The following is a 72,089-nucleotide window of genomic DNA, read 5'->3' as shown; positions in this document are numbered from 1 at the left end:
AAGTATCCCTTCTAGCCCTTGCCTTTCTCGAAACTTAGTGGTTTTACTAACCATCAATTATTGATGCTCCTTCTTGATTTCTACTTTCGCAGTGTCAAACATCGTGAATCGCTGAAGGATCATTGTATCTATCCTTGATATGTTATAGTTCATCACGAAGCTCTCACAGCTTGGTGACAGTGACTTTGGAGAACCATCACTATCTCATCTGGAAGATTAACTCCCACTTGATTCAAGCGATTGTCGTACTCAGACAATCTGAGCACACGCTCAACGATTGAGCTTTTCTCCTTTACTTCGTGGACAAAGAATCTTGTCGGAGGTCTCATACCTCTTAACAGGGGCACGAGCATGAAATCACAATTTCATCTCTTTAGAACATCTCTTATGTTCCGTGACATTTCAAAACGTCTTCGGCGCCTTGCTTCTAAGTCATTAAGTATTTCGCACTGAACAATCGCGTAGTCATCAGAAACGTGTATGTCGGATGTTCACAACATCCACACACGACGCTCGAGGTGCAGCACACCGAGTGGTGCATTAAGGATATAAGCCTTCTGCGCAGCAACGAGGAAAATCCTCAGTTTTACAGACTTAGTCCGCAAAGTTTGCTACTATCAACTTTCAACTAAATTTTCTCTAGGAACATATAAAACAGTAGAGCTATAGCGCAAGCTACATTGTAATTCGCAAAGACCATTAGACTATGTTCATGACAATTAGTTCAATTAATCATATTACTTAAGAACTCCCACTCAAAAAGTACATCTCTCTAGTCATTTGAGTGGTACATGTGTTGGAAATATGCCCTAGAGGCAATAATAAAATGGTTATTATCATATTTCCTTGTTCATGATAATTGTCTATTATTCATGCTATAATTGTATTAAAAGGAAACAGTAATACATGTGCGAATAAATAGATCACAATGTGTCCCTAGCAAGCCTCTAGTTGGCTAGCTCGTTAGTTAATAGATGATCATGGTTTCCTGATCATGGGCATTAGATGTCATTGATAACGGGATCACATCATTGGGAGAATGATGTGATGGACAAGAAGCACTAGATCGTATTGTTCGTATGCTAAAGCTTTTCTAATGTCAAGTGTCTTTTCCTTCGACCGTGAGATTGTGCAACTCCCGGATACCGTAGGAGTGCTTTGGGTGTATCAAACGTCACAATGTAACTGGGTGACTATAAAGGTGCACTACGGGTACCTCTGAAGGTGTCTGTTGGGTTGGTACGAATCAAGATCGGGATTTGTCACTCCGCGTGACAGAGGTATCTCTGGGCCCACTCGGTAGAACATCATCATGAGCTCAATGTGACTAAGGAGTTAGTCACACGATGATGTGCTACGGAACGAGTAAAGATACTTACCGGTAACGAGATTGAACAAGGTATAGGTATACCGACGATCGAATCTCGGGCAAGTTCTATACCGACAGACAAAGGGAATTGTATACGGGATTGATTGAATCCTTGACATCGTGGTTCATCCGAAGAGATCATCGTGGAGCAAGTGGGAGCCACCATGGCTATCCAGACCCCGCTGATGGTTATTGGCCGGAGAGGTGTCCCGGTCATGTCTGCGTGTCTCCCGAACCCGTAGGGTCTACACACTTAAGGTTCGATGATGCTAGGGTTATAGGGAATTGTTATACGATGTTACCAAAAGTTGTTCGGAGTCCCAAATGAGATCCCGTACATCACGACGAGCTCCGGAATGGTCCGGAGGTAAAGATTGATATATAGGATGGATGGTTTTGGACACCGGAAATGTTTCGGGCGTCACCGGTAGTATACCGGGACCACCGGGACCACCGGAAATGGTCCCGGGGGTCCACCGGGAGGGGCCACCAGCCCCAAGAGGTAGCATGGGCCAAAAGAGGGAGGGCAACCAGCCCAAAGTGGGCCGGAGCGCCGCCCACAAAGAGGCCCAAGGCGCAGGAGGTGGAGAGGGGGGAAACCCTAGGCGCTGGTGGGCCTAAGGCCCACCTAGGGGTGCGCCACCCCCTCCCCCTGCCCTGGCCGCCGCACCTCCCATCTGGGGGGCTGCCGCACCACCTAGGGTGGGAACCCTAGGGGTTGCACCCCCCCCCCTCTCCTCCTCCTATATATAGTGGGGGGTTTGGGGCTGTTTTACACACGGTTTTCCCTCTCCCTCGGCGCAGCCCTGCCCCCTCCTTCCTCCTCTCCCACGGTGCTTGGTGAAGCCCTGCCAGGAGACCTCGTCTCTCCATCGACACCACGCCGTCGTGCTGCCGAAGATCTTCCCCAACCTCTCCCTCCTCCTTGCTGGATCAAGGTGCCGGAGACGTCACCGGGCTGCACGTGTGTTGAACGCGGAGGTGTCGTGGTTCGGCACTAGATCGGAATCACACCGCGATCTGAATCGCCGCGAGTACGACTCCATCAACCGCGTTCTAGCAACGCTTCCGCTTAGTGATCTTAAAAGGTATGAAGATGCACTCACCCCTCTCTCGTTGCTGGTCTCTCCATAGGAAGATCTGAATATGGCGTAGGAAAATTTTGAATTTATGCTACGTTATCCAACAACATGATCCAAATCCACTATCTCAAGTCCGATCATCACGTGAGTCGAGAATAGTTTCAGCGGTAAGCATCTCTATGCTAATCATATCAACTATACGATTCATGCTCGACCTTTCGGTCTCTTGTGTTCCGAGGCCATGTCTGCACATGCTAGGCTCGTCAAGTTTAACCCGAGTGTTCTGCGTGTGCAACTGTTTTGCACCCGTTGTATGTGAACGTTGACTCTATCACACCCGATCATCACGTGGTGTCTCGAAACGACGAACTGTCGCAACGGTGCACAGTCGGGGAGAACAGAATTTCGTCTTGAAATTTTAGTGAGAGATCACCTCATAATGCTACCATCGTTCTAAGCAAGATAAGGTGCATAAAGGATTAACATCACATGCAATTCATAAGTGACATGATATGGCCATCACCAAGTGCTCCTTGATCTCCATCACCAAAGCACCGGTATGATCTTCTTGTCACCGGCGCCACACCATGATCCCCATCATCATGATCTCCATCATCGTGCTGCCATCGAGGTTGTCATGTATGCTATGCTATTACTACTAAAGCTACGTCCTAGCTATATAGTAAACGCATCTGCAAACACAAACGTTAGTTTAAAGACAACCCTATGGCTCCTGCCGGTTGCCGTAGCATCGACGTGCAAGTCAATATTAACTATTACAACATGATCATCTCATACATCCAATATATCACATCACGTTGTTGGCCATATCACATCACAAGCATACCCTGCAAAAAAAAGTTAGACGTCCTCTAATTGTTGTTGCATGTTTTACGTGGTGACCATGGGTATCTAGTAGGATCGCATCTTACTTACGCAAACACCACAACGGAGATATATGAATTGGTATTTAACCTCTCTCCAAGGACCTCCTCGGTCAAATACGATTCAACTAAAGTTGAAGAAACCGACACTCGCCAGTCATCTTTGAGCAACGGGGTTACTCGTAGCGATGAAACCAGTCTCTCGTAAGCGTACGAGTAATGTCGGTCTGAGCCGCTTCGATCCAGCAATACCACGGAATCAAGAAAAGACTAAGGAGGGCAGCAAATCGCACATCACCGCCCACAAAAACTTTTCTGTTCTACTCGAGATAACATCTACGCATGAACCTAGCTCATGATGCCACTAATGGGGAACGTTGCATGGCAAACAAAAAATTTCCTACGCACACGCAATACCTTTCATGGTGATGTCCATCTACGAGGGGGATTTCAGATCTACGTACCCTTGTAGATCGCACAGCAGGAAGCGTTAAGAAACAAGGTTGATGTAGTGGAACGTCTTCACGTCCCTCGAACCGCCCCACGAACCGTCCCACGAACCTTCCCGCGATCCATCCCACGATCCGTCCCGCGATCCATCTCACGATCCGTTGCACGAACCGTCTTGCGATCTAGTGCTGAACGGACGGCACCTCCGCGTTCAGCACACGTACAGCTCGATGACGATCTCCACCTTCTTGATCCAGCAAGAGGGGCAGAGAGGTAGAAGAGTTCTCCAGCAGCGTGACGGCGCTCCAGTAGTGGTGAAGGATCTACTCGTGCAGGGCTCTGCCCGAGCTCCGCAGAAATACGATCGAGAGGAAAAACTGCGTGGTATAGGGTCGAGCAACACGTGGCAAAGTTGTGTCAAATCAGCCCTAATACCTTGGTATATATAGAGGGAGGGGAGGAACCTTGCCTTGAGGCTTAAGGAATCCCCAAGGGGTCGGCCGAAGGGGGGAGTAGGATTCCCCCTTCCAATCCTAGTCCAACTAGGTTTGGAAGGTGGAGTCCTTCCCTTCCTTCCCACTTCCCCTTTTTTTCCTTTTCTCTTTGGTTTTTCTTTATCCTGCGCATAGGGCCTCTTTGGCTGTCCCACCAGCCCACTAAGGGCTGGTGTGGCATACCTAAGGCCTATGGGCTTCCCCCGGGTGGGTTGTGTTGGAAATATGCCCTAGAGGCAATAATAAATTAGTTATTATTATATTTCTTAGTTCATGATAATCGTTTATTATCCATGCTATAATTGTATTGATTGGAAACACAATACTTGTGTGGATACATAGACAAAACACTGTCCCTAGTAAGCCTCTAGTTGACTAGCTCGTTGATCAAAGATGGTCAAAGTTTCCTGGCCATAGGCAAGTGTTGTCACTTGATAACGGGATCACATCATTAGGAGAATCATGTGATGGACTAGACCCAAACTAATAAACGTAGCATGTTGATCGTGTCATTTTGTTGCTACTGTTTTCTGCGTGTCAAGTATTTGTTCCTATGACCATGAGATCATATAACTCACGGACACCGGAGGAATGCTTTGTGTGTATCAAACGTCGCAACGTAACTGGGTGACTATAAAGATGCTCTACAGGTATCTCCGAAGGTGTTCGTTGAGTTAGTATAGATCGAGACTGGGATTTGTCACTCCGTGTGACGGAGAGGTATCTCGGGGCCCACTCGGTAATACAACATCACACACAAGCCTTGCAAGCAATGTAACTTAATGTAAGTTGCGGGATCTTGTATTACGGAACGAGTAAAGAGACTTGCCGGTAAACGAGATTGAAATAGGTATGCGGATACTAACGATCGAATCTCGGGCAAGTAACATACCGAAGGACAAAGGGAATGACATACGGGATTATATGAATCCTTGGCACTGAGGTTCAAACGATAAGATCTTCGTAGAATATGTAGGATCCAATATGGGCATCCAGGTCCCGCTATTGGATATTGACCGAGGAGTCTCTCGGGTCATGTCTACATAGTTCTCGAACCCGCAGGGTCTGCACACTTAAGGTTCGACGTTGTTTTATGCGTATTTGAGTTATATGGTTGGTTACCGAATGTTGTTCGGAGTCCCGGATGAGATCACGGACATCACGAGGGTTTCCGGAATGGTCCGGAAACGAAGATTGATATATAGGATGACCTCATTTGGTTACCGGAAGGTTTTCGTGCATTACCGGAAAAGTTTCGGGCTCATCGGTAGTGTACCGGGAGTGCCGGGAGGGGTGCCGGGGACCATCGGGAGGGGTGTCACGCCCCAAGGGGTCTCATGGGCTATGGTAAGAGATAAACCAGCCCCTAGTGGGCTGGAATAAGTTCCCACTAAGGCCCATAAGGTTTGAGAAGGAAAAAACACAAGGTGGAAAGAGTTTCCAAGTGGGAAGGTGGAATCCTACTCCAAGTAGGATTGGAGTAGGACTCCTCCACCTCCAATTTCGGCCAAACCTTTAGGTTTTGAGGCTGCCTCCTCCCCTCCCTCCCACCTATATATACGGAGGTTTTAGGGCTGATTTGAGACGACTTTCTCACGGCTGCCCGACCACATACCTCCATAGTTTTTCCTCTAGATCGTGTTTCTGCGGAGCTCGGGCGGAGCCCTGCTGAGACAAGATCATCACCAACCTCCGGAGCGCCGTCACGCTGCCGGAGAACTCTTCTACCTCTCCGTCTCTCTTGCTGGATCAAGAAGGCCGAGATCATCGTCGAGCTGTACGTGTGCTGAACGCGGAGGTGCCGTCCGTTTGGTACTAGATCGTGGGACTGATCGCGGGATTGTTCGCGGGGCGGATCGAGGGACGTGAGGACGTTCCACTACATCAACCGCGTTCACTAACGCTTCTGCTGTACGATCTACAAGGGTACGTAGATCACTCATCCCCTCTCGTAGATGGACATCACCATGATAGGTCTTCGTGCGCGTAGGAAAATTTTTGTTTCCCTTGCGGCGTTCCCCAACAGTGGCATCATGAGCTAGGTTCATGCGTAGATGTCTTCTCGAGTAGAACACAAAAGTTTTTGTGGGCGGTGATGTGCGTTTTGCTGCCCTCCTTAGTCTTTTCTTGATTCCGCGGTATTGTTGGATTGAAGCGGCTTGGACCGACATTACTCGTACGCTTACGAGAGACTGGTTTCATCGTTACGAGTAACCCCCTTTGCTCAAAGATGACTGGCAAGTGTCGGTTTCTCCAACTTTAGTTGAATCGGATTTGACCGAGGAGGTCCTTGGATGAGGTTAAATAGCAACTCATATATCTCCGTTGTGGTGTTTGCGTAAGTAAGATGCGATCCTACTAGATACCCTTGGTCACCACGTAAAACATGCAACAACAAAATTAGAGGACGTCTAACTTGTTTTTGCAGGGTATGATTGTGATATGATGTGGCCAACGATGTGATGTGATATATTGGATGTATGAGATGATCATGTTGTAATAGAAATATCGACTAGCACGTCGATGGTACGGCAACCGGCAGGAGCCATAGGGTTGTCTTTATACTAACATATGTGCTTGCAGATGCGTTTACTATTTTGCTAGGCTGTAGCTTTAGTAGTGATAGCATAAGTAGCACGACAACCACGATGGCAACACGTTGATGGATGATCATGGTGTGGCGCCGGTGACAAGAAGATCGTGCCGGTGCTTTGGTGATGGAGATCAAGAAGCACGTGATGATGGCCATATCATGTCACTTATGAATTGCATGTGATGTTAATCCTTTTATGCACCTTATTTTGCTTAGAACGACGGTAGCATTATGAGGTGATCTCTCACTAAAATTTCAAGACGAAATTGTGTTCTCCCCGACTGTGCACCGTTGCGACAGTTCTTCGTTTCGAGACACCACGTGATGATCGGGTGTGATAGACTCAACGTTCACATACAACGGGTGCAAAACAGTTGCACACGCGGAACACTCGGGTTAAGCTTGACGAGCCTAGCATGTGCAGACATGGCCTCGGAACACATGAGACCGAAAGGTCGAGCATGAATTGTATAGTTGATATGATTAGCATAGAGATGCTTACCACTGAAACTATTCTCGACTCACGTGATGATCGGACTTGAGATAGTGGATTTGGATCATGTACCACTCAAATGACTAGAGAGATGTACTTTTTGAGTGGGAGTTCTTAAGTAATATGATTAATTGAACAAATTGTCATGAACATAGTCTAATGGTCTTTGCGAATTGCGATGTAGCTTGCGCTATAGCTCTACTGTTTTTATATGTTCCTAGAGAAAATTTAGTTGAAAGTTGATAGTAGCAAACTTTGCAGACTAAGTCTGTAAAACCGAGGATTGTCCTCGTTGCTACACAGAAGGCTTATGTCCTTAATGCACCACTCGGTGTGCTGCACCTCGATTGTCGTCTATGGATGCTATGAACATCCGACATACACGTTTCTGATGACTACACGATAGTTCAGTGCAAAATACTTAATGGCTTAGAAGCAAGGCGCCGAAAACGTTGTAAAACGTCACGGAACATAAGTGATGTTCTAAAGAGATGAAATTGTGATTTCATGCTTGTGCCCTTGTTAAGAGGTACGAGACCTCCGACAAGATTCTTTGTCCACAAAGTAAAGGAGAAAGGCTCAATTGTTGAGCATGTGCTCGGATTGTCCGAGTACGACAATCGCTTGAATCAAGTGGGAGTTAATCTTCCAGATGAGATAGTGATAGTTCTCCAAAGTCACTGCCACCAAGCTGTGAGAGCTTCGTGATGAACTATAACATATCAAGGATAGATACAATGATCCTTGAGCGATTCGCGATGTTTGACACTGCGAAAATAGAAATCAAGAAGGAGCATCAATAGTTGATGGTTTGTAAAACCACTAAGTTTCAAGAAAGGCAAGGGCTAGAAGGGATACTTCGTGAAATGGCAAAACAGTTGCTACACTAATGAAGAGACCCAAGATTAAACCCAAACCCGAGACTAAGTGCTTCTGTAATGAGGGGAACAGTCACTGAGGCGGAGAAACTCTAGATACTTGGTAGATAAGAAGGCTGGCAAAAGTCAAGAGAAGTATATTAGATATACATGATGTTGATGTGTACTTTACTAGTACTCCTAGTAGCATGAGGGTATTGGATACCGGTTCGGTTGCTAAGTGATTAGTAACACGAAATATAAGCTACGGCATAAACGGAGACTAGCTAAAGGCGAGGTGACGATACGTGTTGGAAGTGTATCCAAGGTTGATATGATCAAACGTCGCACGCTCCCTCTACCATCGGGATTGATGTTAAACCTAAATAATTGTTATTTGGTGCTTGCGTTAAGCATGAACATGATTGGATCGTGTTTATTGCAATACGATTATTCATTTAAAGAGAATAATGGTTACTCTATTTTCTTGAATAATCACCTTCAATGGTTTATTGAATCTCGATCGTAGTGTTACACATGTTCATGATATTGGTGCCAAAAGTTGCGAGTTGATGATGATAGTACCACTTACTTGTGGCACTGCCGCTTGAGTCATGTTAGTATAAATTGCATGAAGAGGCTCCATGCTGATGGATCTTTGTACTCACCTGATTTCGAATCACTAGTGACATGCAAATCATACCACATGAGCAAGGCCTTGTTTTCATTGAGATGAAATAAGATAGTAACTTGTTGGAAGTGATACATTTTGATGTATGCAGTCCAATGGGTACTGAGGCACGCAGTGGATATCATTATGTTCTTACTTCACTAACGATTTGAGTAGATACATGAGTATTTACTTAATGAATCACAAGTCTGAAATGTTGAAAAGTTCAAATACGTTTCAGAGTGAAGTTCATTGTAACAAGAGGATAAACTGTCTACGATATGATCATAGAAATGAATATCTGAGTTACGAGTTTTGGTACGCAGTTAAGACAATGTGGAAATTGTTTCGCAGTTCATGCCACCTGGAACATCATAGTGTGATGATGTGTCTGAACGTCATAGCCACGCACTATTTGGTATGGTGCATACTATGGTGTCTCTTATCGAATTACCACTATCGTTTATGGGTTATGCATTAGAGACAACTGCACTCACTTTAAATAGGGCACCGCGTATTTCCGTTGAGATGACACAGTATAGACTGAGGTTTAGAGAAATCTAAACTGTCGTTTCTTGAATGTTTGGGGTTTCGACACTTATGTGAAAAAGTTTCAGTCTGATAAGCTCGAACCCAAAGCGGATAAATGCATCTTCATAGGATATCCAAAACAGTTGGGTACATCTCCTATCTCAGATCCGAAAGCAAAGTGTTTGTTTCTAGAAACGGATCCTTTCTCGAGGAAAGGTTTCTCTCGAAAGAATTGAGTGGGAGGGTAGTAGAACTTGATGAGGTTATTGAACCATCACTTCAACCAGCGTGTAGCAGGGCGCAGGAAGTTGTTCATGTGGCGCCTACACCAATTGAAGTGGAAGCTGATGATGATGATCATTGAGCTTCGAATCAAGTTACTAAAAACCTCGTAGGTCGACAAGGTTGCGTACTGCTGCAGAGTAGTACGGTAACCCTGTCTTGGAGGTCATGTTGTTGAGCAACAATGAACCTACGAGTTATGGAGAAAGCGATGGTGGGCCCAGATTCCGACAAATGGGTGGAAGCCATGAAATCCGAGAAAGGATCCATGTGTGAAACCAAAGTGTAGACTTTGGTAGAACTACTTGATGGTCATGGGACTATTGGGTAAAATGGATCTTTAAAAGAAGACAGACGATGATGGTGATAAGTCACTATTAAGAAAAGCTCGACTTGTCGCAAAGATGTTTTCGACAAGATCAAACAGTTGACTATGATGAGACTTTCTCACTCGTAGCGATGCTAAAGGTCTGTTAGAATTATGTTAGTTGTTGATGCATTATTTATGAAATATTGCATGTAGGATGTCAAAACATTGTTTTCTCGACGGTTTCCTTGAGCAAACATTGTATGTGATACAACGAGAAGGTTTTGTCGATCCTAAAGATACTAGCAAGTATGCAAGCTCCAGTGATCCTTCAATGGACTGGTGCAAGCATCTCGGAGTTGGAATATACACTTTGATGAGATGATCAAAGATTTTGGGTGTGTACAAGGTTTATGAGAAACTTGTATTTCCAAAGAAGTGAGTGGGAGCACTATAGAATTTCTGATAGGTATATGTGGTTGACATATTGTGGATCAGAAGTAATGTAGAATTTCTGTAAAGCATACAAGGTTGTTTGAAAGAAGTTTTCAAAGGAGTACCTGGATTACGCTACTTGAACGTTGAGCATCAAAGATCTATGGAGATAGATCGAAAGCGCTTAATAGAAGTTTCAACAAGATGCATGCCTTGACAAGTTTTTGAAAGAGTTCAAAATAGACCAGCAAAGAAGGAGTTCTTGGTTGCGTTGTGAGGTGTGAATTTGAGTAAGACTCAAAACCCGACCACGGCAGAATAAAGAGAATAGACGAAGGTCGTCTTCTATGCCTTAGCCGTAGAATCTAAATTATGCCATGCTGTGTACCGCACCTGAAGTGTGCCTTGACTCAAAGTATGTTGAGAGGTACAAAGAGTGATCCATGATTGAATCACTAGCAGCGGTCGAAATTTATCCTTAGTAACTAATGGACTAAGGAATTTTTCTCGATTATGGAGGTGGTTAAAGAGTTTGTCGTAAAGGGTTACGTCAATGCAAGCTTTGACACTAATTCGGATAACTATGAGTAGTGAAACGGATTCGTATAGTAGAGTAGATATTTGGAGCTTTTCCGAATAGCATGTAGTAGCAGCATCTATAAGATGACATAAAGATTTGTAAAGAACGCACGGATCTGAAAGTTTCAGAACCGTTGACTAAAACCTCTCTCACGAGCAAGACGTGATCAGACCCCATAACTATATGGGTGTTGGATTCGTTGGAATCACATGGTGATGTGAACTAGATTATTGACTCTAGTGCAAGTGGGAGACTGTTGGAAATATGCCCTAGAGGCAATAATAAATTAGTTATTATTATATTTCTTAGTTCATGATAATCGTTTATTATCCATGCTATAATTGTATTGATTGGAAACACAATACTTGTGTGGATACATAGACAAAACACTGTCCCTAGTAAGCCTCTAGTTGACTAGCTCGTTGATCAAAGATGGTCAAGGTTTCCTGGCCATAGGCAAGTGTTGTCACTTGATAACGGGATCACATCATTAGGAGAATCATGTGATGGACTAGACCCAAACTAATAAACGTAGCATGTTGATCATGTCATTTTGTTGCTACTGTTTTCTGCGTGTCAAGTATTTGTTCCTATGACCATGAGATCATATAACTCACGGACACCGGAGGAATGCTTTGTGTGTATCAAACGTCGCAACGTAACTGGGTGACTATAAAGATGCTCTACAGGTATCTCCGAAGGTGTTCGTTGAGTTAGTATAGATCGAGATTGGGATTTGTCACTCCGTGTGACGGAGAGGTATCTCGGGGCCCACTCGGTAATACAACATCACACACAAGCCTTGCAAGCAATGTAACTTAATGTAAGTTGCGGGATCTTGTATTACGGAACGAGTAAAGAGACTTGCCGGTAAACGAGATTGAAATAGGTATGCGGATACTAACGATCGAATCTCGGGCAAGTAACATACCGAAGGACAAAGGGAATGACATACGGGATTATATGAATCCTTGGCACTGAGGTTCAAACGATAAGATCTTCGTAGAATATGTAGGATCCAATATGGGCATCCAGGTCCCGCTATTGGATATTGACCGAGGAGTCTCTCGGGTCATGTCTACATAGTTCTCGAACCCGCAGGGTCTGCACACTTAAGGTTCGACGTTGTTTTATGCGTATTTGAGTTATATGGTTGGTTACCGAATGTTGTTCGGAGTCCCGGATGAGATCACGGGCGTCACGAGGGTTTCCGGAATGGTCCGGAAACGAAGATTGATATATAGGATGACCTCATTTGGTTACCGGAAGGTTTTCGTGCATTACCGGAAAAGTTTCGGGCTCATCGGTAGTGTACCGGGAGTGCCGGGAGGGGTGCCGGGGACCATCGGGAGGGGTGTCACGCCCCAAGGGGTCTCATGGGCTATGGGAAGAGATAAACCAGCCCCTAGTGGGCTGGAATAAGTTCCCACTAAGGCCCATAAGGTTTGAGAAGGAAAAAACACAAGGTGGAAAGAGTTTCCAAGTGGGAAGGTGGAATCCTACTCCAAGTAGGATTGGAGTAGGACTCCTCCACCTCCAATTTCGGCCAAACCTTTAGGTTTTGAGGCTGCCTCCTCCCCTCCCTCCCACCTATATATACGGAGGTTTTAGGGCTGATTTGAGACGACTTTCTCACGGCTGCCCGACCACATACCTCCATAGTTTTTCCTCTAGATCGTGTTTCTGCGGAGCTCGGGCGGAGCCCTGCTGAGACAAGATCATCACCAACCTCCGGAGCGCCGTCACGCTGCCGGAGAACTCTTCTACCTCTCCGTCTCTCTTGCTGGATCAAGAAGGCCGAGATCATCGTCGAGCTGTACGTGTGCTGAACGCGGAGGTGCCGTCCGTTCGGTACTAGATCGTGGGACTGATCGCGGGATTGTTCGCGGGGCGGATCGAGGGACGTGAGGACGTTCCACTACATCAACCGCGTTCACTAACGCTTCTGCTGTACGATCTACAAGGGTACGTAGATCACTCATCCCCTCTCGTAGATGGACATCACCATGATAGGTCTTCGTGCGCGTAGGAAAATTTTTGTTTCCCTTGCGGCGTTCCCCAACAGGTTGGGCCCCTCTTGGTGAACATCCGGAACCCATTCGTCACTGCTGGTACATTCCTGGTAATGCCCGAAAACCTTCCGGTAACCAAATGAGACAAACCTATATATCATTCTTCGTTTCCGGACCATTCCGGAAACTCTTGTGACGTCCATGATCTCATCCTGGACTCCGAACAACATTCGGTAACCTACCATATAACTCAAATACGCATAAAACAACGCCGAACCTTAAGTGTGCAGACCCTGCGGGTTCGAGAACTATGTAGACATGACCCGAGGGACTCCTCGGTCAATATCCAATAGGGGGACCTAGATGCCCATATTGGATCCTACATATTCTACGAAGATCTTCTCGTTTGAACCTCGGTGCCAAGGATTCATATAATCCCGTATGTCATTCCCTTTGTCCTTCGGTATGTTACTTGCCCGAGATTCGATCGTCAGTATCCGCATACCTATTTCAATCTCGTTTACCGGCAAGTCTCTTTACTCGTTCCATAATACAAGATAACATGACTTAATTTAAATCACATTGCTTGCAAGGCTTGTGTGTGATGTTGTATTACCGAGTGGGCCCCGAGATACCTCTCCGTCACACGGAGTGACAAATCCCAGTCTTGATCCATACTAACTCAACGGACACCTTCGGAGATACCTGTAGAGCATCTTCATAGTCACCCAGTTACATTGTGATGTTTGATACACACAAGGTATTCCTCCGGTGCCAGTGAGTTATATGATCTCATGGTCATAGGAATAAATACTTGACACGCAGAAAAACAGTAGGAACAAAATGACACGATCAACATGCTACGTTCATTAGTTTGGGTCTAGTCCATCACATGATTCTCCTAATGATGTGATCCCGTTATCAAGTGACAACACTTGCCTATGGTCAGGAAACATTGACCATCTTTGATCAACAAGCTAGTCAACTAGAGGCTTACTAGGGACAGTGTTTTGTCTATGTATCCACACAAGCATTGTGTTTCCAATCAGTACAATTATAGCGTGGATAATAAACGATTATCATGAACAAAGAAATATAATAATAACTAATTTATTATTGCCTCTAGGGCATATTTTCAACATAAAGAAATCCCCTGTTTTGGCCTTTCTTTGAGGTACACGCCATTCCTTGCTATGTACTTTAGGAATTTATATCCTCCCTTAGTATAACATAGTTTCTTTAAACTTGAGTGACATGTTATGTCTACCTTGTACCATCTGCCCCACCTCGATAATTCAGGATTTTGTGGTAATATTTTTGACATACATGGTTGTTCTTGACATGCGTGGTTGGTATCCTTCATAGGGCACAAAGTGACCATTTCATAGCTAATGTTTATCTTTTTTTCTTTCTTTTCAGGTTGTGTTTTGACATGATTCTGTGATTACATGAGTCAATGAAGCAATCGATAATCTTCCTGAATATTTTATGTCTAAACGCACAACGATTGAACTATTGACAAGTCCTAACTTTGGTTATGTAGCATGCCAACAAGATGAGACAAGTATGCCTCGATAAATTTGTAATTTAAACTGCTGATTTTGAGCACTATGAGTTATCGTGACTATGTTGGAAGATTGCAAAAATATGATCTTTTTTACAGATGGTGTTCTATTGTAATATAAATCAAAATTTTAGTTCATTTTTATACTTGTGCAATTTGTGTGGAAGTGCAGTTGTTGAAATATATATACTTGCGCACACACATAAAATTGTCGCTCATTTTATACTTGTGCAATGTGTGTGAAAGTCCACATGCTTGTGTAGTATGTGTTGTTGAAAATTCTATGCATGTGTATTTGGAAAGTCTGGTGTTGCAACCTGAGCGACATGCATTTTACAAGCAGATTGAAACCTCGAGCCAAGCATAGTTTACAACTGGATTGAAAATACCATCCTATGGAATGTATCTGGTTGGAGGCTGGTATAATACAGGTGTAAAATATTACAGAAATGGCAGGAAAAAACTACACTCCAAGCGGGGCCTTCAAATAAGAGTTGGCAATGATAGAATTGTCACCTTTACCAAAGGCTGATGAGCCGGCAAAACAAATTCACAGAAATAAAAGGGGTAGGTCATACTCAGAAAACAGCGAAGGATGCCGCTAAATCCCACTCGACTGAGATTTAGCGAAGTCTCGATCAACTCATTGTTAGTAGGATTATTTGCTTAAAGATCAGTGCGCACAGATTTTTCTTTGAAATCAGCCTGTGTAGGGGATTGGGTTGATGTCTGTCTTTGTCTTTTGTTTTTTCTTATTGAGGCTGGGGTTTGCTTGCGTGGTGGGCTCGCCAGGGGTTGGATCCCTTTTCGTTGTGAGTTGGCTTTTATTCGTTTTTTGTTGGGCTGCCATACTTATTTTTGGTTCATTTCATTTTTTTATTTACTCTTTTGTACATGTTTGGTTTTCCTTCTTATTTTTATTGTCTTCATGTATTATGTGTTTTGTCCCACTTTCAAGTTTTATGTTTTTACCCTTTTATTATTATTTTACATATATATTCTTTTTTGTAGGGATATTCTACACATATTCTATTTGCATTATCTTTTATCGAAACATGAGTTGTGTGAATGTCCATAACACAATCTGTAACTTCAAGTGTCGCAATTCGCCTGCAACTACAAGGGGTACACCGCAACTATAATTGGAGGGGGAGGGATGTCGGCCTATTGTATGTTCACTACTATGGTCGCAACTGCATGTGTTGCAACCCGTGTGCAGCTTCAAGGGGTACAACACGGCTGCAACTGGAGGGCATGGGATGTTGTCCAGTTGCATCTCCACCATCAGAATTGCAATTGCATGTATCGCAACCCTCCTACAACTGCAAGGTGCTCAACGTGATTGCAACTACACGGTTGGGGGCAGTTGCATATCTACCACGATAGCTACAACTCCATGTGTCGCAACCCGTCTACAATGGCAAGGGGTACACTGCAGTTGCATCTAGAGAAGAGGGATGTTTGCCGGTTGTATATCCACCACTAGAGTTACAACTCAATGTGTCATAACTTGTCTGCAACTACAGGGGGTACACCACGACTGCAATTGGAGTGGAAGTGGGCCGAGTAGCGTGTCCATCAATAGAGTTGCAACTGCACATGTCGCAACCCGCCCGCAACTGCAAGGGATACACCGCGACTACAACTGAAGGAGAGGATGTTGGCCACTTGCCTGTCCATCACTAGAGTTGCAAATGCACTTCTCAAAATTCGCATGCAACTGTAAGGGGTACACTGCGAGTGCAACTCGAGGGGAAGGATGTTGGCTAGTTGCATGCGTGTCAATAGGTTGCAACTAGAAGTGCCATATCCTACTATCAACTGCAAGGGGGTGCAACGCAATTGCAACTGTTGCAGTTTAAAATATATTTTTTTTATTTTCCATTTTATATTGAAAACACAAAATAAATTTTAAAATTGTTAGAAAAATAATATGAAAACATGGGAAAATATGAAAATTCACCCGATTTTTTTGAAGAAAAATCGAGAAAAAGCAAAGATACAGAATTTGTTGTGTTGGCGGGATAAAGAGAGGAAAAGGGGTCGATTCCTAGCCCCATGTACGATCACACATGAGGGCTTAGCGAAAAGAACTATTGATGCCTAACCCAACAAGCACAAGCCACGAACCATCGATGGAAGAGCAATACAGGACCCGCTCGTACTTATACATGCATGACGTCAGTCGACTGAGACTTTGCGAAGTCTCGGTCGACTGAGACCTAGCTAGACCTAACAATGAATACTCTATGGTTTTGTTGATGTGTCATCACACTGTTGATTAACCGACAGATAGATAAAAAAGACATGGACATTATATACAGGCCACAAAATGATGAGAGTATGTGCTCGTACTACCCATACCAAATCGAGCATGAGTGTGTTACGTTTGGTCTACCAAGTAGTCTACCTAAGCTTTCATGCATCCTCTTCGGTGTAAGATTTAGCTTAATGTCTTATCTCATTAGAGGCGACGGGTCCGTGTTATATAGGTAGGGGCCAACCCTGATATGCATACAACTTGGAGAGGAAGATTACAAAGAGATAAGTACTAGGAGAAGGTGGTTTAAACAATAGAATCTAAACTACTCTAGATATCCTCGCTGCATAGATCCTCTCCTTGTGCATCACGTCAGGAAGTTGGTTTAACATCCTCCCTTAATCACAACTGTAGTAAGTTGATATCACGTTTAAGCTCTTCAAAATTTCGTGTAGGCAATGCCTTAGTAAAGCCATCTGCAACTTGATTTCGAGGATGCACAAAACGAATATGGAGTTTTCTGGCTGCAACCCTTTTTCTGACAAAATGGAAATCTATCTCGATGTGCTTAGTTCGAGCATGAAACATTGGATTTGCTGCCAAATATGTAGCACCAAGATTATCACACCACAGACATGGAGTTTGAGAACTTCTCACCCCAAGTTCTCTCAGAAGAGATTGAACCCAGATAATTTTTGTTGTTGCATTCGCCAAAGCTTTATATTCTGCTTCTGTGCTTGATCTAGATACTATAGCCTATTTATTTATGCACCATGATATAATATTAGATCCAAAAAATATGGCAAAGCGTCTATCATCAACACATCCTGCCCAATCAGAATCTATGAATGCACTAACAAGTGTTGATTTTGACTTAGTGAAAACCAAACCAACATTCAATGTGTGCTTCACATATCTGACTATGTGCTTTGCAGCAGTCCAATGAGCAATAGTAGGTGCATGAAGAAACTGGCATACTTCATTAACATCAAAAGAAATATATGGCCTTGTGAGAGTCAAGTATTGGAGAGCGCCTACTGGACTTCTGGATTTGTACCCTCTTGTTGGCTCAATAGTTTTCCTTCTATGAGAGACAATTTTTCTGTACTAGAGAGGGGGTTAGAGATGGTTTGCATCCTTGTAACCTATCTCTTCTTACCAGATCAGTTGCATATTTTTCTTGAGAAAGATGAAGTCCATCCTCATATTTTCTTACTTCAATCCCTAGGAAGAAGTGCAAGTCTTCCAAATCCTTGAGGGCAAACTCTGCATTCAAATCCTTTAGTAGTGTTGTAATTGCCTCACCGGATGAGCTTCTGACAATGATGTCATCAACATAAATAAGCACAAAGATAGAACTATGGGACTTATTGTAAATGAACAATGAGGTGTCAGATTTGGAAGGAACAAAACCAAGTGCTTGCAACTTTTGACTGAGACGTGAGTACCATGGTCTCGGGGCTTGCTTCAATCCATACAAAGCTTTATCAAGTTTGCAGATGTAAGATGGTTTATTTTTGTCTTCAAACCCAGGAGGTTGTTTCATGTATACCTCTTCCTCCAGAATGCCATGCAGAAACGCATTTTGTACATCTAGTTGTCTTAGGCTCCATCCCCTGGAAACAACAATGGACAAAACCAAGTGAATTGTTGCAGCTTTTACAACAGGACTGAAAGTCTCATCATAGTCAATGCCATAACGTTGTTTAAAGCCTTTTGCAACAATTCTAGCTTTATATCTATCTATGGTTCCATCAAATTTTCTTTTAGTTATGTAGACCCATTTGCAATCAATCAAATCTTTACCTCGTTGTGGGGGAACTAGATGCCATGTTCGGTTTCTGTTGAGTGCCATGTATTCTTCATCATAGCAGTTTTCCACTTTGCATCACCAAGGGCCTCATCAAGGAATTTGGTTCACGTGTAGAGCAAGCTAATCCAAACTTGAGCACATTTTTGTAATTAACAGGTTGAATTACCCCTTTTTGAAGGTGTGTACGTGGTGGTGTTGTAGCAGTAGGAATGATCGTCGTAGACGATCCAGGTGAATCCTCGCGTGTAGGGACAGCGATCCCGAGAGGGATTCGGCGCGTGTTGTGTCGGCCAGATCTTCTCCGATGGTGTGCGGGGCAGCGTCTGACCCAGTCTGTGTAGGAGATCCCAGCACATCATGCGCGAATGATGAGGCGGCCCCATGCAGATCAGCATCGGATTCAGTTGTAACAGCCCGAGACCGACACTCCAGAAGATTCCCCTTTTATTTTGTTGTTGGCGTGCGATTAGATTGTGTGTCGCATTCATCATCGCATCATTCGCATCATCTTCATTGCATCGGCACTCCATTGCCGCCAGTTTTCAAAACATGCATCCGTTATTAGTTGCCGGTTCTCTCCGTTTTGTCATTGACCGTTTTGAGCCTAACCACACACGCACGTGCCCGCGACATCGTTAAAATCTTGTTTTTAAAAGTGTGTGTAAAACATTCTTGGATTGGGTTGAAACTTGGTGTGCGGTCTTGTTTTTTTGTGCGTAGGCCGCCTGCCAAATTTCTTAGCAATCGGAGTCTGTTTGATACCCGAACGGTCGACCATAGCGGCACCATCTTCGGTTTATCGTTGGATGTTTTCGGTGTTTAAAAATCTCGTCGTCGGGCCGCAAAAGGCCTCTCTTCTCTCATCCCATCATGGTTACACAACCCACCTAGCCCATTAACACAATCCCCACGTCCGAAGCCGTCCCATCGAGATCGTACGGCTCGAAAACAGGCTAATTCCCCTAACCCTAACCCCCTTTCCCTATTGAACACCCTCCCCCATGCCAAATTTGGGCAAAACCCTAGCCTACCCACCTTCCCCCCGATCTGGCCCAAGAGGCCCAAGGTGAGCCGACCCCCCCCCCTCCCCGCGCTGCCCTATCCAGCGCATGTGCACGATATAGTTATCTTGCGCATGCCACTATTTAGGCATGTAGACAGATTCGGCCCGTGTAGGGTTTTTTTAACGCGTGCGATTTTTCCAATTACCAGGGATTTCAGAAAACATGCATATTTTAAAATGTCCGTAACTTTTAAACCGTGCGTCGTATGCAAAAATCATAGATAAGTAAAACATGTAGAATTCCGCATAGATTAATATTTTTCAACTCTCCTGCATATTTAAAATTGTTAACCGTGTTGCTTGCATTTGTTTGCGTCACAACGTGTTAAAAACGGTTTAATTCGTAGCTAGTTAATCGTAGCTCCGTTGCAGATGAGCCTTATATGTAAATGGACTAGAACGACAAGCAGAATCACGTGAACCACTTTATTTTTTACGTTTAACAAACAGAAAACGTGGTTAGGACAAATCTGGACAGATATCAAAGTTAACATGTGGGATCAGTTCGGAGATGCTATGTGATGTTTCTGGACTCATTTAAAATGTCTAGATAGGTAGTTTATTTGTGCTTCACCTCCTGTCATGTTTAACAACATTTAATATTGCCATGTTCCTAAACAAGAGTGAACTAAATAATTCGTATGTGGAGTTTCGTCAATATGCAACTCGTTGCATATTGAACTTCACTTAATGTGTAGTGTTTGATTGTTGTGAATTGCCATGCCATGCCTTGCATAGTTGAACTCGACATGCATCATATTAGGTTGTGCATAATATCGTGCATGTGCCGTGGTAAATATCGTGTGTTGATTCTTGTTTTCGGTTTGCTTCAAATCGATAGAGTTCCCCAAGCGTGTCGGAGTGTGAGGATCCGTTCGACTACGTCGGTTGTCTGCTTCACGGATGCATTCTTCTTCCAAGCGAGATCACAAGCAAGATGATCATTTCCCTAGATACCATTACTATCATTGCCATGCTAGTTGTTTCGTTTCTATCGCTATGTCTCGCTGCCTACCACCTGTTAAATGTGAGCCTCCTAACAATGTCATGAAAAACCTCTAATCTTTCCACAACCTAGCAAACCATTGTTTGGCTATGTTATTGCTTGCTCAGCCTTTTGTTAGCATTGCTAGTTGCAGGTGCAGTTGCTTCCATGTGAAAACATGGGTTCCTTGTTATATCACCATATTATTGCTAATTAATTTAATGCACATATATACATGGTAAAAGGTGGAAGGCTTGGCCTTCTAGGCTAGTGTTTTGTTCCACCTTTGACGCCTTAGTTTTGGCTACCGGTATTATGTTCCATCAATGAGTGCTCCTAACATGCTTGGGGTTGTTATGGGGACCCTCTTGACTTTCGTTTTGGGATAAAACTGGTGTGGCCAGGCCCAACATTGGTACTATATTTGCCTAACATAATAATTTTGTTAATACTAGAAACATAGGGCGTCATGAACCCGAGGAGTAATTCAACATAATACAGGGGGGCCAGTGTTGCTGGTGCTAGTCCAAACTAGAGTCGTTTACGGGGCTAACCCGCGGCAACTCGGGAGATTTCTATCAGGCCATCGTATGTTTTGCTTATCCGTCGTGTCCTGAGAACGAGATACGCGGCTCCTGTCGGTATCGCCGACACGCCGGGCGGCCTTGCTGGACTTGTTTTATCTTTCTCGAGCATCTTGTGCATCGGGATTTCGGTGATGCTTTGGGCTATATCAGAGTTGAGGTTTTTCACTAAGGGATTCGAGGAAATCACGAGATCCGTGGTCGAGGGTTTCTATGCAACGTGTGGTAGGTTGTGATGGACTAGTTGGAGCACCCCTACAGGGTTAAATCTTTCGGAAAGCCGTGCCTGCGGTTATGTGGCAACTTCGAAACTTTGTTTAACATCCGGTTCTAGATAACCTGAAGTAAACTTAAATAAAAACTTGCCAACTATGTGCATAACCGCTATTGTCTCTTTCGTGAGTCCCTTCTCCGATCGAGGACACGGTGGGGTTATGTTTGACGTAAGTAGGTGTTCAGGATCATTTATTTGATCATCATTAGTGCACGTCTGTTATGCGTAGATCATCCCCCTCTTATTCTTGTACTCGTAAGTTAGCCACCAAATAAATGCGTAGTCGCTTGCTGCAGCCTCACCACTTAACCTTACCTCACCCATTAAGCTTTGCTAGTCTTGATACCTTTGGAAATGAGATTGGTGAGTCCTCTGTGGCTCACATATTACTACAACACCAGTTGCAGGTACGGGTAAAGGGTTACTTGACGCGAGCATGTTGATTGTTCATTTGGAGTTTTTTCTTCTTCATCATCAATCTAGGATGGGTTCCAGGCTAGCAGACTAGGATAGCAAGGATGGATGTCGTTCTTTTATCGTTTGTTTTCGTCCATAGTCGGACCCTGCTCTTCTTCAAGATGACTGGATATTGTTGTATTGATGTGATCTTGATGTCGCGTGTGGCGAGTGTAGGCCAACTCCTTATACTCATCTTTTCAGTACATGTAGTTGTACGATATCCATTCTTGCGAAATGACAAGATGTGTTTCTATCCCTGTCGAGGCCCTGGCGCCAAAATAAGGATAGGATCGCAGCTTGGGCGTTACAAGTTGGTATTAGAGCAGTGCCGACCTAGGAGCCCCCTTGATTGATCAAACTTGGTCGAGTCGAGTCTAGTGAAAAATTGTTTTGAGTCTAGTTATATATTGGAGAGTAGGATTATTTTTTATCCTCTTCTATGTTGTGGTGAGGAACCCTGGCGTAAGAATTTTAATTCTACTCCTCTTCTCACTCAATTTTTTTAGGATCACGCGGATATTTTTGGAGTCTATAGGATGATGATGTGACGGAGTTCTGACTTGGTGCCTCCTGTTGTGTTGATTTTATTCCGGGGAGTTGAGCTCCAGGGGATTCTTGAGCACATCGTTATCATTCAAATTTCTTAGTATCTCAGGGCGGAGGATGTTCGAAATTGCTTCAATACTAGTAGTGGCACGATAAGCCCGGCATCCCCAGTACTGGTGCGGAGAGTTCGGGGCTACCGCCATACTTAGTATCGTTGTGATTACGAGGGTATGAGATAGATGAGTTTCCGAGATCTCTGGTTATGTGTTGACAGATGTGATACACTGGACGTGTAGTGTTATTGCTAGGAGTTGAGTGATGGATTTTACTCCTTGTATCCATGGACCCAATTGCATGACCAGAAAATTTCGGGAGTTCTTAGGTCGGAATTCAAGTAGTTACTTATAGGACAATCTTCCAACAGATGCATGATGTGAGGTTGGGGTTCGACATCTAGTGGATCCGTTTGTTCACGGTCGTCTTACAGCGGTTCTCGTTGTGTCTTAAAGAGTCCTTGTAGCTTGCTACGACTCGAGGACGCTTCCCATGTTGTGTGCATTGCCTTGTACATCATGGCTACTGTAGGATAGAGCCGTGCGATCCTGTCCATGAAAATATTGGACGAAATCTCTGTCATGAATTGGTTCTGGCTTGTGTTTTAAGCCTCATCTTTTGTTTTGTTGGAATATGGTAATTCGAGTTGCTTCGATGTCAAATGTTTATTTCATATCTTTTACAAGAGGTGTTCTCATATTTTTATGGGAATGATGATTCTTTTTCTCAATCAAGTTGTCTGATCAATTCTTTTCATCTGGTGTGCTTCTCTTCAAGTGAATTCAATCCTCTCCAATATTTGCAAGATCAATCTCTCATTTGTTTCCCGGGTTTGTCTCATTTGTCCCTAGTTGTCTTTGTTTTCCCCGCCCTCCCGCCCTTTTCTTTAGTGATTCAATTCTCATCCAAGTGCATTTTAATTCATTGATGCTTCCGCTATCTTCTGTTCCGTGTGGTATCCTGTGATTCATTTTGAAGATTCTCAGGAGTTCTGAGTTCATCATATTTCATTCGTGTTCTCTTTTCCGGTGGTTTCAATTCAAGTTCTTGGTGTTCATCATATCCTTTTCTTTTGTTCAATGATTCCTGTGCTGGAAATTCTTATCAAGTCTTTCTTGTTTTTCATCCCTCTCTATTCTATCTGAGGTGCTAAAGATATCTCAGAAGTTTCTTGTTTTCAGTCCTTTCAATTATTTTGAGGTTCTCACCTCATCAAGTTTTCAGTTATATCGGTGTAGTACCTCTCTTTGTGAGCAATCTTTTCAACGGTGTTTGTTTTGAGTGGGCCCATAACCCACAGGTTCTTTCCGAGGATCTTACGTAACTCTTGTAATCTTTCCCAGAGATCTCTAAATCTTTCCAAGTGTGACATAAGTATGGATTCCATCAGTCATGTTCATTCTCCAAGATCTATTCGAATTTATTCTCATCTTTGGCTCAACCTTTCATTCTTGATTATTCCGGAGTGTCTCGGTTATTCTTGGTGGTGTTCTCCTCATCATTTTCAGCTTGGAAGACCGAAGGAGTGTTTCTCTCAAATCTTGGTCCATTCTCTTGAAGATTGTCATTTCAGCTTTGTGTTATCATCTTGAATTGTTCTCGATCATGAGAAATTCCTTCCATATTTATCCGGTGCATTTCAGTATTGTTTTCTTTTCTTGATCCTCCGAAGGTCATCGTTTCATAAGATTTCTTCGTTCTCACCTTTCAACTTTCGTTCTCAAATTCTTCTCAATTGTTGTCTCTTTGTTCATCTCTCAATTATTCCCGTGCCTTGTTCAAGTTTCTTCTAGGTGGATCATGATCTATTCATTCTCAAGGTGTTCTTCAAGATTCTTGTGGGAGAACCTCAAATATTCTTCTCTTGCATTCCTAAGTGCAATTCTCACTCCTTTATCCTTTGAGGTGGTATTATAACATTATTGTTAGTGGAGGAGCCTCGAAAAGAGTTTGTTTCAAGAATGAGATAATTAAACCCACCAATTCCTTCAATCATGAGATATTTTCAACCCATGATTTCTTCATTGAGCTATCTTGGCTTAGATTTCACCTAAAGCTTTTCCCAAGGATTGTTGCTTTTATGGTGATTATTGTTTATCCAAGTTCTCAACGTATCCTCTTGGTGAAAGAAGCTTACCTCTCTTGTTGCTCCCAAGTAATCAATTGTTTTCCAATTATGGCTGATTGTCACCTCATTTTGAGATGGTTTCGTAAGCCCACTACAAGCTTGTTCTTTTCGTTGTTGATTTTCCAAAAACTCCATGCAATCCTCCTTTGTAGGATTCCCTTCAAGTTCAAATGTGCTGGAAGTTCTTATTTGCTTCTCCATTCTTTCTTCCCAAGGATCTAGTTTCTATTCTCTTGTTCCGGAGTTGTTGTGATGTTGCTCTTCTGAGTCAATCAACTCTTCTTGTCGAGACCATATTCTTTCCTTGCTTATCAAATTAGTTGGTTGTTGTCAATCTTGTCAAGATCTTTCCATATTATCAAAAAAATTGCCCTCGTTCCTACCGAAGTGCTGCCAAAGTTTTGTTTGAATTCTTTCTTGTTTCTCACATCATTCTTCATCTCTTTTGAAAGGACGTGGATGTCGCCTAGAGGGGGGTGAATAGGCGCTTTAAAATAATTAAGGTTTAGGCTTGAACAAATGCAGAATAAAACTATCGTTTAATATGTCAAGCACAAAACCTACAAACAACTAGGCTCACCTATGTGCACCAACAACTTATGCTAAGCAAGATAAACAACTAAGTGATAGCAAGATATATTACAATAAACAATATGTCTAACACAAAGTAAAGTGCATAAGTAAAGGGTTCGGGTAAGAGATAACCGAGGCACGGGGAGACGATGATGTATCCCGAAGTTCACACCCTTGCGGATGCTAATCTCCGTTAGAGCGGTGTGGAGGCACAATGCTCCCCAAGATGCCACTAAGGCCACCGTAATCTCCTCACGCCCTCGCACAATGCAAGATGCCGTGATTCCACTAAGGGACCCTTGAGGGCGGTCACCGAACCCGTACAAATGGCAAACCTTGGGGGCGGTCACCGAACCCGTACACGTGGCAACCCTTGGGGGCGGTTACCGGTACCTGTACAAATTGCTCGGGGCAATCTCCACAACCTAATTGGAGACCCCGACGCTTGCCCGGAGCTTCACACCACAATGATTGAGCTCCGAGACACCACCAAGCTTCTAGGACGCCAAAGCATCCGCGAAGAACAATATCTAGGGTACTAAGTACCAAAGGTAATAAGCTTCTCAAACTTCACTTCCATGTATCACCGTGGAGATCTCAACCGATGCAACTAATGCAATGGCAAGAACACACGAAGTGGTCAAGTCCCTCACACTCAAATCCCTCCACAACAACAAAAGCTATGGAGAAATATGAGAGAAAGAACAAGGAGCTCACAAAGAACTCCAAGATCAAGATCCAAGGCGTTCCCCTCACATAGAGGAGAAAGTGATTGGTGGAGATGTGGATCTAGATCTCCTCCCTCTTCTCCCTCAAGAACAAGCAAGAATCATTGGAGGGATTGAGAGTAAGCAAGCTCTAAGAATGTCAACAATGGAGGTAGAACAAGAGCTCAACGAATAGATAAAGCCAAGGGGGAAGAAGACCCCCTTTATATAGTGGGGGAAGGAATCAGACCGTTACCCCCACTCTCTGCCCGAGCTCCACCGGTACTACCGCTGGCTGCAGCGGTACTACCGCTGGCACTCCAGCGTACTACCGCTGACTGCAGCGGTACTACCGCCAGCTAGCGGTACTACCGCTGGCTGCAGCGGTACTACCGCTGGCACTCTAGCGGTACTACCGCTGGACCCCTGGTAGTGCAAAGGCACTACCACCGCCAAGAAAGTCTTTGCAAAAAGGTCCGTCCACGAACAACCGCTAGGCAGGCGGTACTAAGCTCCTGGAGCGGTACTACCGCTGACCAGGGGCGGTACTACCGCCAGCCAGCGGTACTACCGCTAGGTCCAGCGGTACTACCGCTCGCCACTGAAACAGCCATAACTTTCGCATACAAGCTCCGAATTGAGCAAACCCAAGCTTGTTGGATTCAGGACGACAAGAGCTATCCAAACAGCGACTTGAAATCTTAAGACCATGCAGATATGAAAATGCCAATGATATAGAGATGTGAGATCTCTATGAATGAAGAACCGGCAAAAACTCCAACATCGAAAACATCATAGTAGATGCATATGGACTCTGTTTTCGATGAACTCGAGCTCGTCACGAAGATGACCATAAGCTCTAAAACTCACAAAGAGAAACACCAAACAAGAACCAAGAAGTATGATGCAAGGATGCAAATGGTTTGAGCTCTCAACGAACGATACGATCAAGCTACTCACTTGAGAGCCCCCTTGATAGTACAGCAATCTATCCTAACCAGAAAACCTATCAAGGGCAAACCTATACCTTGCACCTCGTCCTCTTGAGCTAGATGATGATGATCTTGGCTTCCTCAAGATGGACCACCTTTCTTGATTGTGTTGGCTTGATGAAGACTAGTTGATTGCTCCCCCATACTCACTATGGGTGAGCCACTCTTCAGCATATCTTCACAAGTCCATTGCCACCACAATGGACGGCAAGCTTCAAGCATGCTATCTTCGTGTTGATCCACTTGAACTTGCACATCGCAATCTTGATGACGATCACAACTTGACGTCATACTCCATGGGTTGTATGAGATCTTCCCTTTGACGCAAGCCCATGGAAACACACCTAACCCCCACATAGAACTCTCACGAAGACCATGGGTTAGTACACAAACACGTAATGGACAATGCTTACCATACCATGGGATCACTTGATCCCTCTCGGTACATCTTGTACGCTTTGTGTGTTGATCATCTTGATTTACTCTTTGTCTGAGATCTTGATCAACCTTGTGTCTCTATGACCATTCTTTGGATAATACCTTGAATACCACCTTGGTCATCATATAAACTCCTTGAACCCAACAGATGGACTTCAAGAAGTGCCTATGGACAAATCCTATAAGTATAACTTAAGGCAGATGGACTTCAAGAAGTGCCTATGGACAAATCCTATAAGTATAACTTAAGGCAACCATTAGTCCATAGGAATTGTCATCAATTACCAAAACCACATATGGAGATATATGCTCTAACATCTTTGCAACCTTCAAGACTCATTGGTTTCACTCGTTTGTCACAGAAGCAACTAAGTTTTACCTATTGCTTTTTTCATCCTCTTCCCCCTTTCATTCTTAGATTTCGGGTCGAGATCTCTTGTTAGTGTAGCAGAGTTGTAACAACCCGAGACCGACGCTCCAGAAGATTTCCCTTTTATTCCGTTGCCGTCGTGCGATTAGATTGTCTGTCGCATTCATCATCGCATCATCCGCATCATCTGCATTGCATCGGCACTCCGTTGCCGCCAATTTTCAAAACTTGCATCCGTTATTAGTTCCCAGTTCTCTACGTTTCGTCGTTGGTCGTTTTGAGCCCAACCACACACGCACGTGCCTGCGGCATCGTTAAAATCTTGTTTTTAAAAGTGTGTATAAAACATTATCGGATTGGGTTGAAACTTGGTGTGCGGTCTTGTTTTGTTGTAGGTAGGCCGCCTGCAAATTTCATCGCAATCGGAGTCCGTTTGAACCCGAACGGTCGACCGTAGCAGCACCGTCTTTGGTTTATCGTCGGACGTTTTTTGGTGTTTAAAAATCTCGTTGTCGGGCCGCAAAACCCCTCTCTTCTCTCAGCCCATCATGGTTACACACCCCACCTAGCCCATTAACACCATCCCCACGTCTGGAGTCATCCGATCGAGATCGTACGGCTCGAAAACGGGCTAATTCCCCTAACCCTAACCCCCTTTCCCTATTTAACATCCTCCCCGTGCCAAATTTGGGCAAAACCCTAGCCTACCCACCTTCCCCCCGACCTGGCCCAAGACCAAGAGGCCCAAGGTGAGCCGACCCCCCCCCCCGCTGCCCTATCCAGCGCGTGTGCACGATATAGTTATCTTGCGCATGCCTCTGTTGAGGCATGTAGACAAATTTGGCCCGTGTAGGGGGGTTTTAACGCGTACAATTTTTCCAATTATTGGGAGTTTTAGAAAACATGCATATTTTAAAACGTTCGTAACTTTTAAAGCGTGTGTCATATGCAAAAACTGTAGATATGTAAAATGTGTAGAATTTTGCGTAGATTAATATATTCCATCTCTCATGCATATTTAAAATTGTTAACGGTGTAGTTTGCATTAGTTTGCGTGACAACGTGTTAAAAACGGTTTAATTCGTAGCTAGTTAATCGTAGCTCCGTTGGAGATGAGCCATATATGTAAATGGACTAGAATGATGAGTAGAATCACGTGAACCACTTTGTTTTGCCGTTTAACAAACGTAAAATGTGGTTAGGACAAAACTGGACAAATTTCAAAGTTAACGTGTGGGGTGAGTTTGGAGATGCTATATGATGTTTTTGGACTCATTTAAAATGTCTAGATAGGTAGTTTATTTGTGCTTCACCTCCTCCCATGTTTAACAACACTTAATATTGAGCGAACTTAATGTGTACTGTTTGATTGTTGTGAATTGCCATGTCATGCCTTGCATAATTGAACTGGACATGCATCATATTAGGTTGTGCATCATGTCCTGCATGTGTCGTGGTGAATATCGTGTGTTGATTCTTGTTTTCGGTTTGCTTCATCTCGATACAGTTCCGCAAGCATGTCAGAGTGTGAGGATCCGTTCGACTACGTTGGTTGTCTGCTTCACAGATTCATTCTTCTTCCAAGCGGGATCACAAGCAAGATGATCTTTTCCCTACATACCATTACTATCATTGTCATGCTAGTTGTTTCGTTTATATCGCTACGTCTCGCTGCCTACCACCTGTTAAATGTCAGCCTCCCAACAATGCCATGAAAAATCTATAATCTTTCCACAACCTAGCAAACCATTGTTTGGCTATGTTACTGCTTGTTCAGCCTTTTGTTAGCGTTGCTAGTTGCAGGTGCAGTTGCTTCCATGTGAAAACATGGGTTCCTTGTTATATCACCATATTATTGCTAATTAATTTAATGCGCCTATATACTTGGTAAAAGGTGAAAGGCTTGGCCTTCTAGCCTGGTGTTTTGTTCCACCTTTGTCGCCTTAGTTTCGGTTACCGGTGTTATGTTCCATACATGAGCGCTCCTAACATGCTTGGGGTTGTCATGAGGACCCCCTTGACTTTCCTTTTGGGATAAAACTAGTCTGGCAAGGCCCAACATTGGTACTTTATTTGCCCAACATAATAATTTTGTTAATACTGGAAACATAGGGTGTCATGAACGTGAGGAGTAATTCAACATAATATAGGGGGCCAGTGTTGTTGGTGCTGGTCCAAACTAGAGCCATTTCCGGGGCCAACTCGGGGCAACTCGGGAGATTTCTATCATACCACCGTACGTTGCGCTTATCCGTCGTGTCCTGAGAATGAGATGCGCGGCTCCTGTCGGGATCGTCGACACGTCGGGCGGCCTTGCTGGACTTCTTTTACCTTTCTCGAGCGTCTTGTGCATCGGGATTCCGATGATGCTTTGGGCTATCTCAGAGTTGAGGTTTTCCACTAAGGGATCCGAGGAGATCACGAGATCCGTGGTCGAGGGTTTCTATGCAACATGTGGTAGGTTGTAATGGACTAGTTGGAGCACCCTTGCAGGGTTAAATCTTTTGGAAAGTCGTGTCTGCGGTTATGCGGCAACTTGGAAACTTTGTTTAACATCCGGTTCTAGATAACCTGAAGTAAACTTAAATAAAAACTTGCCAAGTGTGTGCATAACCATGATTGTCTCTTTCGTGAGTCCCTTCTTCGATCGAGGACACGGTGGGGTTATGTTTGACGTAAGTAGGTGTTCAGGATCATTCATTTGATCATCATTAGTACACGTCTGTTATGCGTAGATCATCCCCCTCTTATTCTTGTACTCGTAATTTAGTCAACAAATAAATGCTTAGTCCCTTGCTGCAGCCTCACCACTTAACCTTACCTCACACATTAAGCTTTGCTAGTCTTGATACCTTTGGAAATGAGATTGTTGAGTTCCCTATGGCTCACAGATTACTACAACACCAGTTGCAGGTACAGGAAAAGAGTTACTTGATGCGAGCATGCTGATTGTTCATTTGGAGTTTTTTCTTCTTCTTCATCGATCTAGGATGGCTTCCACGCTGGCAGCCTGGGATAGCAAGGATGGACGTTGTTCTTTTATCGTTTGTTTTTGTCCGTAGTCGGGCCCTTCTCTTCTTCAAGATGACTAGATATTGTTCTAATGATGTGATCTTGATGTAGCTTGTGGCGAGTGTAAGCCAACTCATTATACTCATCTTTTCAGTACATGTACTTGTAACGATATTCATTCTTGCGAAACGACGAGATGCGTTTCCATCCATGTCGAGGCCCTCGCGCCAAAATAAGGATAGGATCGCATCTTGGGCGTTACATCAACATGTCGCTGGTGTCGTGGATGGCACGTGTAGATGCGAAGATCACCCGAGATACGGACGCGCTGGTGGCGGCGGCCCTGTCATCTGCTGCCTGGTGTTAGACCCTGATTGGGGCAGGCCACGCTCAGGTGAAGTCGCTAACACGCCCTCCATGTCTGTGGGTGTAGATCCCGTGGACGATCTCCTCATCTGCGGTGCCACTGATCCCGAGGGGGATTGGTTCCTCGCTTGGGGACACATAAAATGTCGCTAGTTTTCCCTAGTTTCTTCAGAATTTTCTGTATCATCACAAGACTCAAATACACAGTTATGAGGGTTAGTCAACAATTGATCATTCAAGTTATTTCCCCTTTGATCAAAACTGGTAAGATGAGGGGGTAAGAGAAGGATCTCTTGGCGACGAAGGGCACCAGCATTCGGGTGTAAATGAGTGAATGGAAATTTTGTTTCATCAAAGACCACATCATGAGAGATGTAGACTCGGCCAGTGGACACATCTAGGCATTTGACACCCTTATGTTGCGCACTATAACCAAGGAACACGCATTGCTTTGATCGAAACATAAGCCTGCGTTTGTTGTAAGGCCTAAGATTCGGCCAACAAGCGCACCCAAGCACACATAGGGAGTTGTAGTCTGGTTTGATGTGTAGGAGGCGTTCCATGGGAGTTTCATTGTGGATGACACGACTAGGCAACATGTTGATGATATGAACAGGAGTAAGGAAAGCCTCATCCCAAAATTTGAGGGGCATGGAGGCACCAGCCAAAAGAGTAAGGCCCGCCTCAACAATGTGTCTGTGTTTGCGCTGAGATGAGCCATTTTGCTGATGTGCATGAGGACAAGACACATGATGGGAGATGCCAAGTTTTTGTAAGAATAGGTTTAATTTTTCATATTCACCCCCCCCCAATCAGATTGGAGAGCAATTATTTTTGTGTCGAATTTGCGTTCAATGAGTGCTTGGAATTTTTGGAGAACTTGGAACACATCAGATCTTCTCTTGAGAAGATAGATCCAAGTGTATTTGCTAAAGTCATCTATGAAGCTCACATAGTAGGTATGTCTACCAACAGAGCTGGGTCTGGACCCCAGACATTAGAAAAAATGAGTTGTAAAGGCTTGGTAGAAATACTTGTGGAAATAGGATACGGTAACTGATGACTCTTAGCACACTGACATGAATCACAAATAGTTTCAACATGAAGCTCAACCAAAAATTGGAGCTTATTTTTCCTAAGCACTCCTTCAACTAAAGAAAAAGATGCATGCCCTAGACGATCATGCCACCGAGTTGAAGTAAGCTTGGTGACACCATATGCTCGCTTATTGGATCTTCTAAGTTGTGGAAGCAATGGATAGAGCCCTCGAACACATCTACCTCGGTATAGAACCCTCTTCGTTGCCTGATCCTTAATCAAAAAGAAGAAGGGGTGAAACTCGAGGAATACATGATTGCCAAGGGAAATTCGATGAACAGAAAGGAGATTAATGGAAGCACTAGGGGCATGGAAAAAAATTCAAAGATGTATTTTTCGACGTGGGGTTTTAATAACTGAATGACCAATGTGTTGGATCCTCATACCAGTTCCATTGGCAGTGTCGATCTGGTCTTGGCCACAATACTTCTCTCTCACGGTGACTTTCTCAAGTTCACCCGTGATGTGGTTGGTTGCACCGCTATCAACGTACCAGTTGGTGTCGACGCCATACGATCCTTCACCAGCTCCTACAACTTTTTCATCCTGTGAGGAGTCACCTTCATCCTCATCAAACCTATACCAACAATCCTTTGCGGAGTGGCCGGGTTTCCCACAGATTTGGCATCTAATGGCATCGGGACGAGAGGTTTTGGAGCTGCAGCGGCCCCTGTTGTTGGAGGAGGGGGGCGGTCGCTGCCCCTGGAGTGCTGGGAGTTGGTGTTGTTGGCGTTCCTCGCAGGCTTGCCCTTGTTCTGTGGCGGGCCACAGTAGCGAGACCCTCCAAGGCCGCCACGAGAGGTGACGTTTGCAGATGATTTGAAGTCGGCGGCGTTAGGGAACAGCGCCACCCTTTGATCAAAATTGCTCATCTGAGCAAAGAGATTGTCGAGGGTGACTGGTTCGGTGCGGGTGTCGAGGGCCGACACCGAGGGCTGGTACTCCATATCCAGCCCTGCGAGGATGTAGGAGATGACTTCATCATCATGCAGGGGCTTGCCGGCGGCTGCCAGCTCGTCAGCAAGCGAGCGCATGTGGGCGAAGAAAGTGCCCACATATTGGGTCCCCTTCTATGCGTTGGAGAGAGCAATGCGGACGTTGTTTACCCGCGATCTGGACTGTGATGAGAACATGCTGGCAAGTGCAGTCCAGAGCTCATTGGCCTTGCGGATGGAGGTGACCTGAACAAGGACATCTTGAGATAGGTTGTTCAAGAGATGTGCTACTACATGTTGATCCTCCCTGACCCAGGCTTGATGTAGAGGGTTCGGGACACAATCCTCTTTTCCATCTTTGTCTTTGGTGATGGTGCTCTTCGGTGGCTCCGGTGTGGATCCATCAGCATAGCCGAAGACCCCGCGCTGATGAGCTGTGGCGTGATCTGCGCACGCCACATGACATAGTTTGTCCTGGTGAGCTTCTCTGTGACTTGCCCGTTGATAACGGACATAGGTGCGGCGGAGGAAGACGACATGGTGGAGCAGCGGAGGTGGCAAGAGAAAGGCTAGATGTGATGGAGGAAGGACGCTTTGATTACCATGTAAGATTTAGCTTAATGCCTTGCCTCGTTAGAGGCAACGGGTCCGTGTTATATAGGCAGGGGCTAACCCTAATATGCATACAACTTGGAGAGGAAGATTACAAAGAGATAAATACTAGGAGAAGGTAGTTTAAACAATAGAATCTAAACTATTCTAGATATCCTAGTTGCATACGGCAGCTGAGCCGATCCTCTCCTTGTGCATCACGTCAGGAAGTTGGTTTAACATTCGGTTCTCTTCTTGTCTGGCCACCAACCAGCTCAGAAAGCAACAACAATGCACAATCCGAGGCAACATACGGTACTGTAGTACGTTCCTCCACCATTATCTCAAACGAGATCCTTCCTTGCAAGGGATGCCAACGGTACATTAACGGATACATGCCCATATCAACACGTACATATCTATCTACTCGTCCGACTACAGCAACTGGCATTAACTAGATCATATGCACATCAGCAATGGCAACTCATCGTCTCTGAACATCAACTCCTCTTGCTTTAGGGCGGGACATGCATGGAGAGTGTTTGTTGCCCCCACACTTTGCTTGATCGGTTGGCTAACCAACTTCACACACACACACATATCAAAAATCAGACTCTTGGGGACTCTTCTCTCCTTGTAAGCAACACGAGACTTCTATCCCTGCAAGCAAGATACATTGATGCAGGCCATCTAGCTCACACAGGATGCATATATAAGTCTCTGTGTCGCACGCGCGCTCTCTCGCTTGCACGCAGAGAAGAGGATGGCATGCAAGTGGCAATGCGTGGCGACGCCGGTGCTGCTTTTGGTGTGGTTGGCCGCGTCGGCGACGCAGCAGGGATGCAGCAGCGCGCAGACGAGGAGGAGTGGGAATGATAGTCTCACGAGAGGGAGCTTCCCCAAGGGCTTCGTCTTTGGCACCGCCACCTCGGCCTACCAGGTAGTGATTCTCGATTAATTTAATTCTGCATTATTAACTCTATTTGCTTGTGAAATTCTTGCATTAATTATGAATAAACCTATATATGTACACTATTGTTACTTAATTAGCTAGTGTGTTCCTTTCATCACATGATCGATGAAGTGTCAAGAATGGTAGTTAGGGTTATTGCTTTCCATTATCAATCTTCTCATGGATAACAACTCTCCCATTCTAGGCATCTACCACAGACAGGTAATGCCATCTGTCAAGGAAAGTACTGCTTTCGAAATTATATGTACACTATTGGATCTTAGTTTTTCAAGGAAAGTACCCTAGGTGATTTTATTGAAAAAGGTTTTCGCTCTGTTTTATATATAATTTTCCATCGTATGTGATTCTCGACCTATCCCCGACGGTTTTCCACCATTGGGTTGATTAGGCCAACCAGATTAATTGATTTTGGAAGTTCAGGTCAGGCCTTTGTAAACTTTGTAAACTGTATACAAATATTACATAACACCATAAAAGAAGACTACAGTTAACAAAATACGATCTACACCATCTGAGAAATGTTAAAATATTTAGATTGTGCGACATACTAATCTGGTTTTGATCGACAGCAAAATTTATAAACTATATTAAACTGCAATATGCTTGTGTACGTGCACACACACTTGACACCTGTCAAAGACAGGGGAAAAGGTTTACCAACTTTAGGTCCTAGTCAATGGGAAAAACACATTTTTCATTCTTGATGTTGGAAATGGATCCCCACGAAAGTTTATTTTCCTTAAGAACAAAATTTGGAGGATAAATAACTTTTATAAAAGATCACAGAACTTGGATATGAAGATTATGCATGCGCGACACGTGGTTGTTAGGACTACTTTGCAAGTAACCTCCCCGTGTCGCTAGGTTGTCACGTGCTCAATGATCAGTGTTGTAGGCAATGCACTAACAAGAAGTAGAATTTTACAGACACTAGTGCGACATTTTAGCTTAATAATATGGTTGCATGCATCATTTAGATGCAGAGACCGGGGTTATCCTCCTTTTCAAAAAAAAAAGTTAACGACGTGGACTACAAACATTAGTATAGTGTTAATTTGATAAATGTCACTCGAATTATGGCGACTCCGAGAAATGCCACTGTAATTTTCAAACTTTGAAAAATGTCATTTCTAGTGGTATTTTTTAAAATCTGTAGTGGCATTTTTTCAAGTTTGCAAAAATTACAGTGCCATTTTTCAAAGTTTGGAAATTACAGTGGCATTTCTTGAAATCGTCAGAATTTGGGTGGCATTTATCCAATTAACATATAAGTATATATGCTCAAAGCAAGCAAGCACTTCAATAATATTTGTAATTTCTTTATGAGAGGCACAGGAAATTACCCTTGTGCAAATAACCAAATGTTTTGCAGGAACATAGGAACTAAACTTTGATAATACCATCCAATAATTAGCCATACGTACCCATCAATTAGTATAATTGACGTGATGCACTGGAACGAAATCCTCTAAGAGGAAAAGAAAAAGGGTTGGAAGCCACATATGCCCCCGAGTGTGACTTGATGTAAAGTGACCCCTTTGAGGTAAAATCATAGCTAGGTAGTCTTGGATGAACAACTAGAAATAGCTGACTCACTGACTCACTCAATCCTCATCTATATCCTTTACAGTACCTTTTTTTTTTAGACAAAAGCAGTCCACCATAAAACTTGAACGGTAGCTTGATCGATCTGTATTGGACCCAAAATGAACTCGGTAATAATTAAACATAACACACTAAACATTGTAATTTTTTAAAACATTAAACATCATCCACGTGCATCACTCGATGCAGAGGCGGGGGCTCTCCCTCAATTTTGGACAGAAGACTTAACATCGAGAAGGTGGGGACTTGTTATGTGCACCAGGATCCTCTCTAGTTTTTCTTACCCAATGTATTAATCCAACAATGAGTAAATTCTGCATGTATGTTCTTAGAGTAATAAGTATGTATATTATGGTATACGTTGTTGTTTTTTTAAATCATGTTTTTCCTGTTGGTAGTATGAAGGAGCCGTCAAGGTGGATGGAAGAGGACCTGCAATTTGGGACAAATTCGCACACACGTTTGGTAACACAAACAATTGTTTTATTTTTGTGATAGAACATTGTGTTTTCAGTGAAAGGGAAACATTGTTGGCACATGAAAGTATACCGTAGATTAGGACTGGCTGTTAATGAGGTCTGGTGATTGAATATGTAATTACTCGGCAATGCAACTAACTTTGCCAACTAAAATTAGCAGTCATATTTTGATTCAAGATGGTGATACAATCTTCTTACAGATACCTTTTTTCTCCTATGTAGGGAAGATCCTTGACTTCAGCAATGCCGATGTCGCTGTTGACCACTACCACCGTTTTGAGGTTTCTCCTTTTTGGAAATAGGCACTAGATTCATGCATCAAGATGATACATAATATTTCCTAGAACATGCCGTCGAATATGGAAATGAGCGTTTAATTATGCAAACGTTGTAAAATATACTCATTGCCTTTGAAACAACTACCTATTTCAGGAGGACATTCAGCTCATGGCAGATATGGGATTGGATGCCTACAGATTCTCAATTGCATGGTCTCGGATTCTCCCAAGTATGCATTATTACTTTATTAATAGAAATTTTGCTCGCCCCTTAATAATTTGACTGATAAACAGGGTTGCCACATTATGGAGAAATAAATCAACATATTAGCACACTGATACTAATAGCCTTGTGTGTTTTGTTTGCTGTCCAGATGGCACCGGTGAGGTCAACCAGGCAGGCATCGATCACTACAACAAGGTCATTGATGCACTCCTAGCAAAAGGTGAACTTCTGTACACTCTGAAGATCGAAACATTATTGATCAGTGTCGACGTTTTATCGAAAAAAAACTGTTGAATTCAAATTAGTTGTGAGCTTACTAACAAGGTGAACTAGTATTTTGTTTCAGGGATTGAGCCATATGTAACCCTCTACCACTGGGACCTTCCCCAGGCCCTGGAAGACAAGTACAATGGGCTGCTTGACAGACAGATAATGTGTGTACCGTAGGCACCATGATTTGCAGCAACTTTTTTTCTTGGGACTAACAACCAAAACATGAAAACTGCCGATGCAGCAACGACTACACGGCGTATGCAGAGACGTGTTTCAAGGCGTTTGGGGACAGGGTGAAGCGTTGGATCACCTTCAATGAACCACACACGGTGGCAGTGCAGGGCTACGACAGCGGGATCCACGCGCCGGGCCGCTGCTCCGTGCTCCGCCACCTCTGCTGCAAACAAGGGAGCTCCGGCACCGAGCCCTACATTGTCGCTCACAACATCATCCTCGCTCACGCCACGGTTTCGGACATCTACAGGAAGAAGTACAAGGTCGGTCGGAAGTTGGAGCGTCCTATATATTGGTTTCATTCAGGTTTTGCTCTTTGAAAATTGATGTGGTTTCCCCTTGGCCCTGAAGTTGAAATATACAGTAGTTTGAAATGAACAATACTGTAGAAGGTTGAGTTTCTATGCATTAATATTATGCAGGCAGAGCAGAATGGAGAGGTGGGGATGTCGTTGGATGTGATATGGTACGAGCCTGTCTCAAACTCCACGGCAGATGTTGAGGCCGCCAAGAGAGCACAAGAGTTCCAGCTAGGATGGTCAGTTAGCCTCACCCACCAACTCCATTAACTATTTCCTACTTCCTCCGTCCCAAAATAAGTGTCGCTGATTTAGTATTAATTTTATACTAAATCAGCGACGCTAATTTGGGACGGAGGGGGTACTGATTAATATAATCATGGATGGATATGGCAATAACATAGCTAGTCTAGCATTTTCGTAGAATTGATTACAGTGACAATGAACAAAGCTAGCATAGTAGTAGTTCCAAATTTAAGTTTCTGGAGTTGCTGAGATAAACAGATGTTATGTCAAAAAGGTTTGCCGATCCCTTCTTCTTCGGTGATTACCCGGCGACGATGAGATCGAGGGTTAGAGAAAGGCTGCCGAGGTTCATGACGAAAGAGGCCGATTTGGTGAAGGGGTCGCTAGACTTTGTGGGGATCAATCACTACACCACATTCTACACAAAGGAAGACCATTCCACTGTCATCAAATACTTGCTGAATGATACCTTGGCAGACAGCGGATCCGTCAGCCTCCGTAAGTTCAGTTCCTACCCTCCTGTATCTTGAATGTTTTTAATCTCCATACTCATGTGTGCATATTGTGTACATTGTCAGCCTTCAGAAATGGGAAGCCAATTGGCGATAAGGTAACCATCCTATTAACAACATGCAGACTGACAATTTTGTGTTGTAATGTTGCATTTGGATTTTTGAAAGTTCACTTCAGGCATCATGACTGAATATTGCTGGTGTTCGCCTCCGTACGTGCAGGCCAATTCGATATGGTTGTACATTGTGCCTGGCAGCATGAGGAGACTCATGAACTATGTCAAAGATAGATACAACACCCCAACTGTCTACATCACTGAAAATGGCAAGTACATGCACAATATGAATTTCTCCAATTTGATTAGCACAACACTACAAAGAGAATAGAACAAAACCCGCATAGGAGTTCATGAACATAAGAAGGATGTGCATGTTAGTCAATTAAGTGTAACTAAATGTGCCTTCGACATAATATTAAAGTAACTCTCTTGTTTCAGGGATGGATGACAGCAACAGCCCCTTCATCTCCCTGAAGAAAGCCCTCAATGACACAAAAAGAATCAACTACCACAATGACTACCTCACAAATCTAGCTGATTCCATAAGGTGCTCACATGATTTTACCTTCCCTTGATCAGTCAAAACTTCTTTTGCTATTCATAGATCGGTTAATCTTTGATACTGTAATTTCTACAGGGAGGACGGCTGTGATGTTCGCGGGTATTTTGCGTGGTCTCTTCTCGACAACTGGGAGTGGACCGCTGGATACACCTCGAGATTCGGCTTGTTCTTTGTAGACTACAAGGATAACCTCAAAAGATACCCCAAGAACTCAGTCCAGTGGTTCAAGAAATTCTTGGCATTTCCTGATCAAATTTGATAGCTAATGTAGAGGTCATGATCACCCACTTCAATATTTTTCTGTGACTTGTAGACAGGGTTCTATAGCAATTTGTGACTTCTCATGTATAAATCGATTGTATATAGCGAAAATTGACTTTTTAGACATGCCATATTTCCTAGATTAAATGGGCCTCTATGGACCCTCATAGATAATTATCGGAAATGCTAAAAATCTGACATCAGATTTTTAAGCATGACAAATCGGTCGGTTTTTATGACAAATTATGTTGCCATAAAGGAAATTGACATCTCAGGCGTTCGATTTGCCATGCTAAAGAAACTAATGTTCTAGTTGTAGCGAAATCCATAATTATTGAGCTGGACAAGAAAAGATAGGAGTGCCTTTATGAAGATCAGCATATAATCTCTTCCAGTCAGTTAGCATGTATCCGGGCCACATGTATTCAAACAAGCAAAGGCACGCTCTGTTTTGTACTCCCTCCGTTGCTAAATATAAGTATTTTTAGAAATTTCATTAGAGGACTACATACGGATGTATATAGACATGCTTTAGAGTGTAGATTCACTTATTTTGCTTTGTATGTAGTCCCCTAGTGAAATCTCTAAAAGGACTTATATTTAGGAATGGATGGAGTAGAAAGCAAGAACAGAGGATCCACTGTATCATGTGTTGACACTTACGAACACATGAAAAATAGTATCCATTCTACTTAATTTGAGCTGCCTGGCTCAGGACATCAAAAGGTCATATTGTCACATTCCTCCCTCACAAGCGCAAAGAGATCAGAGTTCATGTATCTCTCGCCAGCGCTGGGGAATATGGTAACGATCATCTTGCCCTGGTTCTCTTCTCTCGCGGCAATCTGCCACAGATCGACGAAATCATAACTGACACGGACAGCAAAGATGGTAATCCATGTAACCTGCCAACATCAGCAGTAAAAGTTACCTTGACACAAGCAGCTACGTTTGCACCGGAGGATATGCCGACCAGCAGGCCCTCCTCCCTCGCCAGCCTCCTCGCCATCGCCATGGCCTCCTCCGTGCTCACCGTAATGACCTCGTCGATGACCGACGTGTCGAGAACCTCCGGTATGAAGCCTGGCCCCGTGCCCTGAATTTTGTGTGACCCTGGTGAGCCTCCTGGTCACAGGATCAAACAACAATGTCTCTGGTTACTACTGCACATCCTGAATGTTTCTGTTCATCTGCACTTATTCATTGATGGTTCTGATTGGTTGGAACTTGGAAGTCCATGACTTGAAAGTTGAAACTAGCACCACATAGTATGGTTAAGGGATTACCTGAAATTACAGCGCTTTCTGAAGGTTCCACGCACACTATCTTTATGGATGGATTTTTCATCTTCAGGTACTTTCCTACACCTGTCAGTGTGCCTCCTGTGCCAACAGCGGCCACAAACATATCCACTTTGCCTGCTGTGTCCTTCCATATCTCGGGTCCTGAAGTTTATTCCAGAAAATGATAATCGGGTAAATTGATGCGCAAGAGCATATTGACAAAATAAAAGGTTCATAATTGGTGATAAAAGATAGTTGTAATTTGTAAAGCATGAAAAGATGACATTTCAGATGTAATGTACCAGTCCATCTGAAGTGTGCATCTGGGTTTGCTGGATTGGTGACTTGATTAAGACAATGAGAATTTGGTGTTGTCTTCATCAGCTCCTCCACCTTGCCAATCATTCCTTTGAACCCATTTGCAGGATCTTCAGTAAATATTCATCAGAAAAAAATTAGACGCTTAAAGTACTTATTGAGTTCCTGACCATTTCTAAGGCAAAAAATAACATGGTTCTCACCTGTTAGTACCAGTTCAGCACCCAAAAATCTCAGTAGCATCTGTTTGTCAAGTGAATATTTTGCAGGCATAACAGCAATAAAGCGGTAGCCTTTCTGAACAGCGATGAACACCATCCCAATTCCTTGATTGCCGCCTGTTGGCTCGATTAGTGTCGTCACACCAGGTGAAATCAATCCCTTCTCCTCTGCATCTTCAATCATCCTGCAGATAAAATGTGCATATGCACTCTGGTAAAGAAATAGTTTGCACTTTGCAGTTTGTTACCCATTTTTTATTTCACTTCAAAGATAGGAGCATCATCACAGTCATTTTAGGTGGTTAAATTCCAGAGACACGGGTAGCCTGTAGCTATGCTTAGATGGAGTATATGCATCTAGGAACTGCACACTTTTGACTTTAAATTCAAGAAATGAACCAAGTGAATCATTAAAACAACAAAGGATTGCGTTGGCGCGCACCGGAGAGCTGCCCTGTCCTTAACCGAGCAAAGGGGTTGGTATGCTTCCATCTTTCCAATCAACCGAGCTTCCACGCCGTCTTTCTTAGCAATTTTCTTCATTTCTATAAGTGGAGTCCAGCCTATGAGCTGAACAAACATATAAAGTAGGCCACCATTAGTAAATCATTTGAATGCAGGCCTACTTACTGACGTGTATAAAGCAATGACTGTGCTTAACTAGCTATTCCTAATCAAAAACTCTCCCCAAATCCTATTCTTATCCAAGAAATATAAACCTCTTGTGCCAAAAAAAAAACAGTGGAATAAGCTAATCTTCACCGAAACTGATAAATGAAGTCCACGCACATCCACATCCAAGAAACAGCCCGAAACTGAGGCACCTAGAAACCTTGCTCTGAAGCAGAAGATGAGGAGGGGAGAGACAAGCTGTTACCTGGGTGATGTTGGAGGCGATGTTCTCCCCCTCAGATGAGAGGAGAGATGGGATTCCTTTCCGACCTTCTTCCTCCACTGCCATAGCTCCCTCCCTCCTTTTCTCAGTGGGTGTTGTTCTCCCCGGTCGCAGAGGAATGGAGTGCGTACCAGATGGATAAGGTGGCTAGGTTTTAACCCAGATCCATCCCTTTTGTAATTATTTTACGGATGTGTCTTCGCTATCGCTCCATAGAGAAATCAGAGTGATGTACTTGTTCCAACAACCTCTAGCAAGAATGAAACTCGTGTGTTAAGATTGCAGTGCAACGAATTATAATGAAAAGACGGATGCTTTCACCTGTAATTTCAAGCTCTGAATACACGAATGAAGATCCCAACAGAGTTTGAGATTCAGTACCGTCTTTTCTTGGGCTTCAGAAAGTCGCCGCCTCGTAAATACGGCTGGCTGTTTCGACTATTCGCCCAACTGAAACTGAACATAACAGATTTCAAAGGTTTTTAATTGACTTGGTTGGGGTGCGCCGGGCCAGGGCAGCAGTGCAACGCCCAGGCGACGCGTGTGGACCCCAGCAGCAAGCTACTGTGGTGGGCCCACCCCCACAAAAAATAAATTTAATATCGTTGTGGGCACATGGCCCACATATCAGATATTAAACTGATAAGAACAGATACTACACTTGATCTTAGCCAAAAGGCCGAGAAAGGTATGAGTTGAAACGCCGAGGTTGGTCTCCTTTTATAGCCATCCGTCCTCTGCGCTCCTCCTCCGTGCGCGAGGTGGTGCTAACCCTGCCTGCTCCTTTCCTCGTCTGCGGTCTCGCGATGCAACCAGCACGCACGCGCTGGCGCTGCTGGCTTGGCCCAAACTGAGAGCCCGTAGCAGGCCTTATGAGAGTAACAGCCTGCGATCCCACCGTTCTTTTCTGTTTCCCTTCGTTATTAATCCCTTTCCCTTTTACCCCTGTGCCTTCTCTTTTCTTCCGTAGCAGGTGATTGGTACAACTAATTTTCTATCACTATGTGACGTTCATAAATATGTCTAGATATTGTACTGATTTCCAGCTTGTTTCTGCCACTAATCTTGTAACAAATTCAATTGTTGTTCGTGTACATTACACACGTAACTAATGGTCAAATTAAGATGGATGATTTGATGATTTCTGCACGTAACGTGCTTTGTTGGCCTGCAAAATCCTAGGGTGGTATGCATGCACGGGTGTTGACTTGTTAGTATCATGCATAATTTCTCTCAAAAAAAGTATCATGCCTCTGATCCCGTCGACGCCGCTGGAGCCGGCGATGGCGGCGGCGCCCGGCCGACGAAGGCGGCGGGTGCTGGCTAGGCCCCCTCGATGGTCTCCCATCGCGCGGAGCGGGACATCACCTTGGGCAGCCATGGAGGTGGGGTGGCCGGCGGCGTGTTTCGCGAGAAGGTGGAGCGTGAGAGCCGCCGGAGCACAACGGGGAGCACGGCGGGAAGGTGGATTCTCGCGAGGTGCGTTGCAGGGTGGTGGACGAGGTTGGTGCGCCGGTTATGCTCGTGATGGCGGCGCCAAGGAGGCCCTGCCATGAAGGATCCTGGCGGGCAGCGGGCGGTTGTTTGCCTCCGTGCGAGGGGCGCTCAATGTTGCCCCGGGAGAGCTGGCGCTAGGGAGTGCTCGGAGGTGTTGTTCAGATCCGATATGGTGGCAGTCCCTTGGTGGGTGAAGACCGACGCGGTGAATGTGGGCATTGCACGGCATGGTTGTTTGTGGCTGATCCTCGCCCGTTATTGGTGGTGGTCTGGGTCGTGCTCTCTTGACAGTTCAGGTGGGGGAGACCCATTGCTGCACAGCATCGACGACAATTTGTTGCGGTGACGAGGTGTGAGGCATCTTGGACAATGTTGCGTGAAACCTTGAAGGAGTGGAGATGCGCGCTATTACGGATGAAAGTCCTCTTCAGTTTTGATCGGACCGGCGACGATGGCACTCGTGTGTGTCATTTTCCTCTTTGGAGGCGTCGTCGAGTGTGCCACCATTTTCCTCGGTTGCTTGGTGTTGTGAGTTGTCTGCGAGCGAAAGCCTCAATTCTCTTATGGATTGGTACGATGGAGGCGTCTTCGACATCGTCCCTCTGTTGGGAGCATCGTGAAGGATGATATGGAGTTTCTTTGCTGCCCTCCTTCGGTGTTCGTCGTTGCCCTGATCGTTTGTCTGTGACGCTATGTATGGTCGTCGCTCGTGATTCCGAGATGGTGGCTTCCTCGGGTCGGATCAATTCCTGCCAACCTCTTGCCATCTCCTTTAGGAATCAAGGGGGGATGGTACATCGACAAGAGAAGCTTGGTTGGAGCTTATGTTCTTCGAAGGACCGAGGTCGATCGAGATGCGGTGAGTTCTCGGTATTGGGTAGGCGCTTTTGTGTTATAGTGGGTGGTTGTGCTTGGACGATGTGGGTGTCCTTGGACTAGCTGGATGTGGAGTTATGCTACTCTCGTTGTTCGCAACAAGTGAATGAGAGTCATCTTGTACTTTAAATTCTCTCTTCTTCTAGAAAGCTATGGTATGCATTTTGCGTACTCCCGAAAAAAAGTATCATGCATTTCTTTAAAAAAAATGCGTAATACTGTGACAAGGAATGTATTTCCTAGTGTTGCTACTGGAGTCTAGAGAAGGAGCCAGCCCAACAGCCGCAAAATCTATGAAAATGACTAACGATCATGTTTTTTTGAAACGCGGTCCCTTATGGCCCGATTCATTAAAAAAGGTCGAAGATAATTGCTCGGTTAATTAACGGAAAACCGGGCGAAAATCATCACATTATGCCCACAAACACAAGGCACATAGGGCGACCTCACGACCCACACATAAGAACGCACACACACTGCCGAAGCGAAGAGCGTCGTCAAGGTTGCAACTCGGCATCATCGTCATCACACCTCCGTGAGGGCGACCCCAACTCCACCATCGACGACCACCGAAGAAGCCCTCACCACGAACAAGCGTTGAGGCCTACGCTCGTCGATGCCAAACAGTCAACCAGACGCGTCGGCGACCAAGCAGCTCCGACTCTGTTGACAAGCATTGCAGGATAAAAGCAATGGGCTTGCGCCGAGCCAGCGCCAGAGCTGACCACCTGTCTCATGTCATCGTCGCTGCAAGGGCCCTTCCTCAGCAGCTCCGACTTCATGAAGACAAAGCGAGGCATAACGACCCCTCGATCATGCCGGAAGAGACCGACTACCAAGAACCATCAGCAAACCTGACTCCGCTCGAAGCCATCATAGTTGCCACATACAAGAAGCCACGCGCGCACCCACATTGCCAGACGGGCACCTGTCGATTGTAATGCCGCGACGTCCGGCCCATGAAGCGTGCAAACGGGATCCAAAGCTCTTCAAGGCGACACCCCCAAAGAAGGAAGCGCGATGTCGATGTGTCGCCTGACCCGGCTGGGCCTTAGGCTTTCACCCGAAGAGCAAATCCGAGGTTGAAGGAGAATGTAGGGCTCCACGAAGATGCCTGCAAGAAGATTATTCGACGTCCACAGGTGCCGACACCGCCGGCCGGAAAGACCTGGCAAGCTTTCGCTCGTAGTAAACCAACACCACTAGTACCCCACACACAACACCTCCGCACGCCCACCTCTCGCATAGCCACCGCGTCGGGAGCACTAGAGAGCCACCAAGATGGACACCTCCTTCTATTATGGATTGGTACGATGGAGGCGTCTTCGACGTCGTCCCTCTGTTGGGAGCATCATGCAGGACAACATGGAGTTCTTTGTTGCCCTCCTTCAGTGTGTGTCGTTGCCCTGATCGTTTATCTCTGAAGCTCGTACGGTCGTCGCTGGTGATTCCAAGATGGTGGCCTCCTCGAGTCGGGTCGATTCGTGCCAACCTCTTGCCACCTCCTTTAGGCATCAAGGGTGGGGTGCGTCGACAAGATAATGTTGGTTGGAGCGTGTGTTCTTCGTAGGACCCAGGTCGATCGAGATGCACTAAGTTCTAGGTTTTGGGTAGGCGTGTTTGTGTTGTAGTGGGTGGCTGTCCTTGGACTTGTCGGATGTGGATGTCCTTGGACTAGCCGAATGTGGAGTTATGCTACGCTCTTTGTTCGCAACGAGTGAATGGGAGTCATCTTGTACTTTCAATTCTCTCTTCTTCTATAAAGCTATGATACATATTTTGCGCACTCTCAAAAAAAAGTATCATGCATATTTTTTTATTGCATAGTACGTGACAAGGAATCTATTTCCGTGTGCTGCTACTCAAGTGTAGAGAAGGAGCCAACCCAACGGCCGGAAAATCTATGAAAATGACTAATGATCATATTTTTTTTGAAATGCCATTCCTTAAGACCTGATTCATTAAAAAGATCGAAGAGAATTGCTCGGTTAATTAATGGAAACCGGGCGAAAACCGTCACATTATGCCCACAAAACAAGGCACATAGGGCGACCTCGCGACCCACACATACGAACGCACACACACTGCCGAAGCGAAGAGCGTCGTCGAGGTTGCAGCGCGACGTCATCGTCATCACACTTCCACGAGGGCGACCCCATCTCTACCATCGACAACCACCGAAGAAGCCCTCACCGCAAACAAGCGTCGAGGCTTGCGTTGGTCGATGCCAAACAGTCAGCCACATGCCCTAACGACTAGGCAGCTCCGACTCTGTTGACAAGCATTACAGGAGAAAAGCGTTGGGCTTGCGCCGAGCCAGCGCGAGCGCCGACCACCCGTATCGTGTCATTGTCACCGCAAGGGCTCTTCCTCATCAACTCTGACTTCATGAAGACAAAGCGAGGCACAACGACCCCTCGAACACGCCGGAAGAGACCGACTACCAAGAACCATCAGCAAACCTGACTCCGCTCGAAGCCGTCATCGTTGCCACATACAGGAAGCCGCACACACACCCACGTCGCGAGACGGGCACCTGTCGACCGTAATGCTGAGATCGTCCAACCCATAAAGCATGCAAACGGGATCCAAAAGCTCTTCAAGGAGACGCCCCAAAGAGGGAAGCGACGATGACGACGCCGTCACCCGACCCAGTGGGGCCTTAGGCTTTCATCTGAAGATCATGTTTGGTAACGTTATTCATTATATCTTCAAAAAATTGATAACAACCACGAAGAAGTACACGCGCCTTTGAATGAAATATACTTCTCTTTTTTCTTTGATGAAATGTACCAACGCTTCTTTCATTCGTTAAGAGCAACTCCAACCGATCAACCCAAATGGACGATGGTTTTGTCTGCTTTTTTGTTTGTTTGGGTCTATCGCCAGCTCGACGTCCGCCCAGTTTTCATTTTGGGTTGGCTGCGCGCCCAACGCAGGCGACCCATTTCATGTGCGCGTGCAAATTTAAATGGGAAACGACCATGCCGCCCACCAAAGTTCATCACACATTCTTGCTGGCGCGTTTGCCAGCGGCCGACACACATGCCAACACTCAAAAAAGGTTAGTAGTTCAACCACGCCGTCTCGATCGGTTATCAAGCCAGCATGCTTGCTAGCATGCAAAAAGAGATGGCGTCTGCGGCCATTGATCAGTCCTCGTTGAACTTGAGCATGTTGGCCTGCATCTTCTCAAACAATGGCCTCTTCCTTGGTGATATGGTGTTGAGGTCCACCTTCATGATCTCCACCCCCGTCATCATGCTAGCGAGGGCAACTTCTTTCGCCTTGGTCTTGGCATTGGCGGCCTCGATCTCGAGCATCCTCGCTTGCTTCTCCGCCTCCATCTCGAACATTTTTGCTTGCTTCTCTGCCTCAATCTCGAGCCTCCTCCTTTGAATATCCATGAAGGCGTTCACATGATCTTCCTTGTCTTTCTGGAGCTTCTCCTCCCTTGAGTATTTCTTGGTCATCACGCCCTCCACGATAGTGATCAAGGCGTTGGACACCGCGCCCCGCTTTTCCTCCTTCTTGGAGTTGGTCTTCCCCCACGGCCATGTCTTCTCTCCATCCACAACCTCTTCCTTGTCTTTATTCCCACCATTCGCATGAGGGCAGCATATTGCGCCTTGAACTTCTCCTCTTCGTTGATGACCCTCCAACAATGCGAGAGGATGAATGACTTGCCTTCATGTTGGACCTTGAAAGCCTCCAAAGCTTGGAAGGCCTACAAATGGATAGCATGCAAGCATATGGGCAAATTTGTATGCAAATGTACATGCAAAACAGAATGAAAACAAAGCAGACCGCATGCATACCATGTATTGTATGCCGATGCCACTCACAGGGCGTGCCTTGATGCTCGCAAGAGTGCCACAAAACTTATTGCACTCTTGTTGGATCCCCCTCCATCGGTTCAAAATGGACAACCACCTACGCGTGCTTTGCATTTGGTATGGCAGAAACTTCTTGCGCTCATGGAACTCACGATGGACACGAAGCCAAAAGGTTGATGCCTTTAGTTCGGCGTTGACCTTGTGGTCTTGCCCAATGCCCCTCCAACACTCACAAAGGAGCTTGTCCTCTGCCACAGTGTATGCCTTTGTGCGCTTGCACTTGCGCTTTGGCTTCGACCCAGCGGCTTGGTTGACGAGCTCCTCCTCGAACAAAGGCTCGCCGTCGATGTCCGACTCGTCCTCTTCCTCGAGGTCGTAGTCCTCCGGGAACTTGTGATCGAGCGGGAAGCCATCCACATCCAGGCCGACCTAGTCATGCATGAAGGCGTCGTGTTCATAGGTGGCCAGGCCTCGGTCGCCCTAGCTTTGGGTTTCATTGGGATCGTAGCCAGCCGCGTTTGGCCCACCTGCGACCGCGACACCACCCTCAAAGGTGATGTTCTCCATAAAATGGTTGGCTGTCTCGTCGGTGGCTGTCGCGGTCATTGTGTCGATCAGGTTGCGGGTGCTGGGTAGCACGTCGTCTAGCATCTCCCGTGTGCATTTCCTGGTCCCTCCGGACGATGAAGCACCGTCCACCGACGTGGCGTTAAGGTCAATAGGTGCGGGTGCGGCGGTGGAAGGATCCATCACGCTCACCTCCGGCGGGCATTCCCCGGAGAGTCGGGAGGCCTGCGGGTAGACGTGGAAGCCGGGGATCGGGTACATCGCCGACGTGCGCGCTGACTGTGGCAGCACCATCCATGGGAACGCGGACGAGCCGGTGCTGGCCGAGGCCACGGAGGAGGCGACGAGCCCGTGCTCGCCAGGGTTTAACCCTAGGTAGAAAAGGGCCTCCCTCGTTGTCGTAGCGATGCAGGCATTGGTGTCCTGCTGCTGCGCGGCGGCGGCGGCCGCAACTTCTTCCCTTGCGTTCACCGCATGCCTTCGGCCCTTCCTTTTGTCTGACTGCACAGCCCGCTCCTCCGACGTCAGCTTCTTCTTGGGCGGCGCTGCGGTCTTGCGAGGGGCGCGAGGCTTGCCTTTGCTGGAGGGGGCGGAGGAGGTAAGGCCGGAGGAGGCGACGGAGGCGAGGCCGGCGGCGGCATCGAGAGCGTCGTCCATGGCACACGCATGCGGTAGGTTTTGGAAATTGGAGGGTAATGACGCTTGCGGGCGGACGAGGGGGACTTGTTGCTGCGCGCCGCATGTGTCCGCGCCGACCCAAATGAAGCTCAAATTTGGACCGCAATTGGTCGGCACAGGGACGAAAAGCGGACGCGCGTCCGTTTGGGTCGGCACGTTGGGCCGACTTTTTTGTCCACACCGATCCAAACGGACACACGCGGACAAAATGAATCGGTGCGTTGGAGTTGCTCTAAGAAGAGGAACCGGCACAACTATGAAATTACAAGGAGGGGGATACAAAGACGAGAGGCAATAGATCACATGTCACGCCCAAGATGCGACTCTATCCTCAATTTGGCACGAGGGCCTCGTCAAGGATAGAAGCGCATCTCGTCGTGTCGCAAGAATGGATATCGTTACAAGTACATGTACTGAAAAGAAGAGATATATATATATAGAATTGGCTTACACTCGCCACAAGCTACATCACAGTTACATCAGTACATTACATAATCATCAAGAGTAAGAGCAGGGTCTGACTACGGACGAAAACAAACGAGAAAAGAAGAACGACGTCCATCCTTGCTATCCCAGGCTGCCGGCCTGGAACCCATCCTAGATCGATGAAGAAGAAGAAGAAGAAGAAGAAGAAGCAACTTCAAATGAACAATCAACGCGCTCGCGTCAAGTAACCTTTACCTGTACCTCCAACTGGTGTTGTAGTAATCTGTGAGCCACAGGGGACTCAGCAATCTCATTTCCAAAAGGTATCAAGACTAGCAAAGCTTATTAGGTGAGGTATGGTAAAGTGGTGAGGTTGCAGCAGCGGCTAAGCATATATTTCTGGTGGCTAAACTTACGAGTACAAGATAAAGAGGGGGATGATCTACGCATATCGGACGTGAACTACTGATGATCAAATGATTGATCCTGAACACCTACGTTCGTCAGACATAACCCCACCATGTCCTCGGTCGAAGAAAGAACTCACGAAAGAGACAGTCACGGTTACGAACACAGTTGGCATATTTTAATTAAGTTAACTTCAAGTTATCTAGAACCAGTGTTAAACAAAGTTTCCACGTTGCCACATAACCGCGGGCACGGCTTTCTGAAAAGATTTAACCTTGCAGGGGTGCTCCAACTAGTCCTTCACAAATTACCACAAGCCGCATAGAAATCCTCAATCACGAAGCTCGCGATCTCGTCGGATTCCCTAGTGGAAAACCTCAACTCTGAGATTACCCAAAGCATCACCGGAATCCCGATGCACAAGATATCTCGTCAAAGGTAAAACTAATCCAGCAAGGCCGCCCGACGTGTCGACGATCCCGATAGGAGCCGCATATCTCGTTCTCAGGACATGGCGGATGGGTCACACTAGGAGAACCAAACCTCGGGTTGCCCCGCGGTGGCCCCGTAGTCTGCCAATTTGGACCAACACTCATGAGGAGAACTGGCCCGGGGGTTGATTAAATTATCCTTGGGTTAATTACTCCATATGCAATTCATTAGTGATTAAGCAAATGTAGTACCAAAGTTGGGCCTTGCCAGACCAGCTTTAATCTAAAACGAATTATCAAGGGGGTCCCCATAACAACCCCGAGCGTGTTAGGAGCGCTCGTTTATGGAACATAACACCGGTAGCCGGAACTAAGGGGGCAAAGGTGGAACAAAACACCAGGCTAGAAAGACCGAGCCTTCCACCTTTTACCAAGTATATAGGTGCATTAAATTAAATAACATTAATATATGGTGATAAGACAAGGAACCCATGTTATCACATGGAAGCATCTGCACCTGCAACTAGCAACGCTAACAACATGGTAAGCAAGCGGTAACATAGCCAATCAGTGGTTTGCTAGGTCGAACAGGTTGAAGGTAATCATGGCATTGTTGAGAGGCTGATATTTAACAAGTGGTAGGCAAAGAGACATAAACGATAGAAGCGATAAACTAGCATGGCAATGATAGTAATGGTATCTGGGGAAATGATCATCTTGCCGAGATCCCGCTTGGAAGAAGAACAACTCGGTGAAGCAGACGAACCAGCGTAGTCGAACGGGTCCTCACATTCCGACACGCTTGCGGAACTCTATTGAGACGGAGCAAACCGAAAACAAACATCAACACAAATATTCACCACACGATGCACAACATGATGCATACCCTACTATGATGCATGATCAGTTCAAAGATGCAAGGCATGGCATGGCAATTCACCTCACGCATACTCTACACATTAAGTGAAGCTCGATATGCAACGGGTTGCATATCGATGAAACTCCACGTTTAATTATTTAATTCACTCCCGATTATTTACTCGGCAATATTAAATTGTAGTTAACATGGCAAGGGGTGAGCGATGATCCTACATGACATCCTAGTCGTTAACACGCGGAACTTAGAACAAGCTACGTTACCAGAGGCATGCAACAAAGGATCTTATGCCATGAATGCGACATGCATGCGAGTTCAACATCCGGCAAGAAGAGAAGGAAATAAGTGTCGCCACGGCGAGCGAGAGGGAACCATGGCGGCAAAATGGAAACGATGCCACGGCAACGTTCCTATCCCGATATCTCAACGGGGTATCGTGCCAACGTACTGGGAAGCATGTGCGGAAACGTTAAATAAAGATGGGGTGATCCCGGCTACCGGGTTCCCATGTGTCGAGGCACAACAAAAGAGGAACACAAGGTGCAACGGCCAACATACGGTGCAACACACGATACAACTCATACATCACATACATACGGTCACGACAAGTTCCATCGGTATACCTTCGACGCGTGCGAATCGGAGCGGTTCGTTCGGTGAAGGGGAACAACGGTCGTCGTGGACGTCGCGGAAGTCGTGGTACCGGTCTCGTCAACGGTAGTCGCTCACTTGGCGTCGTGGTTCTCGGGTCTTCGGCGTCGGTAGTCGATCACGTCTCCTTCGATGTTCGGGGTTCGTCGAGGACGTTGTTGTACCCGCCGATCTTGTCGATCCCATGAAGGAGGGGATGACGCATGCGGTCTTCGCCGTCATAACCAGCGACATCAAACAACAACGCGACGCAAGCAGCACCAGCAGCAGGCAACAGCGACACAACGACGTCATGCCACCACCTAACAGCAGCAACTTGCAACAGCAAGCTAGCAAGCTAGCAGCACCTAGCCTAACTAGCAAGGCAAGCAGCAGCTACAACTAGCAAGCATATACAACAGCCTAACAGCAAGCACTAGCCGGCATGGGCAGCAAGCAGGCCAAACAGTTAGCAAGCAGCTACGACACAACAAGGCATCAGGAAGAGCAACTCCAAGCAGCTAGGCACAACAAGCTTAGCCAAGCATCCATCAGCAACTAATAGCAGCAAGCATCAGTAGCAAGTAACAAGCCGCAACAAGCAACAACGATAGCATCAACGGTAGCAACAACAATACTTGGCAACAACAAAATGGCACGGCAACGCAACAGCATGCATCGGCCAAGCATGCATGGCAGCAGCATCCCACACAGGCAAGCACATCAGCTAAGCAACACAAAAGCAGGGCAACAGCATTGGCGGCAGCAACAAGCGCAAGCAACAGCAAACAGCACGCAGCGACAAGCGGCACCAGTAAACAGCATGGCGCAGCAGCAGCATACATAGCAACAGCAGCTAGCTCCCGGCTTGAGCGCACAGAGGACCAAGGCAGGGCAGCACGGCGCGGGGAGGGGCGAGGTCGGCGCGCGGATAGGTGCTGCGGGGCGGCGCGAGCACGGCGCCTGGAGGAGAGGAGAGGCCGAGGGAGGCGAGGCCATGGCGGGCGAGGCCGAGGGGCCCTCGCGCTTGGGGCGGCGCGACGCGGAAGGCCAGAGCGACGCGGAGAGGCCGGCGAGGCGGAGGGAGCTAACGGCGGGGCAGCTGAGGCCGGCGGCGCGGGGTGGATGACGCGAGGCAGGCGCGGGGAACGAGGCTAACGGGAGGAGAGGGCTCGGCGCTGACATCTCGTAGGCGGGGGCAGCGGCACGGATGGGAGGCCGGCGAGGTCTCGAGCGAGGTAGGGGCTTGCACGCGGGGCAGAGGGGATCGCACGGGAGGATGACGGCGCGAGGGAGACGAGGGAGGGGCGCAACGGCAGATGGGATCGAGCGTGGCTCTCCGTGGCGCTAGGGTTGGAGGCCTGGTCTGGCCTTGGGCCGGCTGGGCCTCTCTCCCCTTGGGTTTTTTTCTTAAACTTTTAAAACAGAAATTTTTAAATAAAGAAAGGCTTTTAACAAAAACAATAAAATAAATGCCTTTGACCCCTTTTGAAAAAAATAATATTCCCAACTATAAGAAATAGTTGGGATTTTTTTTAAAAATAATATAAACCCTTTTTTTGAAGAATTAAAATTAAAATCTTTTGAAGAATAAAATAAACCTCTTTTATTTAAAGAATAAAATGAAAGCGCTTTAAAAGGGAAAAGAAAATGATACGGATTTAAAATAAACAAAGAAGAAAATAAAGAAAGCCCAAGGGGTTGCCCCCACATTTAATAAAATGATTTTCTTTAAAAGAAGATGATTTTTTTAAAAGGGGGTTAACATGCAAACTTTAGCAAACCACAAAAAGTAATAAGAGGAGAGAGAGGGGGAACTACTATCGCTCTACGACTCGGTGATCACTCGAAGCACAACACTCAATACACCACACGCGATGCAAGATGCCGTGCACGATGCGACGATGCAAACTAAATGATGATGCCACCAAATAAAACTAATCACACGACGAAAACGGAAAAGAAGGGGGAATCTTCCGGAACGTCGGCATCGGGCTGTCACATCACACTATTGAACACAACAAAAGAGAAAGAGAAGAAGAAGAGAACAACTGGGTCGAGGCGACAACATGGCAAAATCCGAAAAGACAAAAGCGTCGAAGTGTCATCACACCTCAAAGGCGTTTGTGTCCATTGCTCCATGCTCCACCACGTCTGCTGCAAAGTGCAAACAAGGGAACTCCGGCACCGAGTCTACATTGTTGCCCACAACATCATCCTCGCTCATGCCACGATTTCACACATCTACGGGAAGAAGGACAAGGTCGGTCGGAAGTCAGAACACCTATATATTCGTTCAGTTCTGGTTTTGCTCTTTAAAAATTGATGTGATTTCCCTTAGGCCTAAGGTTGCAATATAGTTTGAAATGAACAATAAAAGATTGAGTTCCTGCACATTAATATTATGCAGGCAGAGCAGAATGGAGAGGTCGGGATGTCGTTGGATGTGATATGATACCATCCTATTTCAAACTCCTGAGCTGATGTTTGAGGCCACTAAAAAAACACAAGAGTTCCAGTTCGGACGGTCAGTGATCCTCACTAACTCCATGGAATGTTTTCTAATGTACTAATTAATCTAAACATGGATGGATTGCCAATAATAGAACTACAGAACTAGTCTGGCAGTTTTGTATATCTTTTTGACAATGAACAAATACTAGAGTAGCAGTAAGTTCTAAATTTATTTTTCTTTGAGTTGCTGAGATAAAAGATGTTATGTCAAAAGTCAAATAGGTATGCCGATCCTTTCTTCTTTGGTGATTACCCGACAACGTTACAGAAAGGCTGCCAAAGTTCATGACGAAAGAGGCCGATCTAGTGAAGGACTCGCTGGACTTTGTGGGGATCAATCAGTACACCACATTCTACACAAAGGAAGACCATTCCACTGCCATCAAATACCTATTGAATGATACCTTTTTTTGGCAGATAACGGATCCGTCGGCCCCGTAAGTTCAGTTCCTACCACCCTTGTATCTTGATTTATTTTTTAATCATACTCATGTGTGCATATTGTGTACACTGTGAGCCTTCGCAAATGGGAATCCAATTGGCGATAAGGAAACCATCACGTTAGCAACATGCAGAGTGAAATTTATGGTGTAATTTGCATTTGGATTTCTGTAAATTAACTCGAGGCATCATGACTGAATATTTCTCTAGTAAATTCTATGAATCCAGGTCTACTCAAGTAATGATATGTACTCCCTCCGTTCCTAAATACAAGTCTTTTCAGAGATTTCACTAAGGTGCTACATACGGAGCAAAATAAGTGAATCTATACTCTAAAATACGTCTATATATATCCGTATGTAGTCCCATAGTGAAACCTCTACAAAGATTTATATTTAGTAACGGTATATATATCCGTATGTAGTCCCATAGTGAAACCTCTACAAAGATTTATATTTAGGAACGAGTATAATGCAATAACTGTGCTTAACTAGCTGTTCCCAATCAAGAACTCTTCACAAATCCTGTATTTTCTCATCAAGAAATATAAGCCTCTTGTCCCTAAAAACAATGGGTACCAAAGTATCTTGGACAGTTCCATCCCTTGTTAGTAGTGCAACGAATTCAATATGGGAAATAATAATGAAACGACGGATTCCTTCGCCTGTAGTTTGAAGCTCTGACTACATAGATCTTAGTAGTTCACTAAAATGCCGGTATTTACACAGCTCAAACTGAACTTCACAAAATGTTTTAGCTCAAGACTTGGGCCCTGTTTGGATACTCTAACCGGGTTAGAGGTTAGAGTTAGATTCTAACCCTCAACTAACCCTAAACTAACTCTAACCGAAAAGGTGTTTGGATGAGAGGGTTAGATTGGCAATAAATGTCATTTCTCAATCATTTGGTTACTTTTGTCCATATTCACTGCCGGATTTGGTGTGGCCGATCGTTGTGTGGCCTGCTCTCGCTCACAAATGAAGTATAAAAAAGATGATAAAAAATAATTTGTTCGTACAAATTTGATGTCTCACTTAAACATACAAGTCGTCAATCGAAGTTTGAAAAAATATTACATTCCATGAAACAAAGCATGGGCTAACTCATCACGGAAGGCATTCATGTTAACATCTTCAACAAGAGGTTCGTCTTCTGGCCATGCAGATGCAGAAGAATCCGGCATTGGGTTATAATTTTCGTCGGCATCACAGGCATCAAATTCCCTATCCGCAATTCTGCTCTGACGAATGAAATTATGAAGAGCCATACAAGCAACGATAATTCTAGTTTGCTTATCCTGTGCAAATATTGGCATGTTCAACAAAATCCTAAATTTCATCTTCAACACTCCAAATGATCGCTCAACGACATTCCTAACTTTGGCATGTGCATGGTTGAAGGTTTCCTTCAAACCTTGCGGCGGCGGTCCGTTTTGCCATTGCTGCACATGATACCTTGTACATCTGTATGGTGAAAGGTAGCCTGGCCGGTTTGGGTACCCCGCATCAACCACATAATACTTCCCTGCATAATGTGAAAGGAACACAATGATACTAAGATGAACAAGTGTAATTGTAAAAAAAATGTTGCAAGATGGTTCAACTAGCAAACCTGGTGGTGGATGTGGAAATTTGTGATGATGAGTAGTTATGGCATCTTTGAAAACTCTCATGTCATGTGCTGAACCAGGCCATCCCGACATCACAAATGTAAATCTCATGTCGAAATCACAAACAGCAAGCACATTTTGACTGGTTTCGTTGTGCCTGTTCAAGTATGGAATCCTCTTATTCTTATCCACCACAACATTCACATGTGTCCCATCTATAGCTCCTATGCAGTCATTGAAGTGTGGCCAGAATGATGGATTTTCTAAGTTTGGGTGCACCTCTGAAAATGTTGGGTCCTTAGGTACAATTATGTCATGTGCTAACCTAAGGAGGCATGTCAAAACTCTATTAAATGTCCTACTTACTGTCTCCATGGACCTCCTAAAACGATTCTCTGCTTGTCTAACTCACTGTGGTGCTCCAACAATCCATAAAAACATAGCTAAAGCCTCTACAGATGTCATTCGTGTAGTTGACTTCACGCCATATGATTGCACCAAAGTATTATGCAGCCTGTTAAACAAAGCTCTCTCAACCCTAAACATGTTATAGCATTGGGTATCCCGGGCTAGTGTGTCCTTCACCCAATCCAAACCGGAATCTCCACTGACCCTCTTAGGTAGTTTCACAAAGTAGTTATCAGAGTACATACCCAAGATAGGAGTCAACTGCAAGATTAAATTTTCGGACTGCACCAAATTGTTGCGGCACATGGATATGATCTCATCCTCACTTGTGTTACCTCCAACATATGCTTCTTCCTCAGCCATGGCGTCATGATCTTCTTCCTGCTTCAATACATGTACCAAATTGTCAACACATGGAACAGAATATGTACGCGCATAATATAACATGATATAACATAATATGTACGCGCATAATATAACAGAATATGTACGCGCATAATATAACATAACATAACATAATATGTACGCACAATTGGTTCATAACATAACATAATAGGTTCATAACATAACATAACATATTGGTTCATAGCATAACATAATAGGTTCATAACATAACATAACATATTGGTTCATAACATAACATAATAGGTTCATAACATAATAGTGGGCCATAAAAAACTACTCCAGATTGTTGTCCCTGCACCATTTCTTGAAGTAACCCAACCTAAGCTCGTGAGTTAATAGGCCACAAAAGAACTCCCTTTGGTACTCCGTTTCAAACATCTTGGACATAGCATAGACGGAGTCAACTGTTTGCTCAATGCCACACTCAAATGCCAACTCCTGACACCTCTTCACAGAAAATGCAGCCTTCTCATTTGCACGTATCTGCATTTGCTCAGTGTTGGCTGCGACAGACTCCTTGAAGGTACTAGTTATGTCCTTCACAATCTTCACCATTGGGCTCTTGCTCTTCTTCACTGGACTGGTCATAGTGCTTGAAGTGCTTGATGACCTCTTGCATCTCTGGCTCCTTTGGTTGCTTGCACTTGTAGGTGTTACTTGAAACTCCTCTTCCTCTTCTGCCCCTAAATCTTGCCCTTGATTCTGACCATAATCATCTCCAGGCACAAAGGCAGTGCTTCCATCCACAATGTAACCTCTGAACAATTGTTCAAGCAACTCCTCATTTGCTGGAGGACCCCACTGCAACTTCCTTAGATATGGTTTTTTCTGCATGAAAGTAGAAAAGCAAAACTAGTTAAGATATGAGAGCACACTTCACAATTCAAGTAAAACTAGTTAAGATATGAGAGCACACTAGTTAAGATATGTGTACCTCTGTGTGTGTTATCCAGAATTCAGAGTCAGCATCAATGGTTCCATCTGGCTTTCTCCCCAAACCTGTATGCACTTGCATGTATCGCCAGAAAGAGTATATGTTCTTGAGTACGACTATCTGATTCTTCACCTGCAAACGTGTATATAGCAACCCCCTTCTAGCAAGTAAGCCGTCGATAACGGCTTGGTACCCTTCAACATTTATCAGTGTACCATTATACGTTCCTGCTGTACGTTGCTCGATGCACAATTCTAATAAGGAAGCACTATTAACATCATTCCATTGGGCTCGATTCTTTTGGCTCACCGGTGGACCTCCGAAGCTTGCTAACTCTTCAACATCGTCCTCCAATTCTTCATCATCAATGTCGAAGGGAGCCTCGGAGCCGGATGCTTGCCCACGGACGACACTCCGCGGTGCCCGTGAAGGTGGTACACGCTGGCCGCCACGGCTGGTACGCTGGTTACGGCGGCCAGGTGCTGCGGCCTCCGAGTTGGCGCGCTGCCGAACGCCACCGCCACTGCTTCCTCCTCCGCGACCGGCTGCCGTCGACGAAGAGCCGCCGAAGTTCAGTTGCCGGGCCAAGGGTGCCGACGGGTTCGCCCATCCGTCTCCGGTACGCGGTGGCCGATAGGGAGGGAGTCTGGTGGCCCTGCCTCGTCCAGGGAGGAGCTCATCGTCGCTCTGGAGAAAAGCTCCGTACATCCCAAGCCCCGGGAACCCCTCCGACGCCGAAGCTTGAGAGTTGAGGTCGAGACCGGCACGGGTAGCTGGGCCGCTTGCCGACGGCTGCGAACTCCACAAATCGAAGTCTTCTCCGTCCATTGCAGCTGGGTCACACGAACACTATCAGAGGAAAAAAATTCAGCACAAAAACGTCAAAAAAGACACACACGCACACATACATACCTCCGGGTGCCGCGCGGCTGGGACGTTGACGAGCAAGGGCGACCGAGAGGATCCGGTGCGGATGTGTGCGGTAAGGAGTAATTTTTTTTTTGTCCCCACCTAACTCTAACCCAAAAAAGCACCTCTTGGGTGGGTTATTTTTTTTGTCCCCACCTAACTCTAACCCAAAAAAGCACCTCTTGGGTGGTTAGAGTTTTTGGGTGGGTTAGATGCATCTAACCCTACCTGTTTGGATTTTTAGCACCTTTTGGGTGGGTTAGAGTTTTTGGATGATCTAACCCTACCTGTTTGGATTTTTAAGAATTAGATAGCTCAACTCTAACCCTGGTATCCAAATAGGGCCTTGGTTGGGGTGCGCCAGGCCAAGGCAGCAGTGCAACGCCCTGGCGAGGCGTGTGGACCCCAGCAGCAAGCTACTGTGGTGGGCCCTCCCCCATAAAAAATAAATTTAATATCGTTGTGGGCACATGGCCCACATATCAGATATTAAACTGATAAGAACATATACTACACTAGATCTTAGCCAAAAGGCCGAGAAAGGTATGAGTTGCAACGCTGAGGCGGGTCTCCTTTTATAGCAAGCCTCCCTCTGCGCTCCTCCTTCGTCCGCGAGGTGGTACTGCCTGCTTCCTTCCTCGTCTGCTGTCCCGCCCGCAGTCCAGCACCCACGCGCTGCTAGCTTGGTCCAAATTCGAGAGCCCATCGCAGGCCTTATCGAGTTACGGCCTGTGATTCCATCGTTCCCGTTCCGTTTTCCTCTGTAGCAGTTTGAAATGCATGGTACGGCCAATTCCCTGTCGCTGTGTGAGGCTCATAATATACGTTAAATTTTCAGCTTGTCTCTTCCATTAATCTTGTGACAAATTTATTTGCCGTGCGCGTGCATTACACGAGTACATACACCAAGCAGTGGTCAAATGAAGATGGATAACTTAGTGATTTTCTGCCCATGACGTGCTTTGTTGACAAGGAATCTGTTTCCTAGTGTGCTGCTACGCGAGAGGGAGCGAGGTGAACGGCCGGAAAATCTGTGAAATTCGTGTGATTTGTGCGAATATGAAATAAGTTTGCGGCGATTCAAAAAATATTCACAAATACGAAATAAGTTCATGGCGATTTAAAAAATGTTCATGAATTTAAAATGTTTTTAAGTATTCTAGAAAAAAACGTTCCTATATTAAAAAAATCCAAACTCAAATATTGTTAATAAATTAAAAAATGTTTGAGAATTGGAAATATGTTTGCAGAAGATTTGAAAACGTTCAAGAATTTGATAACTTTTCATAGTGAATTCAAAAAGTGTTCACGGAAAATTTAGAAAATACTACGAAATTCAGAAAATCTTCACATATTCAATGAAATGTTTGCAAAATAAAAATTGTTAATGTCTTGAGAAAATGTTTGTAGATTGAAGAAAATGTTCACGACTATAAAAAATGCTGACAAATTCGAAACATGTTGGTGGCGAATTAAGAACAGTTTGCGAATGCAAAATATATTCAAGTATTTGAGAGAAAATATTCACATATACAAAAAAGTTTGACGAATTGTAATATTGTTAATGAATTCAAAAAATGCTTGTGAATGAAAAATATGTTCAACCATTCGAGAATAATGCTCGTGTATTGCTTGAACATGTTGCAACGGCAACATGGTCACGTGCATCATTTGAGAAGACGGAGATGTTTCGCCTGCTTAAACATATTTGCATGGTATATTGCAAAGGCTGCATGCACTTGAACTAGGCCGCGAGGAAAAGACTAAATTGATCATATTTGGTAACGCTATTCATTATACCTTGAGAAAATTGATAATAACCATGAAGAAGTACCTGCGGCTTTGAACAAAATATACTTCTCTTTTTTTTACGAAATGTATCAACGCTTCTTTCATTCATTAAGAAGAGGTATCGGGGATACAAAGATGAGAGGCAATAGATCACACCAGTGAACACAACAAAGGAGAAAGAAAAGAAGAAGAGAACAACTCGGTCGGGGCGACAACATGGCAAATGCCGAAAAGAAAAAAAGGTCCGAAGTGTCATCACACCTCAAGGCGTTTGTGTCCACTGCTCCATGCTTCGCCACGTCTGCTGCAAACAAGGGAGCTCCGGCACCGACCTTACATTATCGCTCACAATATCATCCTCGCTCACGCCACAGTTTCAGACATCTACAGGGTTGATCGAAGTCAGAGATGTTTCTCATGCTTAAACATATTCGCATGGTATATCGCAAAGGCGGCATGCACTTGAGGTGGGCGGCGAGGAAAAGACGAAATTAGTCGCGTGTGTCAGCATCACACATACAACGTTAGAAGGTCGTGATGGGTAACTCAATGCAACTCTAAATCGATCCCTGGCGCACTAACGTAATTGTGACGGGTCTACTCGAAAAGAACGTACATGGTACCATGAGCACACAAGGACGAACACTCTTGTTAATTTGGTACGGATTATAATACACTTCTTGGTCCGTGTGATGAACTTTTTTAAAAATCAGTAACCACGTCTTTCAATATTTGTCAAAGTTATAACACATACAGTCCCAAACTAGACAAAGTGAGGACATATGTCGTGGCACGTTTGCCTAAAACACCTTGAAATGAGTTAAATTGCAATCGCAACCTTGAAGGTGCTTGTGAAGGTTGCCAACTGCCGTCAATCTCCACAACCATGGCAGCGTCGTCGGAGATAAGAAAGACGACAAATCTTCATACCCTCATTCGAAGAAGCACTATCACCAACAAAGACGCTTTGTGAGTTGATGAACTCGTCCGCTGTGATTGGCAGAACTTTCTCCGATGTGGCTCGTCGGTCGGGGAGCAACCCCGTGCCCGTTGGACTCCACATTCGTCATCTTCAACTGACCAAGATGCATAAGAGCACTCGAACTGTCAACGCCATCCACTTGACATGCGCCGAACCAACCCTACTCAGGCAGTCGTCGTCGTATCTTGAAGAGATGACAAACGCTGGCCCGCTTCATCCTAAATAAACCTTCAAGACTCCAAGACAGCGCTGCAGCATGCACGATCAAGACAACGAGGCCGTAGGACACAATTCCAAGATAAGGCGGCCGTCGCTACCACATTCGAAAACCCTAACCTTGATGGTTCAAGCGACCCAGAAGAGACACATGACGCCAACTCCTCAACTCCGTTGCGAGCAGCCTTCTTTAAATGGGGGGAGCCGTGGATACCTTATTCGCTGGAACGACACCGTTGCCTTCATTAAAACGCCGCCGCCGCGCAAATTAGGCTCTAACCTATTTGCATGTCATTGCCTAGCACCGAATACTTAACTCCTTCTGCTTCGAGGATGACATACGAATAACACAATGGCATTCACTAATTTTTTCAAAGAATACACTGTTTTTAATAAATTGAGAAATATTATGTTTCTTTATTTTTTTCGTCGTTTTCTCATGACTGATGCCATGGGTAGGCTTATCGAGAGTGGTTGGGACCGAATGGACACCAGCGGGCTTCGCGAACGGGATTGGTAACTAGCGATGCAAGACGCACGATCTACACAGGTTCGGGGCCCTCCTAGTGTGCTGCTACCCGAGAGGGAGCCATGTGAACGGCCGGAAAAACTATGACGATTTGTGCGAATATGAAATAAGTTCGTGAGGATTCAAAAAATATTCGCCAATACGAAATAAGTACATGGCGATTCAAAAAATGTTCGCGAATTCAAAATGTTTTCAAGTATAGTCGCGGTATTTCCGCGACACATGACACGGGATGGCTTAGATCGTGGTTTGGGGCCGACGGACGCCAACGACGTTTAGGAACGGGTGAGGACGTCAGACACATGATGCGGTTCTACCCAGGTTCACGACCCTCCGAAGAAGGTAAAACCCTAGTCGTGCCAGAGTGACTATAGGTGGTCACTATACGGGGTGCTCCTTGAGCTGTTCGTGGGGAGGAAGATGGAGCTCTGTCGACCATGCTCCCTTTATGGTGTGTGTCAAGTGTTTGCTAGCGAGCCATGCCCTTTCTCTAGGGGCTCACACTCGGTTTTATAGTGCAACCAGGTAGTTACAATAATGGGGAAAAGAAGGGGCGGACCCCAGCCTCTCAACCTGATCGTGGGACCCGCCGATTGTCGGGTCACGTCTAGCGCGGGGCCCGGAGGTCATGCGCCACAGTGGCCAACATGCTCCGCCGTCAAGGAGTAGGTAGACGCACGCCTGCTACAGGGCCGGCTCACCCGGTCAGCCTCAACGGTGACCGGGGTTCGGTAGCCTTCCTCTACTCATGTCATGGAGGCATGTAGCCACACGGGGCATGTCAACGCGTTCTGTAGCCGCCCAGGCCTCTCATCGGGGTCTAGCCTTATCACCATACGTCAGTACGGGTGGATGGGACGGGCGCTGACCCGTCGACTGCCATTGGGGTGAGCCGAACTGGCGAGATGTCACGAGCAAGTAAGCGATGCGGCGGCCGGACGGGCCGCCAATTGCCAGTCGGCCCCCAAATGTCTTGGACTTGGGTTTCCTCCGCTTTGGCATACTGAGGGGTCATATCCCTATTGGTAGCCCCCGAAGCCGTTGGGGTCTGCAGGCCTCCAGACGAGGGGGCCAGCGGCTTCCCCCTAGAGATAAATGTCGCTGAAGTCGATGAGCCAGCTGGGCGCGGACGGGTGAAATGTGGAGCACGAGTGACCGACATGAAGAGCTGAGTGGTGGCCGGTCGGCCGCGCCCTGGCGCCTTGGGTCTCGCGACGCCGCTTCAGGTCAAGTGTCGACCGTCAGGCGCCACGTGTGGCCCGTTTAGGGGGACGGGCCCGCCACCATGCATGCGAGGGGACACCGTCGCAGGCCGAGCCCGCTAGGCCTTGACCCGCGAGCAGGATCTTGTGCGGGCGCGGGGCTTCAATTGGGGTTCCGCGCGCCTCGAGTTAGTGTGGGCGTGGGCGTAACTGATCCCACGCCCCAGGTCTTCCTAGCCGTTATAAGGGGAGGAGGAGGAGAGGTTGAGGCCAGAGGCACTCTTCTCCCGCTCCTCGCCTCCCACCTTGCGCCAGCGTCACGCCGCCCTTCATCTCGTCCTTCCTTCCTCCTCATGCCTGCAACGCTCACCGCCACCCCTCCTTTCTCCACATGCCCGTAGCGCTTCCTCTCGATGGACCCGCTGGGTGGCCGCGTCTCCATCTTCTTCTTTGTCGCGCCATCATCGACAAATGCGAAGATGGCCGTGTCGGTCGCCGATTCGTGGGAGGGCTCCGTGATCACGGACGAGCACATCGACTACCTTCAGTGGATGCACAAAATCGCATCGGAGGAGCGGGTGGATGCTCGCGCGCTCGGAAGGGAGCACATGCCTGCGCCGTGCACTAATGACCCACAAGTGTAGGGGATCTATCGTAGTCCTCTCGATAAGTAAGAGTGTCGAACCCAATGAGGAGTGGAAGGATCTGACAAGTGGTTTTCAGCAAGGAATTCTCTGCAAGCACTGAAATTATCGGTAACAAGTAGTTGTGTGACAAGATGATTCGCAGCTAGTGGCAAGTAACAACGGTAACAAAGGTGCAGCAAAGTGCCCCAATCCCTTTTGTAGCAAGGGACAAGCCAGGACGAACTCTTATAGGAGGTAAAGCGCTCCCGAGGACACATGGGCATTTCTGTCAAGCTAGGTTTCATCATGTTCATACGATTCGCGTTCGCTACTTTGATAGTTTGATATGTGGGTAGACCGGCGCTTGGGTACTGTCCTTACTTAGACAAGCATCCCACTTATGATTAACCCCTCTCGCAAGCATCCAGAACTACGAAAGAAGAATTAAGACAAAGTCTAACCATAGCATTAAACTAGTGGATCCAAATCAGCCCCTTACGAAGCAACGCATAAACTAGGGTTTAAGCTTCTGTCACTCTAGCAACCCATCATCTACTTACTACTTCTCAATGCCTTCCTCTAGGCCCAAATAATGGTGAAGTGTTATCTAGTCGACGTTCGCATAACACCACTAGAGGAGAAACAACATACAACACATCAAAATATCGAACGAATAGCAAATTCACATGACTACTTATAGCATGACTTATCCCATGTCCCGAGGAACAAAGTGACTACTCACAAAGCATAATAATATTCATGAACAGAGAGGTAATGAGTAGCATCAAAGATCTGAACATATAATCTTCCACCAAGTAATCCAACTAGCATCAACTACAAAGAGTAATTAACACTACTAGCAACCTTACAAGTACCAATCGGAGTCGCGAGACGGAGATTGGTTACAAGAGATGAACTAGGGTTTGGAGATGAGATGGTGTTGATGAAGATGCTGATGGTGACGAGTCCCCTCCGATGAGAGGAGTGTTGGTGATGACGATGGCGACGATTTCCCCCTCCGGGAGGGAAGTTTCCCCGGCAGGATCGTCCTGCCGGAGCTCTAGACTGGTTCTGCTCAAGTTCCGCCTCGTGGCGGCGGCGAATCCCCCGAAAAGCCTCCTCTTGATTTTTTTCTGGAACGAAACCCTTCTTGTAGCAAAAGAGGGGGCCAGAGGGCCAAGTGGGAGCCCACAAGCTGCCTAGGCGCGACCAGGGGGGAGGCCGCGCCAAGCAGACTTGTGGCTTCCTGCTGGCGCCCCTCTCGTACTTCTTCGGCCTAGTATTTTTTATAAATGTCCAAATAAATCCTCGTTGATTTTCACAGCTTTTGGAGTTGCGTAGAATAGTTATCTCAAACTTGCTTCTTTTTCAGGCTGGAATTCCACATGTAAACCTTGCAAAATAAGAGAGAAAAGGCATAAGTATTGTACCGTGAAGTGGAATAACAGCCCAAAAAGCGATAAATATCAACATGAAAGAATGATGCAAAATGGACGTATCAACTCCCCCAAGCTTAGACCTCGCTTGTCCTCAAGCGAAAACCGAGATCAATAAATATGCCCACATGTTTAGAGAGAGAGGTGTCGACAAAACAAGATACGAACATGCAAGCATCATGATCATAGTTAGAACAGCCATACCAACATATAATCTCTCATGCTAAAGTAATAATTCCTTCACAGAGTAAAGTATGGATCAAGAACCTTACCGAGAATTAACAACCGATAGCCTTTAGTCATTGAATCAATTGCAATTTATCATAACATCGGAAAGAGTCAAATAAGAGCTTGTAAAGAAAATCCACATACTCAATCATCCTTTTGTCTTCTACAATTGCTACAACTCACGTGGTACTCATGAGATCAAAGTTTCAGTCGAACACACAGAAAGATAGGGGCTTATAGTTTCGTCTCCCGACTATTTACCTCAAGGGTAATGTCAACAATAATAATTCATGAATACTTACTTCAAAGATGACATATGAATATAGATCTTTCCCTAGCATATGACGTTAGCCAAGATAAAGGCGAACTAAGGAATTGGTGTAGATCACCATGACTCTTTCAAGGGCAAAAAGTAAAGGTACGAGATAGGCCCTTCGCAGAGGGAAGCAGAGGTTGTCATGCACTTTTGAGGTTTGAATGTGTGTACTCTTAGTGTGAAGGAACGTCACTTTATATTGCCTCCTGTGATAAAGAACTTTATTATGCAGTCTATCGCTTTTATGTCTTCCTCATCACAGGTTCGTACAAAGCTTATTTTCGACATACTAATAGATCATACATATTAGGGAGCAATTTTTATTGCTTGGACCGATGGCAACTTACTTGAGGGATCTTATTTAATCCATAGGTAGGTATGGTGGACTCTCGTGGCAAAACTGGGTTGAAGGTTTATGGATGCACAAGTAGTATCTCTACTTAGTGTGGACGTTTTGGCTAATATGAGGTGGAAGCAATCGTCACATGCTAATGGATCTCTAATCATATAACATTGTTCGGAACCAAGCAAACATAATCCATTATGTTGTCTTCTTTGTCCAACATCTACTTCTAAGCATGTAATAGTTTAGTGAGTGTTCACAATCATAGATGGTGTCAAGGATGGTATATTTATATCTGAACCTCTCCTTCTTTATTACTTCATATTTATTTCAACAATGACCAAGGTCTATGTTTGTCCACCCTCAGCCAGTTTCAATCAACATTCTTTTTATATGTGATGGCATCACTTCCCATAAGATCATTACATGTTCTTTCATGCTTTTGTTCTTTTATCATTCTTTTGATCATGGCATGAGGCAAGGCCCTTAACTAAGACACTCTTTATTATATGACTCACGAACTCGAATACATCAGGGGTGACACAAAGCAAAACTCAAGCCTAAAACACTAAGGACTTTATTCTACTAGAGAAAGATAAAACCAAAAAGGAACAAACTAAAACAAAGGTAAAGGCAAAAGATGTGATGGTGATACGATGTCGGGGCAACTTCCCCAAGCTTGGAACCAGCCAAGGGGATTGCCCATACCCATGCTTAGTTGTCTTCCTTTGGAGGTGATGGTGGTGGAGTTGTTTTGTCATTTGATTCCAAGAGGGCCATCAATCTCTGATTTATACCATGGAGCTCTGTGATATGTTTCTCCAGCAAACAACTTCACGAGTGAGATAAGTATTGCGAACACGAGTTGTTTCACAAAACGTCAAGAGTTAAATCAAGGATGGAGATAGTAGGTGGAGGTAGGGTTGAAGGAAATCCACTTCTTCAACTTCTTCCTTGTTGAACACATATTGCACTTCGTCCCACGCGTGATTCTTCTCCTTAGTTATGCCCTTGGCTTCCGTGACTTCCACTCTTTTCAGATCAGCACCTACTTCTTCATAGACTCGGGGGAAATTGTTCTCCCCGACAGATTCTTGAGATGACATACTTTCTCTAAATCTGCAGGAGAAAACAGGCTCGAAACGAAAACAGAGAAAAATTTGCGTGATACAAGGGTCAGACCTTTCGGGAGAATATATAATGATTTTTTTCCGACAAGGAGTACTCCGCAAGAAAATGGAGTCTGGGAGGCACACGAGGTGGCCACAAGCCCCCCCAGGCGCGGCCAGGGGGGTGGCCCGCGCCTGGCAGGCTTGTCGCCTCCTCGTGCTTTTTTCCGGACTGCTTTAAATTTTTCTATTTTTTCAAAAATTCCAAAACGGAGGAAAATTCCTACTGGAAAAGTTTTGGAGTCTGTTTACTTACCGAATCACATACCTTTTCGTTTTCGGAGTCTGAAACAGGTTGATAAATATCCCTTATGTACTCCTCCGGAGTTATGGTATTGATAATATTGCTTTCAACATTTATGGGAGTACCTGAGATATAATGCTTGATTCTCTGCCCATTTACGACTCTCGGAAAATTACCTTTCGTGTTGTTGATCCTGATGGCACCGGAATGATATACTTCCTCAACAATGTAAGGACCTTCCCACTTGGAGTGAAGCTTGCCTGCAAAAAATCTTAAACGAGAATTATATAGCAAGACATAATCACCTACATTGAACTCACGCTTTTGTATCCTTTTTTCATGCCACAGCTTAACCTTTTCTTTGAACAACTTGGCATTTTCATATGCCTGAGTTCTCCATTCATCAAGCGAGCTAATGTCAAATAACCTCTTCTCACCAGCAAGTTTGAAAACAAAGTAGAGCTCTTTGATTGCCCAATAAGCCTTGTTCTCTAGCTCAAGAGGTAAATGACATGCTTTACCGTAAACCATTTTGTACGGAGACATGCCCATGGGATTCTTATAGGCAGTTCTATAAGCCCACAGTGCATCATCGAGCTTCTTAGACCAATTCTTTCTAGACCTGTTAACAGTCTTTTGCAGAATTAGTTTAATCTCTCTATTGCTTAGCTCTACTTGACCACTCGACTGAGGATGATAGGGAGACACAATTCTATGACTGACATCATACTTAGCAAGCGTTTTACGGAAAGCACCATGAATGAAATGTGAACCACCGTCGGTCATTAGATATCTAGGGACTCCAAATCTAGGGAAAATAACTTCTTTAAGCATCCTGATAGAGGTGTTGTGATCAGCACTACTAGTTGGGATAACTTCTACCCACTTAGTGATGTAATCAACAACAACTAGGATATGAGTATACCCGTTGGATTTTAGAAAAGATCCCATATAATCAAAGCCCCGAACATCAAAGGGTTCAATGACAAGTAAATAGTTCATAGTCATTTCCTAACGTTTACCGATATTACAAATTCTTTGACATTCGTCACAAGACAAGACAAACTTACGGGCACCCATGAAGAGAGTGGGCCAATAGAAACCTGATTGCAATACCTTGTGTGCAGTTTTATCTCCCGCATGGTGTCCTCCGTAAGCCTCGGAGTGACACTTTTGTAGGATCTGTCCCTGTTCATGTTCAGGTACACAACGTCTAATAACACCATCTACTCCTTCCTTATAAAGGTGAGGATCATCCCAAAAGTAATGTCTCAAATCAAAGAAGATTTTATTTCTTTTGCTGGTATGTGAAACTAGGTGGTATATATTTGGCAACGATATAATTTGCATAATCAGCATACCACGGTGCACTACGTGAAGCATTGACGACATTCAATTGCTCAAGAGGAAACCTATCATCAATAGGTTGTGGGTCATCAAGAACATTCTCCAACCTAGACAAGTTATCTGCTACTGGGTTATCAGCACCCTTTTTGTCGTCAACATGCAAATCAAATTCTTGTAGCAAGAGAACCCATCTGATAAGTCTAGGTTTAGCGTCTTTCTTTTCCATGAGGTACTTAATAGCAGCGTGATCGGTGTGAATAGTGATTTTGGAATCAACTATGTAAGATCTAAACTTTTCACATGCAAACACGACTGCTAAAAATTCCTTTTCAGTAGTAGCATAGTTTCTTTGGGCACTGTCTAGAGTTTTACTAGCATAGTGAATAACATTCAACTTCTTATCAACTCTTTGTCCTAGAACAACACCAACAGCATAATCACTAGCATCACACATGATTTCAAAAGGTAGGTTCCAATCAGGTGGTTGAACAATAGGCGCAGTTATCAAGGCCTTCTTAAGTATTTCGAAGGCTTCCTCACATTCATCGTCAAAAACAAAAGGAATATCTTTTTGCAAGAGATTGGTAAGAGGCCTAGAAATCTTAGAGAAGTCTTTAATAAACCTTCTATAGAAACCAGCATGATAGAGGAAACTTCTTATACCTTTGATATCTGTGGGGCATGGCATTTTCTCGATTGCATCAACCTTAGCTTTATCGACTTCAATGCCTTTTTCAGAAATTTTATGTCCTAAGACGATGCCTTCATTAACCATAAAGTGGCACTTCTCCCAATTCAAGACAAGGTTGGTGTCTTTACGTCTCTGCAAGACTCGATCAAGGTTGCTGAGGAAATCATCAAAAGAAGATCGGTAAACAGAGAAGTCATCCATGAAAACCTCAACAATCTTTTCACAAAAGTCAGAGAATATAGCCATCACACATCTTTGAAAGGTAACAGGTGCATTACATAAGCCAAAAGGCATACGTCTATAAGCAAAGGTACCGAAAGGGCAGGTGAAAGTGGTTTTCTCCTGAACAGATTGTGCAACTGGTATTTGGGAGAAACCAGAATAACCATCTAGAAAGCAGAAGTGTGTGTGTTTAGACAATGTTTCTAGCATTTGGTCGATAAAAAGCAAAGGGTAATGATCTTTCCTAGTGGCTTTATTCAATTTCCTAAAATCAATCACCATCCTATAGCCAATAATAATACTTTGTAGGATCAATCCTTCCTTATCATTAGGGACAACGGTAATACCTCCCTTCTTAGGGACGCAATGCACCGGACTCACCCAATCACTATGAGCAAAAGGATAGATAATACCTGCTTCCAGGAGCTTTAGTATTTCTTTTCTTACTACCTCTTTCATCTTAGGATTTAATCTCCGTTGATGATCAACAACTGGTTTGGAATCAGGATCGGTTTTAATCTTGTGCTGGCATAGAGTGGGACTAATGCCCTTAAGATCATCAAGAGTATATCCTATAGCAGCACGGTGCTTCCTCAGAGTTTTAGTAACTTCTTTTCTTCATGCTCTGAGAGGCTAGCACTAATAATAACAGGATATATCTCTTTTTCATCAAGATAAGCATACTTAAGAGTATCTGGCAACTGTTTAAGCTCGAATACAGGATCA

General features: G+C 45.2%; 2 protein-coding genes and 3 non-coding genes across 8 annotated transcripts; 1 reads left to right on the top strand and 4 right to left on the bottom strand.

The window, feature by feature from the left end:
- Positions 1-33,181: 33,181 nt before the first annotated feature.
- On the bottom strand, positions 33,182-33,320 carry LOC123414451. The gene has a single exon (XR_006614417.1). It is a non-coding gene; the product is annotated as a small nucleolar RNA Z247 (small nucleolar RNA).
- A 1,040-nt stretch (positions 33,321-34,360) lies between these two features.
- Positions 34,361-39,989, top strand: LOC123408553 (beta-glucosidase 34-like). Its single transcript, XM_045101634.1, has 13 exons — positions 34,361-34,791; positions 36,828-36,894; positions 37,131-37,189; positions 37,341-37,416; positions 37,561-37,632; positions 37,759-37,846; positions 37,927-38,182; positions 38,342-38,457; positions 38,739-38,962; positions 39,043-39,074; positions 39,199-39,301; positions 39,474-39,582; positions 39,673-39,989. Exons 1-13 carry the CDS (start codon positions 34,615-34,617, stop codon positions 39,854-39,856), a joined length of 1,563 nt encoding a protein of 520 aa, XP_044957569.1. The 5' UTR covers positions 34,361-34,614; the 3' UTR covers positions 39,857-39,989.
- Positions 38,609-43,266, bottom strand: LOC123408554 (cysteine synthase-like). Of its 4 annotated transcripts, none has more exons than XM_045101638.1 (8): positions 42,957-43,266; positions 42,558-42,825; positions 42,123-42,250; positions 41,663-41,865; positions 41,444-41,569; positions 41,145-41,303; positions 40,790-40,983; positions 38,609-39,226 (listed from the first exon to the last, which is right to left on the bottom strand). In XM_045101638.1, exons 2-8 carry the CDS (start codon positions 42,639-42,641, stop codon positions 39,158-39,160), a joined length of 963 nt encoding a protein of 320 aa, XP_044957573.1. In that variant the 5' UTR covers positions 42,642-42,825; positions 42,957-43,266; the 3' UTR covers positions 38,609-39,157. The 4 variants fall into 4 exon arrangements, with proteins under 4 accessions (XP_044957573.1, XP_044957571.1, XP_044957570.1 ...); XM_045101636.1 differs by lacking the exon at positions 38,609-39,226 and adding an exon at positions 40,529-40,703 and having other exon boundaries at positions 42,897-43,264; XM_045101635.1 differs by lacking the exon at positions 38,609-39,226 and adding an exon at positions 40,529-40,703 and having other exon boundaries at positions 42,957-43,264.
- On the bottom strand, positions 43,071-43,267 carry LOC123414311. Its single transcript, XR_006614310.1, has one exon. It is a non-coding gene; the product is annotated as a U2 spliceosomal RNA (small nuclear RNA).
- A 17,104-nt stretch (positions 43,268-60,371) lies between these two features.
- LOC123414326 lies at positions 60,372-60,568 on the bottom strand. The gene has a single exon (XR_006614324.1). It is a non-coding gene; the product is annotated as a U2 spliceosomal RNA (small nuclear RNA).
- Positions 60,569-72,089: the final 11,521 nt, after the last annotated feature.

Source organism: Hordeum vulgare, chromosome 7H (assembly GCF_904849725.1).
Source record: "Hordeum vulgare subsp. vulgare chromosome 7H, MorexV3_pseudomolecules_assembly, whole genome shotgun sequence".
NCBI classification, from domain to species: Eukaryota; Viridiplantae; Streptophyta; class Magnoliopsida; order Poales; family Poaceae; genus Hordeum; species Hordeum vulgare.
This window is presented reverse-complemented; position numbering and strand designations above follow the sequence as displayed.

Excerpts from the sequence above, each read along its gene's own strand:
- LOC123408553 (XM_045101634.1), top strand. The coding sequence starts at position 34,615 with ATGGCATGCAAGTGGCAATGCGTGGCGACGCCGGTGCTGCTTTTGGTG. Across the intron at positions 38,183-38,341 it reads TCTACAGGAAGAAGTACAAG|GCAGAGCAGAATGGAGAGGT; the intron begins GTCGGTCGGAAG and ends AATATTATGCAG. Across the intron at positions 39,583-39,672 it reads AATCTAGCTGATTCCATAAG|GGAGGACGGCTGTGATGTTC; the intron begins GTGCTCACATGA and ends TAATTTCTACAG.
- LOC123408554 (XM_045101636.1), bottom strand. The coding sequence starts at position 42,641 with ATGGCAGTGGAGGAAGAAGGTCGGAAAGGAATCCCATCTCTCCTCTCA. Across the intron at positions 41,866-42,122 it reads AAGGACAGGGCAGCTCTCCG|GATGATTGAAGATGCAGAGG; the intron begins GTGCGCGCCAAC and ends TTTTATCTGCAG. Across the intron at positions 40,704-40,789 it reads ACGTAGCTGCTTGTGTCAAG|ATTGCCGCGAGAGAAGAGAA; the intron begins GTAACTTTTACT and ends GATCTGTGGCAG.